We start from the raw sequence: 70100 nt of genomic DNA on the forward strand, positions 1-70100 counted from the left end.
TAGAACCGGTGACGTGCACCAACCCTGCCTGTGCCCTTGGTGTGAGCAGCTCCACTTGCTCCTCACCCTGGGGAAACTGCTCCTGGCTCCGGGTCTGTCACCCTCGCTGCGGGGTCTGCACCAGCCGGGGCTCCGGGGGCTTCGCTCTCGTGCTCCACAGCAGAGGACAAACCCCACGCTCACAGGAGAACACAATAACTCATGGAGCAGCTGAGCTTCACAGCAAAGGGGAAAAATAGCAGAAAAAGAGCAGAACAGCGGAGAAGGGTTTGCACTGGCTCCTGCCTTCCCAAAACACAGTCAGTGCTGAGCAGGGAAAGCCCGGACAGCACCAGCCCAGGAGCTGAAAGCACAAGTGCGGTCACCTGCTGAAGTGAAGGGTGTTTGGGGTTGCACTGGGAAGCAGTTTTAGTCCTTCTGGGTGAGCAGCCTGGGTGGTGCTCACCGCATTGGGAAGAAGAAACCCAAAAGAACAAAACAAGTAGAATTTCTGGTAGATATGGGGGCAACACTAATGAAAACCTGAAAAGAAGAAACTCCAACCCCATGATGGGAGGGACCTTTTCTTGTTTTGTTAACTACAGAAACAGCTGTTGGGAGGGCAGGGAAAGGATGGACACGCGTCTCTCGAGTTAGAGGAGCCCTGATGGAAGAAAGAACCTGGAAAGTAACTCAAGAACCAGGGGAACTGAAATTGAAGTTGACACGGGATTGGTGATGTAACTACTATTAGTGTTATTGATGTGAATGCCCAGTATAAATGAAAATGAGAATGGCTTAATAGCTAAATGTGTTGAACCGAGTTGTATATGTAATTCTCATTTTATATCTGATGTTTAGGTTGTAAATGGACTGTGGTATAAGCATATCCACAAAGGGAACTTACCGACAGGATTGTGTAAGAAATGTCTAAGAACAGAAGATAAGGAAACCGGGGCTCGGTTGAGGATTCCAGTTGCCGCTGGAAGAATAGAAAAAGAATAGCGGAGAATGGTGGGAGGTATTTACTGAAGGGGTGAATGGGAATTTAGAGCCCACCAGTGATGAGGAGAACAGAGTGCAGACAGAGAAACCACATTCCGTGTTGCTCCTGTTGTTCCTGGGAAGTGAAGGCCAAGAGTTGGGAAACGATAAAAAGTCGCCACGCTAACGGTAAAAACAGGAAAGGCGGGGACACGGCCCTTGCTGCCGAGAAGATGACGAACTCGGCTGTGGCTGCAGCCTGGTCGGCCAGAGAGGCAGAGGGTGCAGAACCCTGGACCTGATCCCCTTGCTGGCAGTGGTGACTTATTGTTCCCAACTTAGCCTGGCCAATCCCTGTACCAAGTGCTACGAGCGTGTGAGAATAGGGAGACTAACCCAATATGTTCTACATTATCACGCTCCTATTAATTCTGGATGTTATGATAGAAAAAAATTGGAGAAGTGTGAAATCCAAGGGCAGGAATTATGGGTAGCAACTAACCTAGAGAAAGGTGGACTCGCTGTAGGCTCTGCCTCCTGCCCTAGGGGAGAACAGAGCATCTGTTTTACACAAGGTGGTGAGTGGGGCTATTCAGATGGAGGGGGAGTGCAAGATCAGTAGAAGGAGGAGTTAGTTAAGAGTGCCACTCAGGAATTAAAAGGAAAGCAAGAGCAACAGAAATTGGTACAGAACAGCAGTGATTGGTATGAGGAAATAAGGCAAAAAGACAAAGGATTACAATTACCGACAGCAGGGAAAAACCTGTTTATAGATCTTATGGAAAAGACAGCCCGAGAATTAAATGTCACCTCGTGCTGGATATGTGGGGGGTCTCAAATGACTGAATACGTTGGACGAACCCCTTGTCAGTTAGCGTTGAGGGCAAATTCGTCAAGTACCTCTATTCCTCCCACTTGGTGGCCAGGTCCACCTAATGGATATTGGTCTCGAAACTGTAGCCTGGTGGAAGAAAATAGGGTTCGTGATAGTATGTGCATTTCTGCGTTTACTGTTTGTGCCATGCATGATCCCGTGCTTTATTCAGTTACTACATTCAGCAGTCCAAGGCATGCAAATCTCAGCCATGCCTATCGATCCTGAAATGGCAGCAAAAGGAACGGGGTATAAATTAATGATTTTAGGCAGGTGCTGGCTAACTTTGAAGTCAAAGCACGAATCAATGGGATCAAAAGCAAAAAGGGGAACTGTGAGAAATGCAGCTGTGGTTCGTGCTGAGAAGATGTTTAATGTTTACAGATATAACCAAATGGGGCACGGGCTCTGAACCTGGAAAAGGAAAAGGTGGTGAAGTTCTATGTAAAAAGTTAGGAAACTTGTTTATGAAGTTATATTGATAGAGGGAAATAACATTTTAAAGGGTTAACCAACTACATAATAAGAGCCTACTAACGAACTAACACTTTAAGCCACAGAATGAATATCTAGTTCAGAACTGTATGTAAGCAATTGTGCTAGGAATCTTTAAAGGGCCAGGAGTAAAATCCCAGCGCGCGGTGCGTGTGCGTGAAGCAGCTCCGGGAGCGCTCGCCCCGGGCTCTGCCGCAGCACACGTTGTGTTCCACGCACAGTCTGATGCCCACGCTCCCGGCTCGGTCCGTCCGTCCCGCTCCCGGCGCCTTGTCCGGCTGAGCAAGGGCTCGGACTGCGGGCGGGCTGAGGGCGGGGCAAGGGGGCGCGCGCGGAGCGGCGGCGAGCTGCGATTGGCCGGCTGCGGGCGGCGCGTGCCGCCGCGAGGCCGCGTCCGGTCGCCGTGGTGCCGGCGGAGCCGTCGCCGCCGTTGGCGTGGGGGCGAGCGGTCGGTGCGAGAGAGAGCGGGAGTGCGGGGCTGGCGGAGCCGGCAGCAGCCCTGCCTGCGGACGCGGACACAGCGCCATGTGCGGGATCGGCTGCGGGCCCTGCTGCGGACGGGTATGAGCGAGCCGGGCCCCGCCGCCCGCCCTCCCCAGGTAAATTGTCCCTTTAGTGCTAAAAAATGTAATAGTTCTTTTTGCAGTTTCACTTCATAAAAGGGATTTGTGTAATGCTTTCTCATTTCTTAAAAGGCATGGCTAAAAAAAAGAGATTAAATTTGAAATATAGTGTGATATATCACACTGAGGAAGGAAAACCATGAGCCAGCACTGGGCCCTTGTGGCCAGGAAGCCAATGATACCCGGGGTGGGTTAGAAGGGGGTGGTCAGTAGGTCAGAGAGGTTCTCCTGCCCCTCTGCTCTGCCCTGGGGAGACCACACCTGGAATATTGTGTCCAGTTGTGGCCCCTCAGCTCCAGAAGGACAGGGAACTGCTGCAGAGAGTCCAGCGCAGCCACCAAGATGCTGAAGGGAGTGGAGCATCTCCCGTGTGAGGAAAGGCTGAGGGAGCTGGGGCTCTGGAGCTGGAGAAGAGGAGACTGAGGGGTGACTCATTAATGTTTATAAATATGTAAAGGGTGAGTGTCAGGAGGATGGAGCCAGGCTCTTCTCAGTGACAACCAGTGACAGGACAAGGGGTGACGGGTACAAACTGAGACACAAAAGGTTCCTCTTAAATTTGACAAGAAACTTCTTCATGGTGAGGGTGTCAGAGCCTGGCCCAGGCTGCCCATGGGGGTTGTGGAGTCTCCTTCTCTGCAGACATTCAAACCCGCCTGGACCCCTTCCTGTGGAACCTCAGCTGGGTGTTCCTGCTCCTGGATGAGCTTTCCAGGTCCCTTCCAACCCCTGACATTCTGGGATTCTGGGATTCTGTGAAAGGGTTATTAGACATTGGAACAGGCTGCCCATGGCAGCGGTGGGGTCACCATCCCTGGAGGGGTTTAAAAGGGACATAGATGAGGTCCTGAGGGACATGGGGCAGTGCCAGGGGTGGGTTGACGGTTGCACTCGATGGTCTCTTCCAACCAAAATGTTTCTATGATCCTATCTATTTTTTGCATTGTAATAGTGTCTGAATTTCAGGGTTCATGTGATCTTGTCCCGGTACTTTTGCAAGGACGTTAAAAGTAAATGTGTTGCTATCTGCAATTCAAAACTGTTTTTCCGTTGTTTTCTAACAGGCTCGGAACTTCCCCTTTCGGAACCTGTCTCTTTGGAGATGCTGGAGAAGACCAAGGAGGAGGACACCCAGGCAGAAGAGACACGAGGAAGATGTGGAGTCTCTGCACAGCCTTGAGGAGACTCTGACCAAGCCAACCAAGGAAGAAGTGGAGAGCCCAGAGTGTACTGAGGAGCCTCCAGAGCGCGTTGAGGAGACTCCAGAGCGCATTGAGCAGACTCTAAGCGAGACAAGAGAGGAAGATGTGGAGACTACAAGCAAGGTATCAGACAAAGACGCAGAGACTCCAGAGCGCGTTGAGAACGGTCTAAGCAAGGCAACAGAGGAAGACACAGAGACTGCAGAGTGCACAGAGGAGACTCCAAGCGAGCCAACTGAAGAAGACGTGGAGACTCCACAGAGCCTGGAAGAAAATGTGAGGAACCAACCTGGGGAAGACGTGGAGGTTCCACAGAGCGTTCAAGAGGCAAGTCACTGGTGCACAGACAGTTCTGTATGACTTAGGGATATTTTAGAGTTAAAAGAGGTAAAAAAAAACCAGAAAAGCAACCCCCAAAAAAACCCCAAACCCCAGCTTCCCCAAACCAGGATTTGGTTGCACTGCACTCAAATCCTTTCTAATTGAGTTGTTGCTGTGCTTAAGGCTATGGTAGTCAGTAAAGCCCTGAAACTTTAATTATTCAAGTGGTATGTATGAAGAAAAAGCATTATGTGGTTGCAGGGGGACCAGTATATGTATTTCTGAAGTTAATTGTTACATCTATTTTCAATTCTCTAGTGCTTTGCTCCTCAACATGTATCAGCATGTTAATACAGCGGCTGTTAGTGGTGGGGTTCAGGAGATCTGGACTCTCTGGTTTAATTCTTACCTCTTTCATTGACTTGTGCAGTAAGTTGTGCACTCAGCTCCTCTCTGCTTTCAGTTAAAAGCCCAAAAAGGCCCAGGTAACTGAAGGCAGCTAAAAAGTGGCAACTGAAGTGAGCGTTGTTGAGGTGTTGTGAGATCCTGGTGCTGGCATGCTGGTGTCTGCAGCCTGCGCTTGTGCAGGGACCATGTTCCTTTCTCTCTGACTTGTTTCTCTTGGCCCTTTTCCTGGCAGAGCACAACTGAGGATGGAGCTGAAGACGCACAAGAAGGAGCTGTTGACTGCGACAGCCTGAGAAGAGCGCAGATCCAGCAGACTGACAGCGAAGGAGCAAGATGGCTCGGGGTGAGTAAAGCTGGCATGGTGGCCAAGCCCCCAGCTGATCAAAGTGTCCTCACTTCATTGCAATCGGTGCAGCTGTGGCAGTTTGAGCCAGAGGGTCAGGAGGTGGGTAGAACTTTCATGTTATGTTGCGATGTTTCTACATTTTCTTCAGGATCCAAGGCAATAATATAAGAACTTGCTTTGGTGTGGTGTCCAGGTTGGTAGTATAGAGACTTTGAGTGGCAGATTTCCCATCTCTGCCTCCTGTTTTTCCCGGGAGAAATAGCAGAAAGTATTTTTGACCTCCTGTACATTTTCCAGCTGATGGGAAGAGTTCTTAGTGATGCTGCATTTGTAGAGTGATTTGGAGGCTTTTCAGCTGAAAAGCGTTGGCTGGTAGTGGATGTGTCTGAGAGAAATGCAGCTCTAACTGAAAATTTCATAGAACCCGTGTTGAAAGGAATACAACTGGTTTTGTTCATTTTGAGTGAGTTGGGCTTTATTACCAATTCCTTTAAGTACTGAGAAGCTTGAAACCTTGCTTAGTATTTTCTTGTAGAGGTTGGAGTAAGTGAAGGAACTTAGATCTTTCATGCTGCAAGAAGTCTGAGAAACCTTTCTTAAACTTCTGGATGCTAAGAAAGCATCCGGGGTTTTTGAATGGTTGGCCCTGTTATGAGAGAATGGTCAGTTTCAAAGGCAACCAGGAGATTACAGCTTAAGCACTGGAAACACTTGGCTGTTTCAATAAGAAATGTCTTGATTGTCCTCCAGTATTTGATACAGCATTTGGTGTTTGGAGAGCCCAAACCGACAAAATTGTTTAGTAACTAGAGATGGACTATTCCTGTGAAAAGGTGGAATGGAATCTGTGTTTCGTTGTGCAAGCTCTGTCGGGGCTCTGGCTTCTGTCTGAGTTTTGTGCTTTGTCTTTGTTTCCACTTTGTAGGCTGAAGGGGACCAGTTCCCTGCAGGACACACTGTCAGCCCGGACGAGACGTGCAACAGCAGGGCCCTGAAAGCTGGAACTTTGGAAAAGCTGGTGGAGACGCTTCCGACGGCCTTTGCCGATAATGACTTCACATACATCAGCATCTTCCTCTCCACGTACAGGGCCTTTACCGATAATGACTTCACATACATCAGCATCTTCCTCTCCACGTACAGGGCCTTTGCCGATAATGACTTCACATACATCAGCATCTTCCTCTCCACGTACAGGGCCTTTGCTTCCACCAGCACAGTCCTGGAACTGCTCCTGGACAGGTGAGAGCCGGGACAGAATGGAAACTGAGCCGTCATTTATTATACACGACAGGGGGATGTTGACAGAAAAGAATCCTGCAAAATTCAGGATTTCAGCGTAAACACACCATGTGTAAATGCACGTTGCCCACATCCCAAATCTCATTAAAGCTTAAGCGCCAGGTGGGGAAAGCGTGCGTGGTCTGACCGCTAAGGAACCAAACTGGGACGGACACAAGAAAACCAATACAGCTTGTCCCTTAAAAAAAGACCAGTGCACGGGGGATATGTGCAAACCCTTCATCTCTGCCGCAGCTTCCCCAGCCACGGTGGAATTGTCCAGCATGAAGCCCTTGTCTTCATGCCAATTGTATATGAATATGCCAATATCTATATGTTTATGCCAATTGTATATGGATTACGCTGTTTGGGTTGCTCAGTAGAGGTTCCTCTAAACAGCCATCTCATTTTTTCAGATACGGAAACCTGGAGATCTCGGGCTCTGAAGAACATGGAACCCAGAATTCCCCCGGATCCAGCACAGTGCTCAGGACGTAAGTTTGGTTTTGCAGCGCCCAGCGAGCCCCAGTCAGGGTTCGGTGCTGGAGCGGGACGTGGGCAGCAGAGCTGTTGTTTCATTTGACAATTCACAGCCCTGTTTGCTTCAAGGAGCTTGTGTAAAGGCCAAGTATCAGCTGTCTCATAACACATCCAATAATACAACGCAGAGAAAATATGAATGACTGCGCTGGTTTCTCAAGGTGTAATTGAAGAAGCAGCCTTTAGTTTCCTATGAAGTATTATCTTAATAATATTTCTTGCCTAAAAAGAACAAATTAAATTCTGTGCTCACAGAAGTGTCCATACTGCCCTCACGTGGGGGATGAATGTCTCAGTGTTCCTGTTGTTATATTAGGTACAGATCCATGCGATTGCATCAATACCTGCTGCATACAACCCATGTGTTCTCTCTGAATTTGCTCACAGTGCGATGGCATCGATTTTACAAGCCTGGCTCGACCAATGTGCCGACGATTTCCGAGAGCCGCCCGAGTACGTGTGTCTGCAGAAGGTGCTGAGTTATCTGAAGAAGAACATGCCCGGCTCTGACCCGGAGAAGAGGGCGCAGAACCTCCTGGAGCAGTTCCAGAAAGAAGAATGGGAGAATGATGGTAAAGTACCTTTCTCTGCTGTCTGTGTGTTCTCCCAGCGTCAAGCCTGACACATCCCCTTATCCAGGGCACAAAGCTTCCTGTGCCGTGAGCCGAAAAGTCGTAAGAGCTCACGTGGTATGTGAATGAGTACTGGAATCAACTTCCAGCCTTAGTAGGCAGACTGAGTTCTACTACATGCATTTTTCTCACGTTACCTGCGTGTTTTTCAGACCCCGTTGGCTCTGGAGCGCATAACGGTAGGACTGGTGTGCAGAAAAGGCCCAGGTTTAGACTTAGTGCTGCGGCAGCCAAGGCTGCTGATCAATTCTGTACAGCCCTGCAGCCCTGAATCCAGCTCTGGTTTAGTGCCGAGTCCAGCCCAGGGCGTCCGGGGGCCTGTCCTGAAGCTGCTGGAGCCACGATTGGTTTCGTATATTTTGCATTACTTTCTCTCCTCATCAGTAGTACTAGCAAAGCACGTTTTAACTTTCCAACTGGTCTCTCTCCCTTCTCCTCCTCTTCCCTTGAAACGTGGACATAAGAGCATTCTCAGCGTAATATTTTGGGGGTATAACTGCAGTCTTGTCTCTTTGCAGTTCAGCTGTTTTTCAGAGTATAGAATGCGTAAATGCTGACAAGCAGATTATCAAAGTTCTGCAGTGTTAATAAGGAGTTGTTGTGGGGGGGTTGGTGGGTTTGTTCTTTCCAAAGAATGGTTAGTGAATGGGTTAAGGCACTTCTCAGCTAAGAGACCCTGAACAGCTCAGTTCTCCCTATTTCTTTTTCTTCTACCTTCTCTTTGCCCATTTAATCTTCTGGACCTTCTCTATCTCCCTAAAATATGCAGCACGGTGAGGCCGTTACCCCAGGCAGGTCCCTTTGCATGTTCTGTTCTTCTATGTAGTGATTTTCCAAATACCTGCTTTGATTACTTGTTTTCTGTATCAATTCACTGACTCGTGTTTTCCCCGCTGGCCAGACGCGTTCCACAGCCTTTCTCCCTGCACCCCGGACGAGGAAGAGGAACTGGAGATCAGCGGCCCAGAAGAATTCTCGCTGTCCCAAGAAGACCTGGTGGCAGAACAGCTGACATACATGGATGCGGTATGTAGATCATACGTATTACTTGAAATGCTCGGGGAAAGAGTTCTGGGCTTCTCATTGTTTGTTTGTTTGTTTTTTAACTTATATCGGTGTAAGTCTGTTGTTCCAGAACCGCTCTGTTGCTGGGACACAGAGCGCAGCTCTGCTTGGTTATCCAGACTTGCTTCATTGATTGGGCTTTTCCTTCAGTTCTTCTGAAGGTGTTTGTCTTTTTGTTATACAGTGTGGATGTAGACTGTGTGGCCTCTTTTGCAAAGTTTAGCATTTGACCCCTCAGAAATAGCGTATTTTGACTGTATCTTAGGCTACCTCACCTGAAGATGTAGAAGTACTTTGTAACTGTAGTGCTCCGATTTGGCTTATTTGTATCAATCTCTTTCAAAAGTATCATGATATAGAAATCTTTCCCCCTGGTAATGTAAGTGATAGAAAGGTGTCTTTTATTTTTCCAGGACAGTTTAGCTGACAGTTCTTTTAGGGCGTCAGGCCTAAATAGTTATACCAAAGTGTATATTTTAAACTGGAGAGAAAACCAATATTTCCCTTTTAATACCATACTGGATTCAGCTGCAGTTTGTACTGTAACCGTGCATTTCTTGCTGTGGGCAGTAGCGCTCCAGGCTGAGTTGGACACCTCTGTTTCCCTCTAGACACTCTTCCAGAACGTTGTGCCCCACCACTGCCTGGGCTGCATCTGGTCCCGAAGGGACAAGAAAGAGAACAAACAGCTGGCACAGAGCATCAGAGCCACCATCTCGCAGTTCAACGCCGTCACCAACTGCGTGCTCAGCACCATCCTGGAGAGCAAAGAATTAAAGACACAGCCAAGAGCGAAGATCTTGGAGAAGTGGATCCGTATCGGACGTGTAAAGCGTTTATTCGCGACTGTTTAACGTTCCTTGTGCGGGTGCCGTGGAGCTGGGAGGGGACAGGGGGGTTGTAGCGGGGAGTGATATTTTTGATGCTCAGTATTTGTAGAGCTGCCCGCTTAGCAGGGAGAATGTGCAGCAAGCAGGACACGGGGCAGACAGAAGAGCGCTGACTATTGGTGATGCTGACGTTTAACGCTCCTGTGTTTCTAACCGCTCCTTTCACAGCAATGTAGGATCCTGAACAACTTTTCGTCTCTGAAGGCCATCGTTTCCGCCTTGCAGTCCACCTCGGTTTATCGCCTGAAGAAGACCTGGGCCTGCGTTCCAAAGTAAGGCTGTGCAGTGTGTCACTGGATGTGTTTTGGTGCTTTTATCTTTTCTGTGCCCAACTGTTAACGATTCTTGAGAAAAAAATTGTCCCCTGATCTGATTCAGAGTGCTTACAAACAACTTAAATCATTGAATCTTTTCCTGTACAGGGACACAATGCTGATGTTCGAAGAGCTTTGCGAAATCTTCTCCGACTGTGACAACTTTGCGACAAGCAGGGAGCTGCTGCTGAAGGTGGGAATGAGCTTGAGTTGCCAGGTTGTGATCTCACCCAAAGCCGAGCTCAGCCCTGTTCCTGACCAATGAGCTCCCGTATGCGGTGCTTTGGGGAAGACGGGTCTGTAAATCCCGGCTTTTCTGCCGGGGCGAGAGGTGCCGCACAGCGAGATTTGACGCAGAGGAGTTACGAATGAGCACTTTGGCTTATATACCGCTCTGTGCAGACATGAACCGCTGGCTGAGATACCAAGGATGATGTCGTGAAAGCATCATTTACAAGAGCGCTGTTTGGTGAAGCAGACTAGTTGTGTTTTGTTTGCTTCCACAGGAGTATTCTAATTAGTATAATTATTACTTCTCAGTCAATTAATCCACCATTGCTCTGACCGTTTGCAGGGAGTCACACAAGGCACGGTACCTTACCTGGGTACCTTCCTCACTGACCTCGTCATGCTGGACACAGCCCTTCAGGACTATCTCGAGGTAATTTGGGGCAATTTTTGGAATCCTAAATCTCCTCCCTCCCTTGCAGACACTGTGTCTGCTCCTGCATCTTCCACTGGGTGCTAGTGCAGTTCTTAAAAAGAGAGGAATGTATTTAACAAATAGACTCAGGTACACGAGTGCTGTGGCTTATCCTAGAGCTGGAAACGGGTCTTTGTAGAGGCCTTTGGTCAGGGCAGCTCTGGCCCGTCCCTTGGTGTCGCTACTTCATCCTGTTCATCCTGTTTGTGATCAACTCCAGCCGAGCCTGTGCTCTTCTCCTCCGATCCCTTCTCTGTCCTTCCAACAGGGCGGCCTGATCAATTTTGAGAAGCGGCGAAGGGTAAGTGGAACGGTGACTGTTCTGTGATCGTTAGTGCCTGACGCTCTCTGCTAGAGCGTTCTCTTGGCGAGGCCTGTTGTCTTTGCTGGGCGTATCCAACAGCCGCTCACGTTACTCAGAGGGTGAGGAAGGAACAGTCCCCGGCACGCTGTGAACCTCTGCCGGGCTGTGCGGGGCGGCGCGGGAAGAGAAATTCCTTTTAGATGCGGGCAGCAGGGGAAGAGGAGCCGCAGGGCACTCGCTGCCGCGGGAGTTACGTCTGGGGCACGTTCCCCCCGTTTGGTGTTCACGGGAACACGTTACACGAGCGTGTTCTGTGTGCTGGGAGCGCATCAGACCTGCTGGCGTGAGACCTTTGCTGGCCACAAGATGCAGTCTGTGACCATCTTCCTTGTGCTGCAGTAAATAGTTGTGGGTCAAAGGTGCAGCGAGCGAAGCGGGTACCTGGGACCGAGAAATCAAGGCTGAGCGTTGCCTTCCAGCCTGAGCCTTGTTGGTCAGAGATCAGTAGGAGCGAAGGTGCCGGGGTTTCCTCTGTCCGAGGGCAGTTTGTCCTGGATCTGTTGCTGCGTGTGTTTAGTGTATTAACGAGACTGGCTTGATTTTTCTAATTAGAATTCCTATTTTATTATTTGTTTTCTTAGGAGTTTGAAGTAATCGCACAAATTAAGCTGTTGCAGTCCTCATGTAACAGCTATTGCGTGACAGGAGATGAGAAATTCGTGCAGTGCTTTAGGAGGCAGCGGCATTGAAGTGATGAGGAGAGGTAGGGTCTCAGCCCAGCTGGCGAAGCAGCTTTTCTTCCCCCGCAGGCAGGTTCAGGTTCTCTCAGCCTTGAGCTCTGCGCTGCCAGGAGCTGCTCCCGGAGAGTGGAAATACACACGCACAGAGCTGCGCTCCTCCTCGTGGGGATGAACCCTCTGGGACGTGGGAGTGACCCAGGGCTTCTCAGATATGGCCACTTTGAGATATTTAACTAACGGTATTGCCTGTTCTGCAGTTTCCGTCTGTCACGTGAAATCGAAGGAGCAGCTCCTGACCAGAGCACCGCAGCGGGCAGAGCTCAGAGGAGCGTGGTGAAGAGATTCAGCCTGTGAGTACAACGGGGAGGGGGTTTGGTGTGTGAATATGAACTGGAATAAATCAAACACCAGCTGACAAACCTGGCTGGGGATCCAGAGCACTGCAGTGCTGCGAGGAGACACCGCCAGCTAGAAATACGTATTGCTGTTGTCTCTTTCTATTGGTGTAAGTAGCCAGGAGGGTTATCGACTAAAGACTGCAGAAATAACTCTAAGGTGTCAGACAAAGGAACGATTTTAGTGCTGGATTATAAATTCAATTCAAATTTGCAGCAGCAAAACAGAGCAAATAAGGATAGAGTCTAATTTGCTATACACACACAAACAATAGGCCACTCGAGATAGGAAAACACAACAGCAGGTCAGATTGTTGAAGCAAGTGACAGCTGTGCTCAGCCCAGCTCTGTTGTGCTTTCTTTTCTCCCCTAGGCCGTTCCTGGGCTTGGGGGTGAGCGCCCACAGCACCCCCGTCAACGCGCAGCCCAAACCTGCTCCAGGTGGGAGCTCTGGGGACAGCACCGTCACCATCGTCCCTCCCACCGACACTGCTGAGGAGCCTCAGCACAAGGTAGGGCCCGGGCCCTGTGTTCAGCACAAACAGCCTGTGCGAGGCTGCTGACGCTGCCGGCGGCCCCAGGCGCTTGCCCAAGCCTGTGGATCTTGACTGGAGCGTTGCTGGCAGTGGAATGGAGGGACCTGAGCTCTGGGAAAGGCGATTTTGGGGGGAGGGCTCATGTACATCAGCCCAGCCTAATTCTGGGGCAGGCAGAGCAGCTGAGCAAGTGAGAAGCAGGTGAGGTCAGAGCTCACCAGCCCTGTGGTTTGACCTGCCAGGAACTGCCCAGACCAAGCCTGGGCTGGGCTGGGTTCCGTTCCCAGGGAGCTTTGTCCTGCAGACTCTGCTCTCTTGACCTAAGCTGCCTTAACTGGGTTGCCGAAGCCCTTGTTAAGGCTGTTGTGCTGAAGAGTGTCATCTTTAGCTTTTGGATCTTTGAAATTCAATGGTAATGAATGTGTTTGATCTCGTCTCCCCCCTTGCTGCCATCTGATGACAAGTGCTCCAAGAAGTGCCCCGGCCCCGTGACTCCCGTTCCATCAAAAGAAGTGCCGCCAGTCCTGCCAGTCTACAACCAGCAGAGCGGAGAGAGCTGCGTCATCCGCACCAGCGTAGAAGAGGACAGAAGCGGCAACATCTACAGGAGCATCCTGGTGAGCGGTGGGAACAGCAAAGCGCTGTTACTGTGGGTGGTGTTTTCACCCCAGGTGACTTGAATGGTGCTTTTAGTTTCGGAAACACCTATTCCCCGATCAGACCTCCTTGACAGGGAACGTGACCGATGTTACAAATCAAAACATGTGGAGCAGGGGATGAATGAGAGGTTTGCAAAGAGCATCTCTCAAGGTTTCTGGCCTTGAAATTGAAGCTTGTATTTGATCAACAATGCCAAGGGAAGCACTCTGAGCAAGTGCCGGCTTTGCTGCCCCTGCTCTTCTGCCAGTGCCGGCTGTTGTGTGTCCAGCTCAGCACTGGGGTGTGTGAGCTGTGACACAAGGTGCCCCTTCCCCAGCAAACCCAGCTCCAAGGCCCAGAATCTTTGCAGGACATCGCAGAAAGTGTTTAGCAGGGGAGACTGTGGATTAATGGATGTCTGCAAACAGCAGCTGGGGCAGCTCTTGCTGCGGATTCGATGGCTGCTGAGAACAAGGTCTCACCTCTCCGAGCGGTTGCTCAGGAGAGCAGAGGCTGTGATTCCCTGCTGCATTTCTAGAGCAGTGTCTGTTGTCTTGAACTAACTCCACCCCCAGGTGTCGCAAAGAGCGTGTTTTAGCGTCTGGCAGAATCTGCGACTTGGTTACCAAGCGACTCCTTGCAACTCCCTCTTTGCAGCTGAGTAACCAAGAGAAGGCTCCTGCTGTCACCCAGCGAGCCATGGAGAAGCACAACCTGCAGTCTGGCTCGGCTGAGGATTACGAGCTGGTCCAGATCATCTCCGAGGACAAAGGTGGGGAAGCAGAACTCTGCTGCTGCTGCTGCTGGAAGAGCTCTGCTGCATTTTGCCGGCAAGAGTAACATGCGGAGCGACGTCAGAAACGCCATCGCCACGTTGTCCCAGCTGCCGGTGAGAATAAACCCCCAACGCTGAGTGGGGCGCCCATGAACGCTCGCTCTGCTCCCTCTCTTGCGGAGCTGGCGATCCCACCCAAGGCGAACGTGTTCTACGCCATGAGCACCCAGGGCAACTTCGACTGCATCCTGAGAAGAAAAGCTGCAGCACAGGAGGAGCCCGCACTTCATGGGTTGTAATGGCTGAGCTCTGGATAGGATTTACTGTTTATATTATAAGTACGTAAACTTTTTTCCCCCCAGTTTTAGTCTGGAGTTCATATATTTTAATATGTGACCTGTATATAATGTTTGAGCTTTGTATCATATTGAATATTTCTATAACGAGTATATTAACTTTTTTCCAGTTTTTGTCTGCAGTTAATGTATTTTAATACTTGATGTGTTTATCGTATTTAATCTTTCCATACTTCTACAGAAACCTTCAATATTATATCATCTTTTTTCTACTGATGTCTGCTTGGAGTTCCTATATTTAAATAGCTTAGCTTTATAGAATATTTTAGCTTGTATAATATTCAGTATTCACAGAATAAGTACGTAAACTTTTTCCACTAATTTCTCCTTGGAGTTAATATATTGAAATGGTTTAGCTGTATCTCGTATTTGAGCTTTATTTAATATTTTTTATTTAACATACTGATATTTAATATTTATGTGATATTTTTATTTAATGTACTAATGTTTAATTTTTATTTAATATGTTTATTTAATGTACTAATATTTAATATTTATTTACTATGTACATAGACCTTCCCCAATAATTATTTTCTGGAGTTGATATATTTTATTATTAAATCTTTATACAATATTTGATCCTTGTATAATATTTAATATTGATATGATAAGTATATCAACTTTTTTCAACCCATTTTTGTCTGGAGTTAATGTATTTTAATGTTTCTTCTGTAGATAGTGTTTGAGCTTTATATCACATATCTAGAGATGCATATAAAATAAATAGAGAAACTTTTTTCCACCCTTTTTTTCTGGAGTTAATAGATACTAATAACTGAGCTTTATAGAACACATCATCTTTATTTAATATTTATAGAATAAATACTTGAACTTTTTTCCACCAATTCTTGTCTGGCATTAAAATATTCTAATATTTGATCCCTGTGTCATATTCAATCTTTACATGGATGTAACATCTCTATCATAAATACGTCACTTTTTTTCCACTAATTCTTCTCTTGAGTTAATATATATTAAGATTTGAGCTTTTATATCATACATAATCTTTATTTAATACATAATCTTTATTTACATAATAAATCTGTGAACTTTTTTCCCCCACCAATTCTTGTCTGGCGTTAAAATATTTTAATATTTGATCCTTATGTAGTATTTAGTTTTTATAGATATGTAACATTTCTATGACAAATACATAACTTTTTTCAACTAATTTTTGTCTGGAGTTAATATAGTTTAATATTTGATCCTTATATCATATTTAATCTCTATATATTATTTAATGTTTCTATAAAAATACGTAAACATTTTTCCAGTATTTTTTGATCTGGAGTTACTAGGATTACTATTTAAGCTTTATATAATACATAATCTTTATTTAATATTTATATAATAAATACTTGAACTTTATTCCACCAATTCTCGTCTGGAGTTAGTAGATTTTAGTGTTTGATCTCTAGATAATATTTGATCTTTATATGATATTTAATCTTCATATAATATTGAATGTTTCTATAATAAATAGATTAACTTTTGACCACTAATTTGTGTCTGGAGTTAATATATTTTAATGTTTGATTTTGTATTCTATTTAATCTTTATTTAATATTTAATACTTATATAATAAATATGCAAACGTTTTCCCACCAATTCTTGTCTGGAGTTAGTAGATTTTAATGTTTGATCTTTAGATCATGTTTGAGCTTTGTATAATATTTAATGTATCTATAATAAATAGATGAACTTTTTAACACTATTTTGTGTCTGGAGCGAATGTATTTAAATATTTGATCTCGTGTAACATTCCATCTCTCTATAACCTTTAATGTTTCTATGATAAATACGTCAACTCTTCCCGCTCATCAGTGTCTCGTTCATCTCTTTTCCTCTCTGAGACTGCACCGCGGTCTGAGAGTTTCCACCTTTTCCCCGTTGTCTCCATCACGGCATTTGTTGCTCCTGGCAAAAAGACGACCCCGAATTTAAGCTGCCTCTTGCGTTCTGGTTGTACTTCAACTGCCCGGGGAGCCAGCACACTGTTGTCAGGTTGTCAGGTTCTGGTGACAGCCTTAGAACCGGTGACGTGCACCAACCCTGCCTGTGCCCTTGGTGTGAGCAGCTCCACTTGCTCCTCACCCTGGGGAAACTGCTCCTGGCTCCGGGTCTGTCACCCTCGCTGCGGGGTCTGCACCAGCCGGGGCTCCGGGGGCTTCGCTCTCGTGCTCCACAGCAGAGGACAAACCCCACGCTCACAGGAGAACACAATAACTCATGGAGCAGCTGAGCTTCACAGCAAAGGGGAAAAAGAGCAGAAAAAGAGCAGAACAGCGGAGAAGGGTTTGCACTGGCTCCTGCCTTCCCAAAACACAGTCAGTGCTGAGCAGGGAAAGCCCGGACAGCACCAGCCCAGGAGCTGAAAGCACAAGTGCGGTCACCTGCTGAAGTGAAGGGTGTTTGGGGTTGCACTGGGAAGCAGTTTTAGTCCTTCTGGGTGAGCAGCCTGGGTGGTGCTCACCGCATTGGGAAGAAGAAACCCAAAAGAACAAACAAGTAGAATTTCTGGTAGATATGGGGTCAACACTAATGAAAACCTGGATAGAAGAAACTCCAACCCCATGATGGGAGGGACCTTTTCTTGTTTTGTTAACTACAGAAACAGCTGTTGGGAGGGCAGGGAAAGGATGGACACGCGTCTCTCGAGTTAGAGGAGCCCTGATGGAAGAAAGAACCTGGAAAGTAACTCAAGAACCAGGGGAACTGAAATTGAAGTTGACACGGGATTGGTGATGTAACTACTATTAGTGTTATTGATGTGAATGCCCAGTATAAACGAAAATGAGAATGGCTTAATAGCTAAATGTGTTGAACCGAGTTGTATATGTAATTCTCATTTTATATCTGATGTTTAGGTTGTAAATGGACTGTGGTATAAGCATATCCACAAAGGGAACTTACCGACAGGATTGTGTAAGAAATGTCTAAGAACAGAAGATAAGGAAACCGGGGCTCGGTTGAGGATTCCAGTTGCCGCTGGAAGAATAGAAAAAGAATAGCGGAGAATGGTGGGAGGTATTTACTGAAGGGGTGAATGGGAATTTAGAGCCCACCAGTGATGAGGAGAACAGAGTGCAGACAGAGAAACCACATTCCGTGTTGCTCCTGTTGTTCCTGGGAAGTGAAGGCCAAGAGTTGGGAAACGATAAAAAGTCGCCACGCTAACGGTAAAAACAGGAAAGGCGGGGACACGGCCCTTGCTGCCGAGAAGATGACGAACTCGGCTGCGGCTGCAGCCTGGTCGGCCAGAGAGGCAGAGGGTGCAGAACCCTGGACCTGATCCCCTTGCTGGCAGTGGTGACTTATTGTTCCCAACTTAGCCTGGCCAATCCCTGTACCAAGTGCTACGAGCGTGTGAGAATAGGGAGACTAACCCAATATGTTCTACATTATCACGCTCCTATTAATTCTGGATGTTATGATAGAAAAAAATTGGAGAAGTGTGAAATCCAAGGGCAGGAATGATGGGTAGCAACTAACCTAGAGTGTAGTGGCAGAGCCCCCCCCCGCCCCAGGGGGATGGGGTTGTCGCCAGCCTGGCTGAGAGGTGAAGCCAGAGACAAAAGAGACTAAAGGAGCACCATTAGAATGTAATAATGAGTGAGCAATCGCCGGACACATGCGTGCAGAGCGCGTGGACAGTACATGCAGCCTATCATGTTATTGTATAACACGAGTTACAACCAATCACGTTGTTGTAAGGCGCGTGGACAGGGCAGCTTTGCTATAAAGCCAGCCCGGTCCGACAATAAAGCGAACTCTGTGAACATCACATTGGTGTGTCAGGTTCCGTGGCTCGCATGGATAAAGCAACACTTTGGTGACCCCGACGTGATCCTTCGTATCGAAGCAAGATCGCCGGAAGTGAAGACGCGAGGACGCCACCTGGGGGCGACACCAGCCCAGCGCTCAATCATAGCGGAAAGTAGGCCTACGAAGAAGCAGGTGGCATGGGAAACACGGCATCCGTGGAAGAAAAAATAATAGTGAGAAGTATTCTGCAGCTGGCTGCAAGAACAGGAAGAATTTTGGAAAAAGACGCGGTGGAGCGCCTGTTACTATTCGCCCAGCGTAAGGGCTGTGTTCGTTCGACGGACGAATTTTTTTCTCCCGGTACATGGGAGGACATAGGGACCGAACTATGGGAAGCGGTTACAAGGGGGAGCCGCGAGGCTTGCGATCTCGCCGGACCCTGGCGGGAGGTCAGGCAGCTGGTGCAGGAAGTCTCAGAGGAGCCGGAGCTGTGTGCCGTCCCCTCGGAGCCGCCCGCCGCGAGCTGCCCACCCTCCGAGAACTCCGAAGAATCAACACCGCTGGTATGTCCCGTATCAGATCTGGAGTTCTGGGGCGGAGAGCAAATTACACCCTCTGCGCCCGTTGAGCCATTGCCTGGCTCCGACAACGAATGGCAGCAACCGGCAAGTTTCAACAAGCCAGGACAAGTTAATGCAGCCGACGTGCCTTTGCCGGAGGACCCGATGGAACACCAGGACGGAGCACCGCAGAATCGCCCTGACTGCCAGGAGGAGAGCCACGTGCAGAGCCTGAAGGACTTACTGAGACGGCAGGAGAGCCAGATGCAAGAAGTTCTAGAAGCTATGAAACGACTAGATGGCGGTAACAGTAAAACTTCGCGGTTAATAGCATATAAAAAGGCGTCAGATGCAATTAAGGACGGGCTGGAGGCAATTGGCAGGGAATGTGAAAAACGGGGAAAACAGGAAAGGGAGGGGGTGGAATTAGACCTCACTCCGGAGGAGCTCCGTATCAAAAGGGAGCGAATACAAAAATGGGCTAGACAATGTGTTGAAGATGGGATGTGGTCTGTAAGAGAAGCAGATGAATATTTGAGAGCGCGATATGGAAAAGGGCTGGAGACTGGGTTAGTAGATCGGTTTGCAAATATGCGTCGACTTACTGATCCACAGGGAAACACAAGGGAATTGTATAGCAGTGATAATAATGATAATTTGGGTGCTGCCCCTGTGCATCAGGGTAGAGATATTCCTCGAGATCATTCTTATAATGCAGGGCAACGTTGGCAAGGGGTAATCAGAGATGCAGCTATTGAAGGGATCATGTTACCTGGTAGTATTACAGCAGTGCCAGTGCACATAGATAATAGAGGACAAAGGCAGTGGTCGCCTTTTGATTGGAAAACGGTTAAGCAATTGCAAAGTGCAGTTATGCAATATGGTATGGATAATAAGCATGTGATGCAGCTAATCAATTCATTTTTCAAGGGGCAAGTACTAACTCAAACAGATATTAGGGCATTGATGGAGTTATTGCTTCCTCCAACGGGGTATTTGCTGTTCTTGGACACGTGGCAGGGGAAAGTGGAATTGGCAGTATTAGAAAATGTTCGTTTACCAGCTGATGATCCGTTGCGGTTAGCGAGCATGGACCGGTTACTGGGTCGTGGGCAATATGCGGATGGTGCTACTCAGGCAGCACTTCATCCAAGGATTTTGCAGCAAACGCAAGGGCTTGCCTTGGCAGCAGTGAAAGAATTGCCAAATAGAGGTAACCCTGTGCCACCCTATTCTACAATAAAGCAGGATCCTGGGGAACCATATATGAAGTTTGTAGATCGTTTGAAAGAAGCTATAGATGCCTGTCCTAACTTGACTCCAGAGGCAAAAGCTGCTGTGGGGAAAGATTTGGCTATGATGAATGCAAACACCCAATGCCAACAGATATTAGCCGGTTTGGGAAAAACTGCTTCTTTAGCAGAGATGGTGGAAGCTTGCACACGGGTACCAATTATGCAACAGGAGGTAGAAAAAGCAAAAATACATGCTCAAGCCCACGCTGCGGCCTTGGCTGCAGCACTTAAGCCTGCAATGAAAGGTCGAAGCCCTTCTTCTCGCGGCCTAGCATGTTTTACTTGTGGACAAACAGGACATATTAGAAGAAATTGCCCTCAGTATACTCGGAGAGGGGGACCTAGTAATGGCACTAGTCAGTCACCAGCCCCTCTCAATAATTTGCGCTTTGATGGCACGTGCAGTCGGTGTGATAAGTATGGACACCGAGTAGTGGAGTGTCGATCAAGATTTAAAAAAGATGGGACACCGCTGCCGGGAAACGGGAGGACCAGCGCCAGGGGCTGGGGCGCGATGACACCACAATACCAGCCGAGAGGGGGAACAGCCATGGTTGCTTGTCCGAGCTCAGGGCAGCAACCTCAGGAAGCGCAGGCGTCGATCTGGCCGTGGGAACAGATGTCACAATAACAGACCGGTCTGTACATGTAGTTCCATCTACAGTAACAGGGCCCCTAGGGTATGGATTGAGTGCACTTTTAATAGGTCGTTCTTCTGCTTCAAGACAGGGGTTGTTTGTTTTGCCAGGATTAATAGACTCTGATTATGTTGGACCCATAGGTATTATGTTGCAAGTCTTAACACCCCCTGTGACTATTAAACAGGGGACCCGTATAGCACAATTGGTACCTTTTAAAGCATGTGTTCCAAAGGCTTTAAATACAGAAAGAGGTCAGAAAGGTTTTGGTTCTACTGGAGCCCCTGTGGTTGCTTTCACGGAAAAACTGACTTTGGACAAACCATCTAGGGTAGTTTCCATTATTGGGCCTGGCAGTGAGATTAAGAGGAAAAGAATGCTTTTAGATTCAGGCGCAGATGTGAGGATTATCCCTCGCACTGACTGGCCTTTGTGTTGGCCTTTAGAAGCAGTAAATACCATGGTAGTGGGGATAGGGGGGGCCACTCCCACCCACATCAGCACACATATGGTTAAGATAAGGGAGGAGGGCGAGGGCTTAGAGGCATGGGTACGACCTTATGTTCTAAACACAACAATTGCATTATTGGGAAGGGATGTGATGTCTCAGTGGGGAATAGTTATGCAGTCACCTTTTTAATAATGGCCATTGCAGCGAGCGACACCCGGCCATGTATGAAGCTGAGTTGGGAAACAAATGATCCTGTCTGGGTGGATCAATGGCCATTACCAAAAGAAAAGCTCGCACATTTAGAGGAGCTGGTTGAAGAGCAACTCAGTCTCGGACATTTGGTCCCTTCCACCAGCCCGTGGAATACACCTGTTTTTACTATCCAGAAGAAATCAGGGAAGTGGCGTTTGTTACAGGACCTCAGGGCAATTAATGCAGTAATGAAAGATATGGGGGCACTACAACCAGGTCTTCCTACCCCAACCATGCTTCCAAAAGATTGGGATATAACTGTCATTGATCTGAAGGATTGTTTTTTCACGATTCCTTTACACCCAGAGGATTGTGAAAAATTTGCCTTTACTGTTCCAGTGCTTAATCATCAAGCTCCCACAAAAAGATATCATTGGGTAGTGCTACCTCAGGGAATGAAAAATTCTCCTACTATTTGCCAATGGTATGTAGATTTGGCTTTAAAATCATTCAGGCAACAACACCCTCAGATGATCATCTATCATTATATGGATGATATCCTTTTGTGCAATAAAGAGAAAATTAGTAAGGACATAATAACTCAGTTGACAAAGCAATTAGGTCAATGGGGTCTGGTTGTGGCACCAGAAAAGGTACAGCAAACCGCGCCATGGAAATATTTAGGATATGAACTAACTCAGGCCATGATTAGACCTCAGAAGCTTACTGTGAAAGCAAAGATAGCAACCCTTCACGATGCAATGAAGTTAGTAGGGGACTTACAGTGGATAAGAAATGTTGTGGGTATTACAAATACAGATTTGCAACCGCTGTTTAGTCTCCTCCGTGGGGGACGAGACCCCCAAGAACCACGGTGCCTCACACCAGAAGCACAGAAAGCGCTTGAGCAGATTGCAAGAAAAGTTTCACAGAATACTGCTCAGCGGGTAAGATCAGAATTGCCTGTTACTCTCTATGTCTATAATACCAATAAGGAAGTGGCAGGACTTTTGGCCCAGTGGAGCACGGAAGAAAAGGATCCATTGGTAATATTAGAATGGATATTTTTAAACAGCCAAAAACAAAAAACCATCATTCAGAGGTGGGAAGCCATTGCCCAAGTGATAGTGAAAGGACTAAGCAGATTTCTGACATTGTCTGGACTATATGTTGCTAAAATTGTGATCCCTATTTCCCTCAATTTGTTTGAACAGATCCTTCTCAAACATGACGATCTTGCCTCAGCTCTTGCCCGGATTCCGGTGCAGGTGGACAATCATTATCCACCACATCCTATATTTAAGACCAACCTCCCCTTAGAGCCTATGTCAATTTTTAGTGAGCATCCACTAGATGCTATAACCATTTTCACAGATGCGAGTAGTCGCTCATGCAAAGGAGGCTTTGTATGGTTTGAGAATGGTCAGTGGCATTCACAGATTGTCATAGCTGAAGGATCGGTTCAAATTTTAGAATTGCGAGCGGTGACAGCAGCATTGCAAAAATGGCATAACTCTCCAGTTAATCTGGTAACAGATTCTCTTTATGTTGTGGGAATTGTACAAAGAATACATAGAGCACTTTTGCAGCGAGTTTCCAATTCCTTGTTGTTTGAAGCATTGTTAGATTTGTGGAACGTATTAGATTATAGGACAGCACCAGTATTTATCATGCATATAAAAAGCCATACTAACATACCAGGTGGTCTAGTAGAGGGAAACAGCATCATAGACAAACTTGTGGCAGTAGCAGATATATCCCCTTTTGAACAAGCCAGACAAGCTCACGAATTCTTTCATCAATCCTCAGCAGCACTCCGAAAGCAGTTTACAATTACAAAGGAACAAGCTCGAGCCATTATTGCAGCTTGTCCTGATTGTGCCCGCATAGTCCCTCTCCAACAAAAGGGAGTAAATCCTCGGGGCTTGCAGCCAGGTCAGTTATGGCAAACTGATATTACTGAATTTGCACCATTTGGCAGACAAAAGTACATTCATGTCTCCATAGATACCTGTTCAGGACTGCTGTGGGCTACAGCCTTGACCTCAGCAAATGCAAAGGCAGTAAAACGTCATTTACTACAAGCTTTTGCTGTCATGGGTGTCCCTACACAAATCAAAACAGATAATGGTCCTGCATACCGCTCTGACAGACTTGCAGCCTTCCTCACCCAGTGGAAGGTACAGCACCTGTTTGGAATCCCTTATAATTCTACTGGCCAAGCAATTATTGAGCGTGCACACCGTGCATTAAAAATCTCTTGTCTGTTTTGAAAAAACAAGGGGGAATTGGTGTGAGCCCAGAAGAGGTATTGATGAAGGCATTGTATGTGCTGAACTGGCTTAATCCTAAAAGTGAAACTGAAATGGAACCGGTTGTTATGCACCAAATCAAAAATGTCAAAGATTTTTCCGAAAATGTGCCTAAGGTTAGTGTGTTTAATCCGACAACACAACAATGGGAAGGTCCTATGTCACTAATAACCTGGGGAAGGGGATATGCTTGTGTTTCTACAGGTAACCACAAAAATTCATGGATCCCAGCAAAGTGGGTGAGACCTTGGCCAGCTAACAGAGAAGAAACCGATTGCAGTGATGACAACCCTTAACCTCAGACATGTTATCGCTTTAAGCAACGAATGTAGCCAATGTTGAGAATACCACTTTGTAAAACAGAGCAGCAATTAATTTTTTGTTATTGGACATGTTCACAGTTATGAAGAGTTTGATTGTATGTGTTGTTTGAACTTAAAAGTTAAAAAGATAGAAGATTTGCAGAACAAGAAAATAACAGAAGATACTGGGTTTTTTGGGGTGAATGCCTTGTTTGGTTAAAAGGAATATTGAAAACAGGTTTGTTCTTGTTAATTGTAATTGTATTAGCCTTAATGTTCTTACCCTGTATTTCACACTGTATTTAAAGCATGATATGGCGTATTGTTAATATTAAATAAAAGAGGGGGAGATGTAGTGGCAGAGCCCCCCCCGCCCCAGGGGGATGGGGTTGTCCCCAGCCTGGCTGAGAGGTGAAGCCAGAGACAAAAGAGACTAAAGGAGCACCATTAGAAGGTAATAATGAGTGAGCAATCGCCGGACACATGCGTGCAGAGCGCGTGGACAGCACATGCAGCCTAGCATGTTATTGTATAACACGAGTTACAACCAATCACGTTGTTGTAAGGCGCGTGGACAGGGCAGCCTTGCTATAAAGCCAGCCCGGTCCGACAATAAAGCGAACTCTGTGAACATCATATTGGTGTGTCAGGTTCCGTGGCTCGCATGGATAAAGCAACACCTGGGCAGTGCCAGGCGGTGTGAGCAGGACAGAGCTGAGCACACAGCGGGTGGGACGGGATCTGTGACACGGACAGGGAGCAGACCCAGGGACAGAGACACAGCTGCAGGAGCACAGACATGGGCAGGAAGAGTTAACTGCTACCAGAAATGCTGGGGACAGGATTTAGGAACCTCTCTCACATCCCCTGCAGTGCAGACACATTTCCCAGTGCAACCCCTGGTCTCCTCTCCTCTCCATCAGAGCCTCTGCCCCGAAGCCATGGGGTCCAGGTCCTGAGTCTCCACCTCAGCAGCTGGACCTCCAGGGGAAGGGTTCCTGGAACGTGAAACACAAAAAAGGTGCTAAAAGTACTTGCTCTACAGTGTCATTATGTGAGTGGCAGCAGCACAGTCGGGTAAGGAGAAGGTTCCACAGCATGCCCGTCTGCCTTTCTGTCCTTGCTTTATTTCTCAGAAGCACTGCAGTGTCCTTCCCTGTTTCTCCACCTGTTCCTGGAGCTCTTGCTCTCTGGGGTTGGGGTGGGACATGCAGCTGAAATATTCCCATGGTATGCATGGTCTTAGGAGCAAAGCACCGTGACTCAGCCTAAGTAGATCTGCCGCTTATTCTTTTGTACTGCCAGCAGATTGTGGAAGTAGAGTATAAAACCCATCCTTATGGAGAGATCTGTGCATTTTAGGCTTAGTCTAAGTAAGCGGGACCGGCGGGCAAGGACTGAACCGGACCGGACCGCACCGGACCAGCGGGAAAGGACTGAACTGAACCGGACTGCACCGGACTGGCGGGAAAGGCCTGAACTGAACCGAACCGAACCAAACCGGACCGGACCGCTGCGGGACAGTGTACGCGACTCTACGAGTCGAGCTTTTCGACCCTCGCGATCCGTGCACACGCTCGGCGAGTCCGTGTCTGGAGTTTCGGGGCTCGCGCGTGGCGTGGGGATGCGGGTTTCGTGGCGGTGTTTTTTTTTTTTTTTTGGTGGGGGTTTATTTCGGCAGGGGCGGCGGGGTCGTGGTGGTGTCGTCGTGCCCCCCACCCGCATCTGCCGCCGCCGTATAATTTCACTTCGTGTTCCGGCTCAGACTGCACGGCGAGCACAAACACCCCCCCCCCCCGCCCGCACCCCAAAGCGCGGTCTCTCCCGCCCTCGCCTTGCCCCCCGCCCCCTCCGGCCCACCCGCGGGAAGGGCCGGAGGGGGTCGGCAACTGCGCGCGCCGCGCATGCGCGCTCTCCCCGGCAACCGGCCCCCTGCCCCCCGCCAGGTGCCCAACGGTCAGTCGCTCGGAGTCAAGCCCGTCGGGCGGGCGGTCGCGGGGAGGCCAGCGCGGGAGCGTCTTGCCGATCGGCCGAGGAACCCCGCGCGCGGGTAGGCAGGGAGGCAGGCGGGCCGGGACGGGGAGACGGGGACGGGGACGCGGTGTCTCTATGCCTCCCCGGGGGGAGGCAAAGCCGCTGGCGGGGTCGGTTTCTTCTTCAGCCCGCGGCCGGGGCGGGCAGCGGGCCGAGGGACCGAGCGAGCGAGCCACCGAGGAAGAAGCGCGGGAGGCGGCAGCACGGGCAGGTGAGGGGGTTAGGCCTCCGACAGCGGGGCTGAGAAACCGCGGGACGCCCGCGTGCCCCCCCCGCCCCCGTCCACCCCCCCCGCCGTCCACCCCCGTCCACCCCGGGCACGGAGCCGGCAGGGACGCCCCGGCTTCCCGGGGGGGAGGCGAACTCGCTGGCGGGGGGTGGGGAGGACTTGGACTACTGAATGTATTAACTGAACAAAGCACGGGGTCGTACGTGGCACAAACAGTAAACCCAGAAATGCACATACGATCATGAAGCCTATTTTCTTCCACCAGGCTCCCCCAAATAAGTTACCCCACCAATGGCTAGTAAGTATAGAATTCCATTTCTGTACTGGTACATGTGCAACGCGTTTTATCTCCTCTGCTATTTTCATTATGGCTTCCCCATCGTTATCTCTTTCCAAACAACACTCCGAAGTATTCAGTTTCCCACAGACGCCCCCCTCTCTTCAGCTAAAAGCCAATCTCACGCTCCCTGATTTTGGTACACTGCAGCTCTGGTCTGAGACAATTGTCTCGCTATGAGATTCGGTGCCTCAGCCGTCTGGTTGCTTATTATTTCAACCACTGCTTGCAACCGAATAATTTGGTTTAGCGTATATATAGGGGTACGGGATCCCCAGTTTCCACCCCCCGCAGTGAATCACTCCCTGACAGCCGGGCAGGATGGGGGTCTCGGGCCCGGTCCCACTGCCCTGGGTGCTGAGCAGGCAGCAGCTGGAATAAATGGTGATGGGCAACCAAGCACTGGTGTGGTCTGAGTGGGGTTCCATGGGGCAGGATGGGAGAAAGCCCCACTGTGTTTGCTTTTTCAGGAGAAAAATAAGTGCTAAAAAGCCACTTTGGGGGTGCCCAGGTGGATCCAGTGGTATCCAGACCCCCCCCAGAGGGAGCATCCCCCAGCACCCCCGAGTCCTTCGCAGGGCTGCTCTCAGGCCCTCCATCCCCAGCTTGTGTTGATACCCGTGGTTGCCCGGGGCAGCTGCGTCTCCCAGGCGAGCTGGGTCCCGCCCCGGCCCGCCCCCGGCTCCTCGCAGTGTCCCTTCCCCCGGGCAACGCGGCTCTTCCCCGCAAACACCCGCCGGTGCCGGCCGGATGGAGCAGGCGGTGGAGCCGGTGCCCGGCGCCGAGCGGCTGTGCCGGTGCGCGGCGCGGGGGCTGGGGGTGCCGGCGGAGCGCTGGGAGCGCTGGGCAGGCGGGGAGGCGGCGGGGCCGCTGCTGCGGAGCTTCCTGGCGGGGCCGGCGGGGCCGGCGCTGCTGCTCTGGCGGGGCCCGGCCGGGGAGCTGGAGCTGGGGCCGCCCCCGCCGCCCCCCGCCGCCCCCCGCAAGGGGCTGTTCTTCCTGCGGGCCCCCGGCGCCGGCCCCGGGGAGCTGCTCTGCGGGGACCTGCCCGCCGATGCCCTGCGGCACTTTGCCGCCCTCGTGGAGGAGGTGAGGATGAGGGGCCACGGGGGCAGGCTCAACATGAGGAGAAATTTGTTTGCTGGGAGATGGCAGAGCCTGGCCCAGGCTGCCCAGGGCGGGTGTGGAGTCTCCTTCTCTGAGACATTGAAACCCGCCTGGACCCACCTGTGTGATCTGCTCTGTGACCCTGCGTGAGCAGGGCTTGGACTGGGGGATCTGCAGAGATCCCTTCAACCTAACCAGGCTGGGATCCTGTGAGGCCTGGGCAGCCCCGGAGGTGCAGAGGGAGCCCTGGCACCCATGAGTACCGGGTGCCCCTCACACATGGCAGCGGGGAAGGTGTCCCCTCCTACAGACAGGCTCCTTGGCCTCCCTCCCTTCTCTGCTGATGCACTTGTACCCTTAACTCTGCCCTTTGCAGTACCATGGACGGCTTTAGAACTCATATAAACCACCTGAATGCTGATCCACATCAGCTCTGTCTATCAGTGGGGTCCTTGTGGGACTGATGTACCCACAGGTGCTGGAGGGGACATCTGCAGGTCACCTACTCCAAACCCCTGCTCAAGCAGGGCCATCCAGAGCCAGTTGCCCAGGGCCATGTCCAGGTAGCTCTTCATTATCTCTAAGGATGGAGACTTCACAACCTCTTTTGAGCAACCTGGGCCAGTGCTCGATTACTCTCATAGTGAAAAAGTGTTTTGTGATGTTCAGGAGCCTCCTGTAGCTCAGTGTCGGGTTATCTCAGGTGGGCTGATGTTTTCTTAAAGAGATCGTCAAGAGGTTCGAGTGCTTTTGCTTTGCTGTGTTATTAGCCTGAACTAGACAATGTTGTTTCGGTTTATTCCTGATGGCTCCTCACCGGGAGAAGTCTCAGGAATGAGGCTGTAATGGGAAAGCAGAGGAGCTGCTGGATTTGAGAAGCTCTGATCATGATGTTTGGTATATTAAGATGGTGACTGATAGATTGGATTCCCAAGAGCAGGCTGCCAGACTGGTTATCCTGGTTTTGTGAGAAAACACGTTATTTATACGGGGAGCTTTTGTTTTGATGAGCCCCGTGGTCTTGCGAAGTCTGCACAAACAGTGGTTTTGCATCACGGCTGGCCAATAGCATTGCAAGCACCGTCTGCTATGGGTAGATGGTGGGGTAGGAACACTTTGGCAGATCCTGTTAAATCCTGTTTTCTGAATGCCTTTGGGAGCCGGGATTGTGCGTCCCAGCTGCGTGTTTGCAGGCTTTGCTCTCCCCTGTGCAGACATGCAGTATTTCTGCAGGGAGCAGATTGTGCCTGGTTTTCATCCTATTTTCCTCTCAAGCTTCACTTGAAGGCAAAAGCAGCGGTGGTGCTGGGTCAGGCAGATGGGGTGGGTCTGCGTGAAGGTGAAAAAGGTCTTGAATTTCCTGGGGTTGGGGTCGTGTGTTCCTCTGCCCACACTTTGTCTTTATTCAGTGAGGGGTCACAGCTGGTGACCTTGTCCACTTGTTGCTTCACTCCTGCGGTGCCGAAGGGAACACACCTGCTCTGTGGGCTGGGGCTTCGTCCTGAGTCCAGTTATCATTTTAACAGTCAGAAAGAAAATGAACGGCTATCATTTGCCTGGTTACAACATCACTGGCATTAGCAGTCCACATGCTTTAAGTAATAGAGACACATCTTGCTAATAATGCAGCTAAAACTGCTGAAGGTGAACTCGTCAGCACCTGCCCGTGTGTTCCCTGGGGTTGTGCTCCCCCTTCCCACGGCTCCCTGGGCACGAAGGTGGCTGGTCGGGTCTTCTTCGGGTCTACAGAGCCAGCCACAGTTCCAAAGAGTCTTCAGCATCCTGGGACAGCACCATGGAGGTGCTGAGCTGCTTTATTCCGTTTCAATTTTATGTCCATTTGCAGCTATTTTTATGCCTTTAGTCACCTCCCCCCCCTCCCCTACCCCCACCCTGAGTCCAGTAACACAAAAGGCTGTTGTTTGTCACTAGGGACAACCTGGCTTTGTTAGGCTGTTGCCACAGGCTGGTCCCAGTGCAGAGCCAGCCAGGATAGGTGACAGACACGGTGTTGCTGTCACAGCTCAAACAAGCCAAAAGCAGCTCAAATCTGGGCAAACCCCGACCAGCCCCACAACCCCATGCTGCCGGGTCAGTAAAAGTGCTGATAAAGGCAAAGCTCCTGTTTGGTGGGCTGCAGCTGGGACCTGGGGGACCCTCACCACCAGTGTATCCCAGGGGGTACCAGCAGACCTTCCCTTGCAGCACACTGAGCTCAGCCCAGCCCTGGCAGGCTCAAAGGGCAGCCTGACGGCTGTGCCCATGGGCAGGGACATGGGGACCAAGCACCGGGGACAGTTGTGAGGGCAAGGGACAGCAGCCCATGGGGCCATCTCCAGTTGCGGGCTTGAAAGGCTGGGAGAGCCTGGGGATGGGGCTGCTCACTTTGCCTACTGGCTTCCACCCTCCTTAGCTGCTTGGATTTGGGGAAAAGGGTGTTCTGCTGTATAAAGTGGGCCTGTAGAGATGCCCATTCATCATCAGCTGCCTCTATTTCACATGGGAACTGCTTGAGACAGCAATGGATATGGGTCTCCAGGCTTGGCCAAGCACAGACCTCAGAGCCTGGTGGCCTGTCCGTCTCCTGCTGCACTTTTTTCTCCGTTGGTCTTCCGTGACTCCCGCTGTAGGTGATCGTGCCCATCCTAACGAACAAGAAGAACCATCAGGGCTGGCCACAAGTGGTGTCACAAGACATCGTGCGTCATGTCCACAACCTCAAAAGTACCATTTTCACAGTTGTTGGCCAAGTAGACGGCAAGACCTTGCTGCCTCTCCCAGCTGGCTCAGAGGGAATTGAGGACATTGATCTGGAAAATGAGAAATCGTGAGTACCACCCCAAAATAACAGGTTCTGGAAGGTCCAGAGAAGCAGATGCGTTTGTACATCAAGTTGTCATCGTGTCTGGGCTGCGTGCGTGCCCCTGTGGAACCCCAGGAGATGTGTGGGTGCAGTGGAATGAATCACTCCTCAGACAGGACGTGGTGCGGGTGGGATTTTGTGAGAAGTTACTGCTTCCAAGGCAGTGGGGTGACCTGTCCTCAGCTTCCCAGCCCACTTGGTGGTGTTTCTTGCTGAATTAAGTGAGTTAATGACTGCAGGGATGTAGAATATTTTGAGGGAGAATGGTATGGGGAGAGAGAATCTTGCTGGATGTGTGAGTCTCCAGGTCAGATCCTGAACCTGAATGGATCTGATGTGACAATGACTGGCTGTGCAGAGAGGTGGCGACTGGCTCTTCATTTCCACCATTCACTTTATGAACAGTGTTGTTGCCCACACTGCTGCAGACATTCAGCCATTTTCTCCAGAGTGTAATTCCTATATTAAACCAGTGACAAAATCTTATGGGGTTTGATTGTTTTGTGGTTTTGAAATGTGAAACCCTGTAAAATCCAGCTGCCCACACGGCCATTGGAAGTAGATCCAACTGAGCAATGCACATCAACAAAGTTAATCACGTACTCTGTTTACTACAGCATGGAACGGATAGATAAATCTCTGGTGTATGCCATGGAGTCGGCCATCATAGACTGGAGCCACCAGATCCAGGAGGCACTGAAGAAAGAGTCTTCAGAGCCTCTCCTGCAAGGCAGCAATCCGAACCCGAAGGTGGAGCTGGAGTTCTGGAAGAACAGGTACCCAGAGCAGCCTGGCCAGTGCACGGTGCCCTGTGGTGCTGGTTTTGTGTAGAGGGAGAGTGCTGGTGGTGGAGCTGCTAATTCCATGAGTTGAGAAGAACAGGCCACTTGGGGTTCATGTAGGCTTCAACTAAGGAAAATTGCTCCCGCACAGAAAATCATCATGATCTGCAAAGTGCCTGGGAGGTCACTGGGCAGCTGGCTGTGTTTTAACTTAGCCCCACCACAGGGGCTACACCTCAAGGGACTTTTTTCAGAAATGCCCTTTACAGGATCCCAGGCTGGTTGGGCTGAAGGGACCTCTGCAGATCCCCCAGTCCAAGCCCTGCTCACGCAGGGTCACAGAGCAGATCACACAGGTGGGTCCAGGCGGGTTCGAATGTCTCAGAGAAGGAGACTCCACACCCGCTCTGGGCACTCTTTCGTCACTGTTCACTAGGAGCCATCCACAGGAGTAATTGCTGATGGACACCTGCTGGGGGCTGTCTGGAAATGGTGCATCTCAGCTGGCTGCTGTTCATCTGTCAGGGCCAGAGGGGCTTTAGATGCTCAGGAGCCTGGGAGTGGTATTTCCTCCTGCCCTTTGAAAACCTTTGTGCTGTACTGGTTCAGGCTGACTCGGGGCAAAGCCCTGCTGGCTGGAGAGCTGTTGCTAATGCCTGCAGAAACACGATGGCTTTTTTTCAGCGATGTTCTGTCAGTAGCAGAGCTGCTGTCATGCTGAACTCAGCACTTTCTGTCCTGTAGGGTTTGTCTGTGCCTCATGCAGCTTTCTCCCATTTCCACAGTCCATGTGTAGCTGGAGGAAGCCCTGAATCAGGCCCAGGGGAAACAGATGATGTTGGGGGACAGCTGATGGCCCAGTGTAGGTGGGTAACATGGCCACCAGCATCCTGGTGTGCATCAAGAGCAGTGTGGCCAGCAGGCCCAGGGCAATGACTGTCCCACTGTACTCAGCGCTGGGGAAGCCAAACCTCAAATCAGTTTTGGGCCCCTCAGGCCAAGAAAGACCTTGAGGTAGTGGAGTGAGTTGAGAGAAGGGAATAGAGCTGGTGAGGGGCTGGAGCACAAGTGTGATGGGAGTGGCTGAGGGACCTGGGGGTTCAGCTGGAGAACAGGAGCTGAGGGGAGACCTTCTGATCTCTGCACTGCCTGAAAGGAGCTTGGAGCCAGGGGGGGTCGGGCTCTGCTCCCCAGGAACAAGCGCCAGGATGAGAGGAAACGGCCTCAAGTTGCGCCAGGGGAGGCTGAGGTTGGATATTAGGAAACATTTCTTCCCAGAAGGGGTTGTGAAGCATTGGAACAGGCTGCCCAGGGCAGTGGTGGAGTCACCATCCCTGGAGGGGTTGAACAGTCACAGAGATGACATTCTCAGGGACACGGGGCAGTGCCAGGGGTTAGGTTATGGTTGGACTCGATCTTGAGGGTCTCTTCCAACCAACTGATTCTGTGATTCTGTGTCTCGGTTGCTGTAGGTGTGATGACCTGGAATGCATTTACAACCAGCTGACAACGAGGAAGGTCAGGAACATGATGGAGCTGCTGGAGAGAGTTGAGAGCAGCTACATCCCAGCCTTCAAAACCATGCTAATGGATGTTGAGGCAGGTGAGATGCTGGGGCAACTTTACCACAGTGCTGGCTTCTGGCCTTTCTTCATGGCCTGGTGTGACTGATTTCAAGCCAAATCTTTCTAGTTTGTGAATTGAGACTGGGCTGCTTGTGCTTGAGTCTAGGCTTTTGTTTCCAGGCTGGGACAAGCTCCATCGCTGGTCTGTTGAGCCAGACTCTTGCCAAAGTTCAGGGTGAATGGGTTTGGGAATTTATTCTGCTGTAATAAAGTGTTTGCATTACTCTAACAGGACTCACCTCAACTTCCACCAGCTCCTCTGGTGTTATTATGCAGGAATGGGAGTTCAGACTAAGAGGACAGATCTTGTACCTAAGACTGCTTTGTTAGAGCGCTGCTTCTCAGGCTTTGGCCACTGCAGCCCGAATTTCCTTGCTTTGCTTTGCTTAGGGGAGTTGAGCGCAGCCCAAGGAAATATTGCAAATCCCTGTCTGTAGTGAAAAACAGTGTAGTCCTGCTGGTCTGTCCCTGCAGGCCAACACAGCTGGACATCCATGTCCAACCCAGCTGCTCTCTGGCACAATGAAACCATCTAGACTGTGTTAGCTGTGCACGTGCTGGCAGAAAACACTGTTCTTCACCACTTCACGTGCAAACATTGAATCTCTTAAGGATCTGTGTCACACTCTGCATTGTGCAGTTTAAATGGGCTGGAGAAACACCCCTTATATAAGGAGCCAAGGGTTCATTGTTAAACTAATTAATACTTTCAGGGTTTAATCAAAATACAACAAATATTTGGTTTTAATCCGGCTACAGCGATACTAACCCTAATTGGATAATTTGGACTATAATTGTTAATTTCCATTACAGCGCAGTTCAGATTTGTGTGCACCTGCTTTTAAGTCTCTGCCCCTTTCCCTGGCATTGTACTGGTGTGGCTGCTGTTGGTGGATTTGCTGGGAGGGTGATGCTGATAGTGGGAGTCTCTTCTTCCTTGGTCTTGGGCCTTAGGGGTTATTTTTGCATGCATTCAAGCACTTCTGTCACTTCTTGTTGGTCCACAGGTTTAATTGCACAACGATCTGGTTTTATTAATGCTTGCGCTCTGGGGTAATTCTTCAGGGTAAAACCACAGAGCTGTACAGAGCTAAGCTAAAGCTTTCGACGAGTCAGACATCAGTTGCTTTACTGTTGACAGGTTTTCTATTACAGTCAGGACTAGTGGGGCCGTCGTCATCTGCCCACTGGACAAGGAGTTGCTTGAGCCAAAACTGAGCTAAAAAGGGCTCAGGCCAAGGCTGTACAGCCTGTCATGCTGTACAGCAAGGCCATGGCTCACAGCCATGGCAGCACTGTATTTTTGGTGCTGTTGGGCAAATTCCGTGTGACTTTTTAGCAGTTGTGGACTCAGGCTCTCCACGAAGCCCTGTCCCAGCTCCCTGTCCCCTGCCATCACATCAGCTTATTTCTGTTCTGGTTACTGCCGCAGGTGAGTGATGTTCACGAGTGAGTGACCTGCAGCACACAGGTGGCTGAGGGTGCTCAGTGCTTGTCAGGACAGTTTCTTTTCCCAGGCACTTTTCCATGTGGTGAGGCCAGCACCTAGCTGGGAACCCAGCACACCGCAGCTGGGTGGTTCTTACCGCTTCTCACGTCTCTCAACACAGCTTTGACTGAAGCTCAGGACGTTCACCTGCACCTGACACCCCTCAAGCGCCGCTTGGGAGACGTAGAGAGGGTTGAGTTCAGCGAGGTGAAGCCTTTCCTGCTCCCCCTGCTCCACGTGGTGTGTTTGATCTGGGTCACCTCCAAGCACTACAACATGCCCGTGCGGATAGTGGTGCTGCTCCAGGAGATCTGCAACCTTCTCATTGAGCAGGTCTGTGGCTGTGATGCCTGTGTTTGCAGTCCCCTGTGTCCCCTCTCCCCTTCTTCCTATTGTCCTTCCCTGGAAAAGTGATTCTTTAGGCAACATTTAACTTAATAAACAGGTTCAAATGTGTTCAACACAAGAAGTCCTTGTTTTCCATGATGGCAGAAGTGACCTCTCAGGTGTGATTTTGCTCTTCCAGGCCCTGGTGTACCTGTCTCCAGAAGACCTTCTGAAAGGGGACATGGAGGAGAGCCTGGGCAAGGTGCGAATGGTGCTCGGTATCCTGAACATGTTCAAAGAGGCATTTGAGGAGAGAAGGGAAAAACTGCACATGTATTATGAACCAGGCCAAGAAGTGAGGGAGTGGGACTTCAGCTCCACGATGGTGTTTGCGAGGCTGGACACCTTCCTGAAGAGACTGGAGATGGTGGAGGTGAGACTCTGGTCTTGAAAAACATTGCAAACCGTCAGGAGAACTCTGTAGCCAGGAGATCACTTGCTGGCATCTTTCCTTTCTATAGCTTCACCTGATACCAGGGAATGGGGCCACTCTTTTGCTGTTAGGTCTCCTGTTACAGCGAGTCTAAGACTGTGTTTTACTATGTCCTGCTCAGTGCATATGTAAGCTGGTCAGGTTGATAGGTGTGTTTTTTGCTCTCAGGAGTCCCGTTGGACTCCTTGCTCCTGTTGGGGCAAGAAAAGGAGGATTACTGGAGGTGTGGTTTGCACAGCTGTAAATAAAGCAATGTAATCTCCCAGGTCTCCTGGTGCCATCAGAGACAGATTTAGGTTATGGTTGGACTCAATGATCTTAAGGGTCTCTTCCAACTGAAATGGTTCTATGATTCTATGACACCCTAGAGCTGGGTCCTGCCTGTCTTGGAGAGGCCAGATGGCAGGATCCCCTTGGCTGTGCCACGTGGGCCTGGGGAGGAGCAGGGACACGTTCCTCACCAGGTTGTCCCTTCGCATCCTCATAGTCCATCAAACTGGGGTGCTGTGGCTCAGGGGTGTCCCTGTTTGCCAGATCTGTCACCTGAGGCAGGGACATTGGGGTGTCATCCCTGAGCTCCCAGTGTGGCCAAGGGCTCCTTGAGCCACAGGAGATGTTCTGCAGAGAGCAGGTCCGAGTGTGAATGTGGGAGCTCCCTATGCTCTCCTTACCACATGGCTGTGTCTGGAGACCACAGACATACAGACACCATATGTACCTGTTATACAGACACTGTATATACCTCTTACACAGATACTGTATGTACCTCTTGTACAGACCTTGCATGTACCTGTTATCTCTCACGTGGCTAACCACACACATTCATCTGCTCTCCACACACATCCCAAATGAATTTCTTTGTTGATTGTTGCTGCGTTCTCAGTGTGTAGGGTTGGATGGCCAGTGTACAGGTTGCTGGTGTTTGCAGTTTTACTGCTTTAAATGTGCCATATACTTTTATGTGTTCCTTAATTAACTATGTTGAAAACTGTCATGACTGGTGCCTATTTTAAAAGTATTCATAATGATGGTTTCCAGTAGGGTTTGATGTGAAATAAACCAAATTATGCTGGTCAGTGTAGAGAGGAATATAAATAGACACAGGAATAACTGCAGGTTATCATGAGGACAGTGTTGGTGACAGGTTTACTGGGACCCTGTAAAGGCTCTGGGGCACTGACTGCTGGGATTCCATGGATGCCATGGGCACACTGTGGATATGGGCTGCAGACAAAAGCCAGTGGGGAGGTTTTGAGCTGGGGCACTGTGCGTTTTGACCAGTGTCTGTTTCCTCCTTCCGTGGCTGTCCCACACTCCAGGGACAGTAGAAGCTGCAGTATCTGGAGTCAGAGGGAGAGCCTGCGGAGTGAGCTGTAAAACAATAATTAAAAGCATAGTGCACACCAGCCTGTTAATGAGGAAAACTGCTGCATCTCTCTCCGTCTCAATTTCCCCTCATCACTTCATTTCAAGCAACCTTGCAAGACAAAGCAAGGGACAACTGGTATTTCCACATTATTTTTTTGCCTTACTAGGTATTTGTTCAAGCGGATGTGCTGGTGTGTCGAAGTGAATATGAATGCATATGTGCATTTGTTTTCGAATTTTCATAAAAGCTGCAGTTACACTGGTGCATGGGTAGCCCATGAGCACGTGAAGAGGGAAGGATCCCTTTCCTTTGGTTCGTTGCACTGTTTCATATTACGTGTCTGTGGTAAAACCTGCTGCCCTGCTCGGGTGGCCCCAGGACAAGTGCAAGCAGAGAGTGGCCACCAGTACATTCCTGTGCACATTTCTCCTGGTCCTCTGAGACAATGGATGTTCAACCAGCCCTTACTTGGCCCTACCTAGGGAGACAGATGAGGTGGGATGGCAGCAGAGCTGCCCAGTGCTGCCACCACCACTGGGGGAGCGGGACATTTTCCCAAGAGGTGACACTGCCAGGCTGCAGAGGATGGGAAGGGAAGGGAAGGACCCGTGTGCCACCTCAGCAGAGAGGGCCAGCGGGGCAGGTGCTGCAACAGCCACTTGGACACGTGGAGGTTTGACTGCGCAGGAGCTTTGGACAGTTTGGGTACCTGTAAATATTAGAAATCTGTCCTTGGTTAATACCTATAAAATTGGGATTCTTAGCTATGCTGGATGACATATAAGAGTCTCATATCCTGCTTTGGATCTGTCCTTTAAATACACTTAAAAGCGATTTTACAGTTGTCATGGTATTTCTAGTGGCTGCAGCAGGTCTCACTGGGCAGGGACGTGTTATGAGCAGCCACTGATGCTCAGGACAGGCAGATCAGGCTCCCCCCTTCCCATCCCTGCCACCCAGCCTGAGCACCAGCGCTGTGCTTGGGAAGGTCCCTCAGCAAGTGCAACTCTGTCGTGACAACTGTTGTCATCTTCTTTTGTCAACATCATGACCTGTGTCTCCCTCCGTTGACTTTGAAGGATCTCCTGGCAACTTCCTTGGACTTGATGAAGCTGGAGAAAATTGAATTCAGTGGGATTAAAGGGAAGACCCTGGGCCAGCAGGTCCTGGACATGTATGAGGAATTCCAGGAGGCATACAAGGTGTTTTCAGAGCGAACCTATGACTGTCTTGACCTGACCAACACGGTAGGTGGGACCAGTTTGCGGGAACATCAGGAACATGTGCATGTTTCCAAAGCAGCAGTTTCCTGCTATCTTCTTCCCAGCTCTTTCCTCCTTTCATTATGATCTGATCTGGTACTGGAGGGAACAGGGAGCCGCTGGCCTTTCCTGCAGAGATTTGGGACTTCTTGCACGTCTATATCTAACATATCTTGCTAGATCAGCACCTTAGATCAGTGCAGCTGGGAAACTGGGATTTCCATGAGTTATGCACAAGCTTTTGCTGTACATGGTGCTTGCTGAGGTATAAGAGCTATACCAACACCCACACCTCTTTGCTTTCCTGCTCTTGGTATTTACCATGTTTCCCCAAAAATAAGACCTACCCCAAAAACAAGCTATAGCATGATTTTTCAGGATGCTTGAAATATGAACCCTATTCAAAAAATTAGCCCTAGTTACAGTTCATAAAAAAGTCAATTTAAATAGGGTCCAGGCAGCTATACATGTAAAAAAGTAAGCATCTTTTGCAGCAAAAATTAATATAAGACTCTGTCTTAGTTTTGGAAAAACAAGGTAGTTTGCCTGATGAGGGCCAACTCAGATCATCTCTGGGATGTGTTCGCTCCTGCCTAGATGAACACATGGCATCTGGGGCTCTCAGAATTCAAGGATGCTCTATTTTATTATCAGTAGTGCTTTAATTAAAGGAATATTCCCAGCCCTCTGGGACCTGCCTGGTGTGGGGATGGGTGGCTCGTGCTTTGCTTCCTGCAGCTCCCAGTACATCTCTGCAGGGGGTGGCACGTCCCCAGTGTTTCTTGCTGGAAAGCTGCTTGCTCCATAGCACCCCTCCTTCAGCAGGGCAGGCACAGAGGAGAGGTGACAGTGGCTCTGCAGGAGGTGGCTTGGGTTTGGTGACCCCATGGCCATTTGTGTGACTCTGAGTCATGTTTGTTCTTTCAGTGCTCTAGTTTTGCACCCTCTGCCACTGCTGGAGCCGTTTTTTTTAGCTAAAACATGGCATCTGGATCTGCTGGAGCTCAGCAGTAGCAATAGTAAAAGCTATTTCCTTGCACTTTGTCCTTTGGAAAAGAGACACATGACCTCATTTTTAGTGGTTTTGTCCAAGCTAGAACAGAAGGACTGTCACGGACTGTCAAGTTCAGTCTTTGATTTGGACTCTTTTACGTGTAGGAAAACAAATATAGATGTTACTCTTGAAGTTCAAAGGATTTATTACAATTGAAGCAAGAAAAGCAGTGCAAGAAGATGATGGAAATTACAGAAACCCAGTACTGTTGAGTTTGAAAAGGACCTCTGGAGATCACCCAGTCCACCTTCCCTGCTCAAAGCAGGCTCAGCCAGAGCAGGACTGTGACTGGTCAGGTGAAATATCTCCAAGATTACCTATGTCCAAGTGTGGAGACTCCACAGCCTCTCTGGGCAACCTGTGCGAGTGTTTTGAAACTGCCTCACTCACAACCAGCTCACCATGGAACCACAGGCTTGTTTTGACTTGAAAGTAGGTTGGATTTGGGACTCAGCAGGTGCATCCGTGGGTTTTCTGGATGATGGTGTGGTCTTCAGGCCAAGTGGTGGGGGAGAGGGTGTGGAAATAGTCCATCTTGCCTGTAGGCTGAAGATAGTGCCATGTGGGCTGTGGAAAGCCCTCAGGACCAAAGGGTCCCTCCCAGAGAAAGGGCCAACATCTCAGCCATGGGACAGCACAGAAATGTTCTCAAGCTTCGTGAGGACTTTGCCACGTTGCGATGGCTGAAGATTGGCCAGAGGAGTGGCTTAGTTCACGGTGAATAAGAGAGGGCATCTCTGGATCGAGGAGTTACAGGTACCTTCCTAGTGCCATCTTGCAGCCTCACAGCTTGTGTTTTGCCTTTGTGCAGGACTTTGAGCAGGATGCCTTTGGTTTCCAGCAGAAAGTAGAAGACATGGACCGTCGGCTGGGCACCATTTTCATCCAGGCTTTTGATGACGCCTCCAACTTGGACCACGCCTTCAAGGTTTGTTTATCGCTCCCTTGCTCTTCCCTAAAAGGGAAATCAGGGCACCCGGCTCGGTGAGAATCACGCTGAGGAGACCAGGCAGTGCTGGAGCCACAGGCACATGGGGCTGGTGTTTGCTGGTGGGACAGTGGGACTTGTAGCTTTTGGGCTGCTCTTGGTTTGGGATGCTCAGGCTGGTGGGTCCCTCACAAAGCTTTTGGATGCCAGGAGATATATTTGTGTCTCTCTCTGCAAGTTGGGGGAAATCATGCTTTTTCTAGGATTTCCTGGTGAGAATTGATATTGTTAGTATCAATTTGTTAATATTATTAATACATGGATCTGTTTCAGTTTTGGAAACAGGTTTTCTAGAAACAAAGCTGGTTTATTTATCAATTAATCTATCTTGCAGAAATAATAAATGGTATTTTTTTAAAAAATCAATATAAGCATTTGTAGAAAAGACTTTAGCAAGTGACAGTGTTTATCTTTGTAAGTTTTTTGAAGAAAATAGAAAATCTTGAAGCATTTGAAGAACAACAGTTGGAATGTGGTCCAACCCCAGAGAAAGTCTGAGAGGCCCCGTAACAAAGGGAGCAAATTTCCTTTTTCCAAAGTGCCCATCGGTGCGGACAGTATTGAAGCCTCTGGGCTGGGGAGGAAGGTCCCAGCTGATCTCTCTGCAGGAGTCGGGGTTGTAAATTTTTCCCCTCTTCTTTTCCTGCGTGTTCACCCCAACAGCTGCTGGACATGTTCGGGAGCCTTTTGGAGCGACCGGTAGTCGCTGCAGATGCTGCTGGCAAATACTCCGTCCTCATCAGCGTGTTCAGCAGGGCCCTGGACCACGCCAGGCTGATCTACTCCCGGCACATCCAGGCAGAGCTGAAGCTCGGTAGGTAGAACGTGCTGAGTAAAATGGGTTTTACAGGGAGTTTGATTGAGATTAATTTGGGGGGGAAATGATTTATTTTTCTAAGGAACCCAAAACTTTACAAATTGCAGATGTTTTCAGCCTCTGTAGCTCCTAGTGGCAATGGAAATGCCTGGGAAAGCTCTGTTCTTAGTATTAAAGCAAATAATTGGTTAGGAGTAAAAATACCCTTTTTCAAATGTGTATGCATGATATGTGACTGGGAATGGAGACACATGCTGAGCTTTTCTCCCAGCGAGGCTGTGACAGGAGGTTTCTCTCCACATTTGTGTGCTGCCTCCAACACCCCATGGGACCTGCAAACCCACTCATGTGCTCCTCAGAATGAATTTATTTTGTTTCCCTTACAATGCTTAAAATGCAAAGTATGCGAGTGGGACTTTGTAACCAAGGGTTTAATCAGCCTTTTCCAAGTTTATTATTCCCCGTGACTGTTGGCACAGGGGGGAATGGGTGGATTTCTATCAGATTATGAGGATTCAAGTGTGTCATTTTGAACAATAACCTATTTACTTGCCTCAGAAAGATCATACTGGAACGAGACAAGTCCTGGACTGGAGAGAATCATGGAGAGAATCATTTGCTGTGAATTTGTGGTTATTGTTCTGTGGCTGTTAGATAAGACGGACAGAAGTAACTCCTGGTCAGAAATCCCTATGTCAGTGTTTGTGAGGGGCGGGGAATGTGTCCCAGGCAAGGGACACCTCACATCAGCTCAGGTTTGGACATAGTCTGGGCTTCTCGTTCGATCTCAGCTCCTTATTCAAGATCCAGAGGCACTCGCCTTGGTCACAGACCTACATCAGTGTGGCAGATGTTGGATTTAAGGAAGGAAGCTGGGAAATCAGAGCAGTTTTCTGCAAATGAGGTTCTGTTGTTGCATCTTTGGGGTTACAAGTGCAGTGTTCAGTCAAACGCTGTTCCAATGTGCCCTCCCCAGGATCCCCCCCTGTGCACAAGAACATGCCGCCGGTGGCTGGAGCGCTGCGCTGGGCGCAGGAGCTGCGAGCGCGAATCCAGGTGCCGTTTGATCACTTCAGGCACATCCCACATCTGTGCGTGTCTGTTCCAGCTAAGTTGCTTTATGACCACCTTGCTATCTTCTCTGTAATCAATCTGATTTTCTTTCTGTGGTGAACATTATCCCATGGTTATAGCTGAAATAATTCTTAGTCAAAGAGGTGTGAAGTGGTTGCACTGGTGCTTTTCAGCTTCCTTGTGATCATTATTTTTTTTAAGAAACTCATTAACTGGATTTGTTTTGAAGCGATTAAGAGGCACAGTGGGCTGTTCAGCTTTCAGACATAGTTCCCGGGTTGCAATTGAAAGAGGTATCAGAACCTTTCCTGCTGCAATCCCACTCAGCATGTTCTCCAGGACCTCCTCAGCTGCAAGTCCTGGTTCTGGCATCATCCAAACTGTGAATAGCAGAGAAGTGCTGGGCTGGACTCAGCTGAGATGGGTCGATGGAGCTGGGTTTGCATGTTGGGGAGCAGACGAGCATTTTGTTGGGCAGAAGAAAACTTTCTCAGCGTTAAACAAAGGAGCCATCTCCCAAGATCAAGGAAAGAAACCAGTGCTGGTATATTTATCACCCAAATGCTTGTTATAACGGATGGTGTCAGGGAAGTATGGCCTCATACTCACAGCTGGCACCACATGAGACAACATTTAAGAGCTCTGTAAGCAAGGCAGTGTTGGACTTATGACAACTGAGGGTGTTCTAGGGACTGCACCTGGTAGCTCACAGGAATGGCTTCACGTGTGCTGGTCAGGATTCTGTGTAAATGGATCCACTTTTTTAATGTACTTGACCAAAATAACTTGACCGTCACTGTACCATGTTTGTAACCTTCTCTCACTGTATCTTGCCATTAAGTGTCTTTAAGTGCACAGTTATTCTGCAGCAGCAAAGACATTGGTGCAATGAAACAAACTCTTGGGCTGTTCCCAGCACAGAGCCCAAGTTATCATGTCTGATTTGAACCTAAATGGCAAATTTTTGTCCACCATGAAGGACCCAGATCTGCATTTCACACTGCTTTTCTGTCCTCTGTTTAGAGTAGTTAATAACATGCTCTGCAACGGTGGTGACATGATGCTGTTGAAAGGGAAAAAGGATTAAAAAGGAGAAACAAAAGTGGTTTTGCTGGGATTTACTTGGATTTGCTCAGAGGACTTGTTTACTTCCAGCAGGTTTCTCAGCACTTGCCCAGCGGTGACTGCTCAGGCGCTCCTTTTTTCCAGCTTTTGGTTAAGTTAATTCAAGTTTTGTCAATATGTCCTCCAAAATCAACAACCATCTTGAGGAAAACTTGGATATTGTAGATGAAACAGTGGGGAAAAGACAGCATGATAAGAATTCCTCTGGCCTGCTGTTCCCTGGGCTGTACAGCCCTGGCAGCGTGGCCAGGGCTCTGCCTCCCGCACTCTGGGACACCTTTGCTCTTCGGTTTGAGGGGCATGAATTGGGCACCGCCAAGAGCTTCATCTGCCGGGAGCCACACTCTGCTTCTTTCTGTGCCTCTTTGACCTCAGAAAGTGGTGGCTGGTGAGCAGAGGTTGCCCTGCTCTGTGCAAACACCGGAGCATTGAGTATGTTACGGAGACCAGTGTTCCTCCAGCAGCTCTGGGCCCTTGTTCTTCCCCCAGGACGTGGTTCTCATTTGCCAGTTGCCATGCAAACACCCGCAAAAGGGCGCACTGGGGCTTGGAGAGCTTTTGTGCAGTGAAATGGTTTTGGGCGGTATGGTGGGGTTGGAATGTAAGATCCCCAGCCAGGCTCTGCCTGCAAGGTGGTGGGTGGTTTTGGGAAGGGGTAAATAGAGACTGCAGCCTCACAGGGCTGAATGTAACGCTGAGCTTGTCTGTTGTGCCACCAGCTGCTTGGACTCTGCTGAAGGAAGAAGGGTGATAGAGAAGTATGAAGAAATGATCCAGCTGCTCGACAGGTAAGTGGTGGCTCAGGCATGACTGTAACTATATGAAAAAAAGCCAAACCTTATAGAATCATAGAATTGTTTTGGTTGGAAGAGACCCTCATGTCCATCCATTAACACAACCCTGGCACTGCCCCGTGTCCCTGAGAACCTCGTCTCCACGTCTGTCCACCCCTCCAGGGATGATGACTCCACCACTGCCCTCGCAGCCTGTTCCAATGCCCGACAGCCCTTTGGGGAAGAAATGTTTCCTAATATCCAGTCTGAACCTCCCCTGGTGCAACTTGAGGCCATTTCCTTCTCCTTCTCTAAACCACCTTTCAGCACATTTGCAAGCCCAGGGCCTGAGAATGTCTCTTTCTAAGCCAGAAGGAATTTTGTGATGAGAGAGGAGGAGGAATCCTTTGCTACACACCACAGTCTTTCTGTGATATCTTGAAATGAGAAGTTTGCATGGGAGGGACAGGGGCTGTGCAGCCCAGCAGAAATGTTGGAACGAGATTCTTTTGGATGTAGGAGATGCTGTGGTAGAAAACCTGAGCTGACCAGAAGTCTCAATCCACTTGTGCCCGTTCACAGTGTACTTACCGTGGCTGTAATGTGTGTGTTCCACAAGTGGGAGTGGGATTCGTTGCACCTCACTTAATATCTTAATGTTTGATGCTAAAACTGAACTGATTGCTCTGAGCTTTTGAATGTTTGTCCCCAAATTTGAATCCTCTGCTAAGAATGGTACTTGGGGGATCTTTGTTTTCCTGACTTGATGCTGTCACTGGTTTTCAGGTGTTTGTCTTTGAAGCCAAGATCTTTATGGAGGTGGTGTGGGTGGGTTTTAAATATTCCTTGATGTTCTTCAGCCCTCAGAAGTGGACTTGGCTTTTATTTGGTTCTATGTCTTGGTGTGCGGGCTTGGCAGCTACGTGGTGGATGTTTTAATTTGTTTGTTTGTTTTCCGGCAGGTATCAGGAGAAGCTCTATGCAGACTGGTCCCAGACAGTCTCTGAAAAATCACAGTACAACCTTACTCAACCGCTTATCCGGCGAGATCCAGAAACCAAACTGATCACAGTTAATTTTGATCCCCAGGTAAGAACTAGCTTTCCTGTCTGCTGGAGGGCACGTCTCCAAGCTGTGCCCCACCGTGCATGGCAAGTCTGGTGGGATCGCTACTAGATCTGTTCTGCTGAGGTCCCTGGAGCATCTGTTATGGGTGACATGAATTAACCATCCCCTTTGTGGGCTCTGTCTCCTGGTAAAATATCAGGATTACAGTTTAAGCAGCGCAGATTGTAATTAAAGCCAGAAAGTCTGTGAGTAGCCAGATGTTAACTGGTGTCAACATCTCCAGAGCAGGTTGGTTTGACGCTGGTGTGGGGAGCGTAGGAGCATCATCCTACAGACGTGGGTTCGTGTTATGTTTACCTGAAATCTGAGCTTCCTGAAAGGGTATAAAAATCCCAGGAAAGGTTTGTTTTGTTACTTCAGTGTTGTGGCTGTTGGATTTCCTTAATTGTGGTGCAGGAGGCTTCCAGTAGGTCTCTGTTCCCTAGGGCTGCCCTCTCCAGCACAGGGAGGCCTGACCATCCCCCTGCCCAAAGCAGAGGCAGGGTCCAAGCCAGCAGAGTGCAGAGGTGGATTCAAAGGTTCTGGGGCCTGATGAGAGCTGGGGCCTCTCAAATGTGAAATGCCATTTGCTGCGGAGGTGCTGAATCTCAGGGGCCTGGGAAAACATCAAACACTTCCCCCTTTCCCTGGGACTTGCTGCTGTTAGAGAAAAGTGTTGAGGTTCCAGAGCTCATTCCAGCTTGGCTCTCAGACAAAGGATTTGTCCAGCTCCTTGGAATCTCCTTGCTAAGGTGGGAAGCAAATGGCCCCAGGGGATGTTTTCCACCCTTCACCCTGGTGCCAGGGTTTGGAGCCTGTGACGTGCTGAGCATGTTCTCAGCTCCAGTCTCTGAGTGCTTCTGCGCTGCTCTCAGCTTTCCGTACTGAGGACTGCCTCATGTCCTCAGGTGCCTGCTTAGCAGCCCCTTCATGCCCTTCAGAGCAGATAGGAGCACCTCATTTTGCCTAAAGGGAGGATGTATTTGCAACCCTTCAACATTAAAGAATCTTCCAGAGCTCACCTTCCATGGAGGAGAGGGAAAGAGGGTAAGACATCCTTGACACCATGGTGGGGATGTCTCAGACATTCCAGTGCATAAAAGGGAGGGGAGTTTGGTTCTATCTCACTTGGCCTCCTGCTCCCTCAATCCCCTGCTTTTCCCTTCCTCCCATCCCATCCTCTTCCATCCACCTCCTCAAACTGCTCCCTTCACCCTTCCGCGCTCCGTCTTTCTTTCCTCTTCTTGTCATTGTGGACATAGTCACTTTAGTATTGTAGATACTCCTCACCCCTGCCATTGCCCATACAATATACTGAATTTCTGTCACCCAGCCAAAATGTGCCGTTTCAGGAGCATTTTCCCTCTCACAAGCCACTAAACTGAGCAAAGATTTTTTTTTTTTGTCTTAGAAGTGATATATTGCGTTGGAAGACCTTGCTGCTCCGTTTGTTGCAGGGACTCACTTCTACTTGGGTTTATAGTTTAATAACCCACTCAATCCCGTTCCATCACAACTCAAAGATGCTTTTGGTTGTGCCTCCTCCTGCAGGCACAGTATTGCTGAAAGACTGTATTGATGAGGATAGCTGAGAAGACCAGAGATCATCATGGCTTTTAGAGGCTGCACAGGGTTTGCTGGCTGGGTAGTTAACAGAGCTAGATGTCTTTGATTGGGAAGCAAATCAGAGGCAAAGATCAATGGGAGGGAGATGGTCTGGACTAGGAGGTGTCCAGGCCCTTCTCAGAGCGTACTGCTTTGTGAATAAAACAGCAGGAACCCCCTAAGATCCCCAGAATTGACGGGAGGGTGTCTACCAGGTGAATGGGGAGGATTGTCTCACATTCAGCTCTCTGCCTTGTTTCTGCAGCTGGTGTCGGTGCTGAGGGAGCTGAGCTACCTGTCTGGCAGCCGGCTGGGAGCCATCCCACCCACGGCAGCAGAAATCTATTCCTCCAAGGAGTCATACCGGCAGCTGGCGGCCAACTTGGAGCTGATGGTGAACAGATACAACAAGGTCCTGAAGACAGTCCTGGAGGTCGAATACCCTCTCATACAGGAGCAGCTGTGGGATATTAACTTGAAGCTGAAGAAGGCAGAAGAAACACTCAACTGGAAGATGGAGGGTGAGCTAGCTCTGTGTTAGGGCAAAAGAGGCCGTACAGGATTTCACAGAATCCCAGACTGGTTAGGGCTGAAGAGACCTCTGGAGATCTCCCAGTCCAACCCCCCTGCTCACGCAGGGTCACAGAGCAGATCACACAGGTGGGTCCAGGCGGGTTTCAATGTCTCAGAGAAGGAGACTCCACACCCGCTCTGGGCAGCCTGGGCCAGGCTCTGGCACCTCCCAGCAAACAAGTTTCTGCTCATGTTCAGATGGAGCCTCCTGTGTTTCAGTCTGTACCCGTTGCCCCTCACCCTGGTGCTGGGCACCACTGAACAGAGTCTGGTCCATCCTCTGACAGCCACCCTGAGATATTGATCCCATTGATCAGATCCCTCTCAGCTTCTCTTCTCCAGCTCAACAGCCCCAGCTCTCTCAGCCTTTCCTCAGAAGAAAAATGCTCTAGACCCCTCAGCATCTTGGTAGCCACCGCTGGGCTCTCCCCAGTAATTCCTTGTCCTTCTTAAACTGGGGTGCCCAGAACTGGACACACCACTCAGATGGGGCCTCACGAGTGCAGAGCAGAGGGGGAGGATTCACCTCCCTCGACCTGCTGGCCACACTCCTACTCACGCAGCCCAGGTACCATCAACCTTCTTGGCCACAGGGCACATTGCTCATGGTTAACCTGCTCACTTGGGTCTCATCAGATTCCTCCCATGTCCCCAGCCTCCATCACCTGGTTCCCAGTGACAGTTCACAGCAGGGCAGGGGACTCTCCAGCAGAGCCAGCACTGGGGAGACAAAGGGCAGCCCCCAGCCTGCCTGCTCCTTCCCATCTTACCTTGATCTGCTTGGGCTGGGGACAGGATCCTGATCCCTTCAGCTTCCCTCTGGGCTTTTGGGGAAGAGAGGCTGCCCTGTAAGCAGTGATGCTGAGGAAACGGCAAGATTGGGGTTTGTGAGAGCTGGCAAGGCTGGGGTTGAAGAGTCTGCTCCCTGCCCGTGCCAGCCCAAGTGACCCACTGTGTGGTCATGTCCCTGTGTCCCCAAGGCACTGCTTTCTCCCTGAGTTGTGCAGGGACTGGGACCCCTTGGCCCAGCCATCTGGCTTGGGACAGACTTCTCCCGGTGGGGGCCAGGGCCACCTCGTTATCCTTTCCAGCCAGAGGAAATACTGTGGTTAGTGGTGAGGTTTGTGCACCGTGACTTTGGGATGATTTAACCAGTGTTCTTGCTTGATCAGTTTTAACTGCAAAGCAGAATGGAGGAAGACAATTTGTTTCCTCTTGGTGAAAGCAAACTGCTCGCTGTTGGAATATATATTTCTGTCATCAGGCTTGTGGTATGAACAGGAACAAGTGTCCTCCCTTGGGAACTTGCAAAGCAGAATTCCTCATGCTGAAAAACTCTTTCTCCATTGCACACCAAAGATGAAGGGACTTTCCTGCAGATGAAGTTCCCTGAATCTAAATGCAGCCCTCGCTGGTACCTTGGGCTGTCACAGCCTGTGTTTGTGGGGCTGTGGGTCCCTGCTCTAGTGACAGTGGCAGGAACACTCAGCCTGTTGTCCTTGTTCTCTCTCTGGTAGCAGATTAAATCTGGGTACGGGAAAGGGGGAAGTGTCAGACGTCCCCACGGTGCTGGTGCTCCTGGCAGAAAACAGAGGCTGCAGCTGTACCATGGATTGTTGGGGTAGGAGGGAGCTAGAAGTGACTCTTTTGGTTGAGGTGGTAAGTCTCTTGTGTTAATGATGGGTGAGAAATACATGAAACCGTGGGGGAAAAGTCTTATGGAGAGTGCACAAGAGCTTGGCCATGCAGCTCTGAAAAAAAGTAGTCAATCATCTCATTTTTTACCAGGTGTCTGGGATCACATCTCCATGGTGATGGATGATGTCCATGACCTCGAGCAGAGGATACAGAAAGCCAAAAACAATGTTGAGGAGATCCAGACCATCGTGGGATCGTGGGCGTCGCCCATATTTGTGAGAAGAGATTGTAAAAGAGAATCGCTGCTGAGCCTGGAGGACTGTCAGGACCGCCTGGAACGGCGTTACAGCCTTGTCCGAGAGTCAGGGCAGAGGATTCATCTGCTGGTGAAGGTGAGGGGGGACCTTCTCCAGGGGTTTGTTGACTCTTCATAGGCTCTGGGTGTCTCTCCGCTCTGGTGAAAATGTCCAGAGCTGCTTCACCTTAAAATTAACTCCCTTAACTCATTTGAAAAACTTACCTGTTGTTGATTAAGGAATACTTTGATGGGTGAGCTGGTACAGCTGAGTGTGCGGGGCTGCTGACCAGGCACCGAGTTTGGAGCAGGAGTGGGAGCCGATGCAGCCCAGTCTGGCTCCCAGTCCTGGTTCTTGTGAAGCCACTAGAGGGGAGTCGTGCATCAGGCTTTGGGATCCTGCTCAGAGGAAAAACTCCTCCGAAATATTCACCTTAAAATGGAGAGGCAGCTGGCTGTGGCTGACCTTTCTGCTTTAGGCTTGTTGTTCCTCTGTGGGAGCAGGAGGTGACGCTGTCAGTCCAGGGAGAAGCTGAGTAACAAGAAAAAAGCTGCTGTCTGAACCCTGGGTTTTTTCCAGTGGCTTTGCCAGAGCTGAGAGTCCTCTTTGCAGAGCAGGAGAAAGCCCAAATCTCTGCGCCTCACCTGCCCAGAGGTTTTAGCGTGTCAGGGACAGCACCTTGGCTGGAAGGCAGATGGATTTTAGGTCCAGCCCACTCCTGAGGGTCACCATCTGGCCTTGGACTCTGGAGAGACTGGGCTGACCCTCTCTGGGACACTGAGCCCTTGTTGCTCACCTTACTTCACTGTCTGCACTCAGCCTTGGGCTTCTGACCCACTTCTGTACCCTCTGAACCCACGGCGAGGATTTTACTATGCCCACGTTGTCCTGCTGCTGCAGCTGTGACAGGCTCAACCACCTCCAGCTACACCCAAAAGATGGGAACACTTCCTAAATTGACCGGAGAGAACATGGGGCTGTGGCCAAGGCAGAAGGGCTGGCACCGCTGCTCTGGTGGCTCACAGGGCAGGACCAACTGCAAAGCAGCATGAAGGTCCTGGGGAGGGAAAGGCACCGTGGCCCAAAATAGGATGTCCCCATGCCTCTGTCCTGCTGTGCTGGTCAAACCTGGAGGAACAGCAGCAAAGGGGCCAAGAGCTGGTCTGCTGTGTTTCCCTTGGGTGTTCAGGTCTTCTTTTGAGCAGGTGAGTCTTGAGGCTGCTGAGAGAAGAGCACAGAGAGTTTGGGTACGTGCACCCACAAGCACAGGCAGGACAGTGAGATGCTGGCTTGCATTGCCCTTTTGCACCAGGATGAGGCCTCTGGAGTAAAGGTTCAGTAGAACACCAGTGACAAGGGGGCATTGTCAAATACAAGGGCATGGGACGGTGAAGAGGGGGTGGTGCTTTCAAATGGGCATTCCCATAGTGTTCAGTCCTGTGAAGTTCCCCTTTCTCTTGTGTCAGCAAAATGTGGAGGTGAGTCTGCAAGGCACCAGAGCCCTGGCTTGCTCTGTTAACAGTTTAATCACTCAGCGTTGATGTGTAAAGTTGGGGAGCAGCAGCTCTGGGTTGACTCAAGCCCAATTGGCAATGCCACTCTATCTTGAGGAGGCTGAGGCCAGACCTTCTTGCTCTCTGCAACTGTCTGAAAGGAGGTTGGAGCATGGAGGGGGTTGGTCTCTTCTCCCAAGTAGTAAGAGATAGGATGAGAGGAAGTGGCCTCAAGTTGCACCAAGGAAAGTTCAGATTGGATATTAGGAAAAAATAATTCACAGAGAGGATTGTGAAGCTTTGGAATAGGCTGCCCAGATCAGTGGTGGAGTCACATCCCTGGAGGTGTTAACAAATGTACAGATGGGGTTCTTAGGGACATGGGTTAGTGGTGGAGTTAGGTTATGGTTGGATTCGATGATCTTGAGGGTCTCTTCCAACCAGAATGATTCTATGATCTCACGTGTGCCAAGCTGCCATGCCACTGGGAATGGCACCCTCTCCTGTGTCCCCAGAGATGAAATACAGCCAGCTTTGAACCCCTGGCAGCAGACTGCAAGCTGGACCTTACGTTTTTTTTGAGCCCGTGCCTGTGTTGAGAGCCCCTGGCAGGCTTAGGAGAAAGAGCCCTCAGAGGGCATAGCAAGGCCGGAACAGGATCACGGCAGAGCCTGGGAGGTGCAGGGGATGGATACCCAGGCTGGTCTTGTGGGTGTGGAAGAGGAGACGCAAGAAGGATGGGGCCATTCTGTGGCCTAGAAAACCGTGAATTTCCTGACTGTGAACTTGCCTGGAGGTAAGGAACGCAATAAGCTGAGAAGGGAGGCTGTAAGCCAACCCTTTGTCTTCTGATCCCAATCTTTAACTATTTTCACTTGGTTTATTTAAAAACCCTTTTCTGAATTTTAAAGTTCTCTTGTTTTGAGATGACCATTTGTAGGGCAGAGGTGTAAGCAGTCCACTTGGAAGGACTCATCCACCCAAGGTAACATTATACAGGCCACAAGGACTGAGGCTTCATGCATTGGGATGAGCCTTTGGCCCAGGTCTGCAAAGCACCCTTGAGCCCTTTGGCCTCAGAGAAGAGGGAGGAGAAGGTTGCAGGGCTGCTAAGTCTCCCACGCACTCCATTTTTACCTTGTGATTATTTTGAGTTGCTTCAGATGACAAAGCAGCCCTTGACAGAAGGAGAAAATTGTGGCCATGCTACCAGCAGCAACATCCGTCTGTCTGGTTTCTCTCCCCCCGCAGGGCTGGTACCTGTGTGCTCATTGCCATGAGTCCTCAGCTGTGGGCAGCTCTTGTAGGACAGACTCAGCCCCGCTGTATTTCAAAGTGTCGTCTTTTTCTTCCAGGAAAACCAGAGCCTCTTACTTGCAGACCCAGCATCTGACATCTGGAAGGCCTATGTGGATTACGTGGATGAGATAGTTCTGGATGGATTCTTCACTGCCATTGAGTGCTCACTCAAGTACCTCCTCGAAAACACAGGTAACTGCTGGTTCCTCAGCTCTGGCCGTGATACCATCTTCAGTCTCACCAAAAGGAAGTTTCTGTTTTGTGCTTTGACTTGTGGTGGTCTTTCTACTCTGCCTCTTGCATTGTCTACAGCAAGTGCTGGAGGAGCCTCCAGACTCAGAGGGTAACTCTGTCCCCTGGTCACTGGAGCAAAGCCTTGCTCAAGGGAAGGGACAGAGATGACTGCACCATTTGCTGGGATTTGTGAACAGACAAAATTGAGGCATCATTCCAAGTCTGTTCTTGGGCATCAGCCATCTCCTGACCTCCCATGCACAAAGCATCAAGGTGACACAACCTTTCGTTTGTGGAGAGTCTCAAGAGTTGGTTCTGTGGATGAAAGACATGAAAGAAAAACCTCCATCACTGAGGAGTGAGGAGAGGGGTCACCAAACCAGAGCTCCTGCCTAAGGCTGCCACGGAGGGTCACTCTGCTGAGAGCAGCTGTGTCCAGCTAAAGCACATCTTCAGAACGCTTCCCTCCTGGATGTGGAGGCACACTGAGCTGGAGAATTGCATCCAGTTCCTCACCATCTTGTTAAAAACAAGCACATAATTTCACATTTGTGAAACCAGTTGGTGTTTTATTTTTTCATGCCTTTCTCCACTAAATTAAAGAGCCTCTTGGTTCCTGTTGTTTTTCTCCTCTTTAAGTACTTATGCGCTGTAATTGTTCAGCTCTCAGACTCCCTTTTGATTAGCTGAAGAGCCTGGTCTCTTTAAGGCTTCCCTCCACAGCGTTTTTCCGGTCCTTAAATCACTTGTGTCTCATCTGTTCTCCAGTATCTCCTCTGGGTACCAGAACACCAGCTGGTTTGGCAGCCTCCCCTCTGCGTTGTATGCAGACACAATGTCACTGGACCCAGCGAGTGGGTGTCCCACCTGCCTGGTGTCCCTGTGGGGCATGTGTGTGTCTTGTGGTGGGATGTTAGTGGTGGCTCTAGATCACTTTTCTCCCCTTCAAAAATAACCTGGCACCTCTGTTCTTCCCTACCAGATCCCAAGGCAGGGCTTCCTCCCCTGTTTGAGGTGCAGCTGGATTTGGTGATCCCAGATTTGATATTTCAACCCTCCTTGGACCCTGGCACAAACGATGGCTTCTACGACGTGGTGGAAGGTCTTCTCAACGACATCTACCGGATCTCATCGCTGGTGCCCAGGCTGGCTGAGCACAGCGGCTTCCTCCACTACCAGGTCCGTGGCTGTGGAGCTCCCTCACGCTGTGTGGCAGTGAGGAGGTGCCACGCTGCCCCCGCATCACTGCGAGCTCCTCTCCTCTTCTCTCCAGGCTGACATGGAGGACATGGCTGACCTGGCCGACATGCGCCATGAGCTGATGGGGCGTGTGCAGGCCGTGATGGCGGCCTGCTGTGATTACCGCAGTGCCTTCGACCACTACTCCTGCCTGTACGGGGAGGACAGAAAGGAGTTCTTCCGCCAGTTCCTCCTCTACGGGCACATTCTCACTGCGGCAGAAATCGAGGCCCATGCAGAGAACGGGGTCCCTGAGTCACCTCCCACGCTGCAGCAGTTCCGAGAGCAGATTGACTCCTACGAGAAGATCTATGAGGAGGTGAATCGCATCGAGCCCATCAGCATTTTCCAGAGTTGGATGAAAGTTGATGCTCGGCCTTTCAAAGCGTCTCTGCTGAATGTGATTAAACGGTGGAGCTTGGTGTTCAAGCAGCATCTCATGGACCACGTCATGCACAGGTAGGAACCGTTCTACCTCTTCTTCCCAGAACCAAAGTGGGTTTCTCTTGTGTTGGCTGGGCTTTATCATTTCACACTGATAAGCAAAAGGCTAATACAGGAGCAAGAGGAGGGGGCACACACCCCCTGCCAGCTCCATCGCATCTCTGCTAACTTTCATCCCCTCGTCTCTGCTGGGAGCAGCTGGTCCAGCTGAGTGTGTAAAGTGCAAACAGTTCCACGAACTCGGTACCATCGACATCCTGCGAGCTGATGCTCCTACGACCTACTGTGTGGTGTTGGACAGGATGTCTGTTTGTCTGTTCATCCTGGTCCAACTAATCTAATCTCTTCTAGGGCTCTATGCTTATTTTGTTGAATTTGCCATCAGTAAAGCTGCATTAATGCCATGAGATACTTGCTCCGTTTCTAAATGCAGTGCTCTTTTGAGTGCACTCTTTGTAAAAAAAGTAATTTGGGTTGCCTGGCATGAGCAGTCATGGGGAGGCAGTTTCAAGGTTACAAAAAGGAGGAGCTTTGGATGTAAGTTTTGAATTAACATGTGTTCCCTGCTCTGAATAGCTGCTCAGCCGCCTGGTCTCTGCAGGATGATGTGTTAGGTGATTTATTTGAGTAGTAGCAGCTGAAGGATGCCACAGGGCTTGGATGCTTACGAAGAAATATTTACAGACATATGTACTAGTGAAGGCTGCTGCGTGTGGTGGCTGCTGTGATCTCTTGTGTTCTTTTCAGCACGATAATTCCTGTGCAAAGAGGTTTTTGCATAGGTTAGAACAGGCATTTAGGAGTTCTTATTAAGAGCTCCTGACTCAGCAGTTTAGTCTTTAATAGGTGAAGTGTTTAGGGCTATGTTTTGGTCCAGCAGCATCCACAGAATTTAAGCGGGCACTTCAAAAGTAAGCGTTTTGAGAAGGGAAGAATGGAAAGGACCAAAGATCCAGGAGCCCATCAAGCTCTGCTAACAGTGTCCAGCAGCTGGTGAGATCAAGAAGCAGGTAGGGAAACTTCCCCCAAATAGTCTCCTTGTCTCTAACCATTCGTACCTGAGGACTTTGAGAGTCATGGGTTGTACCTTTGTATCTAAAGACCTGGATGGATTTTTTTTTCTCCCACAAATGTTCGGTTGCTTTTCTGAACCGCTGTGAATTTTTAACATCTGCATCCTTCTGCAGCAGAGACTTACCCTCTGAAATAAGGCAGCGTGCGAAGAAGAATCCCTGTTTGTTGTAGCTTTACAACCTACCAGGTTCATTTGTTGAATTCTTGTATTGGAAGAGATGACATGAAAACTGTCCTTTCACATTCACTCTCTTCAGACCACAGACCCGAGCTCACAGGTCTCCCTTATAGAATCATAGGATAGAGTCATAGAATCTGTTTGGTTGGAAGAGACCATCAAGATCACAGAGTCCAACCATAACCTAACTCTGGCGCTACCCCATGTCCCTGAGAACCTCATCTATATGTCTATCCAACCCCTCCAGGGATGGTGACTCCACCACTGCCCAGGGCAGCCTGTTCCAAGGCCCGACAGCCATTTCTGTGAATAATTTTTTTCCTAATACCCAATCTGAACCTCCCCTGGAGAAATTTGAGGCCATTTTATCTTATCACTTGCTACCTGAGAGAAGAGACCAACCCCCTCCATGCTCCAACCTCCTTTCAGACAGTTGCAGAGATCAGGTCTCCCCTCATCTCCTGTTCTCCAGGCTGAACAGCCCCAGCTCCCTCAGCTGCTCCTCGTAAGACTTGTGCTCCTCAAATGCCTTTTCTCCAACCTGTGAAGTCCCAACCCATTTATCCGTTCCTCACAGGAAGCTGTACCACATCTATGGATCCCTGTGAGCATGAACTGTGGTTCTGATGCCCTCAGCATGTTGCCATGTGATGGGCAGAGTTAGCCAGGCCTTTCCCTCTCCGTGCCAGTCCAGCTGCCTGGATGATTCCGGTAGGAACTGCTCTCATTTGGTGCTTTCCTGTTTTGTGTTCTACAGCTTGTCTGACCTGGACGAGTTCATAAAAACTGCTGACAAAGGTTTGAGCAAAAAGGTTGAAAAAGGCGATTATGATGGTTTGGTGGAGATCATGGGGCATCTCCTGGCCGTTAAGGAAAGGCACAGTGTCACCGATGCCATGTTCGAGCCCCTGAAGCAAACCGTCGAACTGCTGAAGACGTATGAGCAAGAGCTGCCGGAGGAAGTCTATAAGCAACTGGAGGTGGGTGAAAAGCTGCGGTGGACACGGCGGTTTGCCGAGTAGCCAGCGTCAAAGAGTATGAGCTTAAGAGCATTGCAGGAATATTTAAAGCCCCACTCCCTGTCATTAGAGGGCCTCAGTGGATAGTATTTTACTATTGTGGGATGTGCCTTAATAGCTCTAAATTTTGGAGTTATATTGAGGTTTTTCTTTTAAAGCAGAGATTAAGCCTTTTGTTATGTATGAAAAACATAGAATTGCCTGCTCCAACTCTCAGCGATTACTCTTGAAAAAAATTAATGCATTTTCAAATACATCTGTTAATTAGTTTGAATTATAATTATTTTTAAATAAGCCAGTTCTTGGCAGCTGTGGAGATGGGAAGGATAATGTTGGCAGAGGAGTCGCCTTCTCATAGGACTTCAGTCCTCCACTAGGTCTATAACACCCAATCTGCTTGACCCAAAGGACATCACTGGGAGCACGTTATGAAAGTATTTCAGCACCTTTCCACATCTGGCCCTGATGAATCAATTTTTCTTTGGGGAATTCTTCTCATTTCTGGACAGGGGACCATGAGGTGAAGGTTGGAAAAGCCTGTGGGATGCCCAGCCAGCCTTGGGGAACTGGCAGCAGTCACCATGTTACGGTGGAGGAGCGTGTGGCTACGTACTGATGGATACCCCTTAGTCACGGGGCGTTGTGTGCAGAGGGCTCTGTGTAGGACACCAGGTTTAAGGCAGAGCTTTTTGGGGAGAAGTTCCTCCCTCTGCTGCAGGCTTGGATGGGACCTGAGCGGGGTTTAGCAATCCCCCAGTTTTCTGCTGGTGCAGCCGTGATCCACGGATGGTTGTATCACCAAATCTGACACGGGTAAGGGTCCTAAAGATAACTGGATTCCTACAGACACCCTGAAAAACAGAAGAGCTGCATTAAATGAATGTTTTGGCTGCTACAGCAGCTTCAGTTCAGCATAAAAAATGGTGCTATGGGGAACCCAGCTCTGCTGATTCCTCTGCCCAAGAGCTGCTTGCTTGGTGCCTGTTTGTGCGTGTAGATTTGAACAACTGATTTATTTTTCTGACAGAAGAAATGAGGTATGCAGGGCAGCCATTCAGATGGAGGAGATAACAAAACAGTTTCGTTCTTTCTGGCAAGTGACAGCAACACATAGTTGAATAATTCATTCACTGCTGTACACAGTAGGAAAACCAAAGTAAGTTCCTCCAGGTACCGCTCCCTCCATGGCCATGAAGATGGATGGGCTGGAGCTGATAGTTTGTATGAGAAGGACAAGGAAGCAGCTCCATGTGTGCCCTGCTATGGTCATGGATAGTGATTTCTACAGAGACTGGAACATGAAGTGCCAGAAAGAGACCCCTCAGGAGGGACTGGCCCTGCTCTGGCCGCCTCTGCTGCCTCCAGGTTATTTCGCTTCTTTGCATAGTGTTGGTGCATCTCCATTAGTCTTCTCAACTATGTGCACTGGGATGAAAAGAAGCCCAAAGTCTTTCCTGTAGGCTGGCACAGTACCTGGGGAAGTGGGAGAGCAAAGCTGTGGGACTTGAGGACAGCAGAGCCCTGGCTGGTGTCACTGTCTGGGGTGAGGATTTGGCTCGAGAAGTCTAGTGAGAAGAGAAGAAATCAAATCTCTTTCTAAATAAAATCCCAGGTGCAAAGGGTGGATTGTTAGCAGTGCTGTGCACCAGCAGCTTGGATGCAGTCCTGAGAAAGAAACTGTCTTATTTAGTACTAATATTATACAGGCAGGCTGGAGGGATTTGCCCCAGAAAGCTCTGTAGAAGTCCTTCTGGCATAATATCTTCTGCTCTAAGAGCTGGCTGGAAATTTCCCAGGCTCTGTTTCTTAATTAGCTCTGGGAAGCCGGACGATCTGATGAACTTGCATCCTCAGCCCACCCTCCTGCCTCCAGCCAGCTCTGGGTCCCGCTGGGCTCGGTGTCAGGAGAACTGTGCTCTCTCAACCACCGAGCCATCCTGGGAGCCCAGGATCTGGTCTGGGACCCTTCTTCTGAAGTTATTTAACATGTTTTTGCAATCAGAGCAGTCAGTTTTAAAGTCTCAGTCTTCATTCGTCTTCAAAATTGTGGATAACTGATAAGTTTTATCCCAAATTGTGTTTAGCTTTTGCATCACAACAAAACTTCCTTGCAGTTTTAGGCATGGAATCTGTTGCTTTTCCTGTTCTGTGATTGTCCATAAACAGATCAGTCACATCTTATATCAAATAGCAAATACTGCCTACCGTCATTTAAATTTTGCTTGCAGGAGCTGCCAGAAAAATGGAACAATATAAAGAAGCTGGCGATAGCTGTGAAGCAGCGTGTGGCTCCTCTGCAGGCGAACGAAATGACAGTTGTGCGCAAGAGCTGTGCGGCGTTTGATGTTGAGCAACACAGATTCAGAGAGCGATTTCGGAAAGAAGCACCGTTCAGGTACAGTGAAATTATAACATCAGAGAAGCCCTGAGGAAGAAAAGCTTCATGGGATCATCTCGGAGTGTCCTGAGGATGTGTTCTTGAACCCTTGCATACATTTCCTGCCTGCTCACGGTGTTGTATCTGTTATGCCCTGGGTGTTTTGTCCCTGCAAACACTGTAAGGTGTTAGCAAGAGATTCAATCTGGATGCTGAGTGCACAATATTGCTTAAAGGGGTTGTCAGCAGTGCCATGTGGCTGCACCATCAATGGGTACTATAGATGTATCATGTCTGCTTTGTGTCTCAGAGGCACCATTTGTTTTAGGTTTTCTTTAGAAGTTGTTACAATATCACTTATGAAGAATAAACATTTCTTTCTAGGTTTGACACCAAAAAGCCTTATCAACTGCTGGATACAAAGCACATTGAGATTAAACAAATGGAGTCAGCCATGACCTCGATTTATGAATCAGCTGGTCTGTTTGAAGTCATAGTGCCAGACTATAAACAACTGAAGCAGTGCCGAAAGGAGCTGTGTCTTCTCAAAGAGCTCTGGGATATGATCTCCCTTGTGGGCACTTGCCTTGATGACTGGCAGACCACCAAATGGGCGGATATTAACGTGGAAAACATGGATCTGGAGTGTAAAAAGTTTGCAAGAGAGATTCGGAATTTGGATAAGGAGGTGAGGGCGTGGGATGCTTTCACTGGGCTGGACAGCAAGGTGAAGAACATGCTGACGGCCCTGAAAGCTGTGGCAGAACTTCAAAATCCCGCCATTAGGGAAAGGCACTGGAATCAGCTGATGCAGGTGACGGGTGTGAGGTTTGTGATGGACTCGGACACCACGCTGGCCTGGCTGACCTCCTGAAGCTCAACCTCCATAACTTTGAGGATGAGGTTCGTGGCATTGTGGACAAAGCGGTACGAGAAATGAGTATGGAGAAAGTCCTGAAGGAGCTAAAAATGACTTGGAGCACCATGGAGTTTCAGTATGAGCCTCACCCCCGGACGAACATCCCGTTGCTGAAGTCAGACGAGGAACTCATAGAAACTTTAGAAGACAACCAGGTGCAGCTGCAGAATTTAATGACATCCAAATGTATTGCTTTCTTCTTGGAGGAAGTGTCCATATGGCAGAGGAAGCTGTCCACAACAGATTCCGTCATTTCTCTCTGGTTCGAAGTGCAGCGTACGTGGTCTCACTTGGAGAGCATATTCATAGGCTCAGAAGATATACGGGCACAGCTTCCTAAGGTATGAAATCCCAAATCCTATTTTTCCTGTGTGGAAAGCGTTGAAGAAGAGCCTCCATTACACAGAAGAAGGTTGTCTATATTGCCGTGTTCCCCCAAGCAGGACTGTTCTCTTGCTGCATTGCTTTCTTGGAGGCTCCCTTAATGCTACAGCAGTTTCCCCAGTGTTGCCCCAGGCTGTTTTTGTACTGTTGGTTGTGCCTGAACCCTGCTGAGAAACTGTTTTTCCTCCCCTCCACCATTGCACAGCAGATGCAGAGTTCCTGGAGGCTGAGCAGGAGGCTGCTGGCTTCCTTCAGTGATACAGGCATGTTCCCTCTTTCCTTGGAGGGGAGAAGACGGAGATAATTACTCAGATGGTGCAAATTGTCAAATCAGAGCTGGACCAGGCAGCTTTGCAGTATCCGCTTCCCTGCCTCCAGTGCTGGTGCAGCAGGAGAGCAGCTCTTCTCCCACTTCAGCTTCAGAAAATTGAGCAGAGTTGTCATTGATGCCCTCCTCAGGGTTGTGACCTCCTCAGGGCTGTCTTTGAGTCCAGCTTCCAGTCTTATTCCCTATTCTCTTGATTATTTAGAAAATCTTCCAAGCTTGTTCCTGGCCCCGCTGGACCACTCGCAGCCCTGTGGAGGAACCTGCCTTTCACTCACGAGTGACCCACAGTTGGCTGTGTGACCCCCGTCCCTGTTCACGAGCAGCATCGCTGACAGCACCACTGTGGGACGAACACCCACGAGGGGATGTGCGCAGCCCATTGACCCCTGGACAACACACTGTTCTGTCTCCAACCCTGCACTCTGCTCTGCTTGGACTGTTCCTCCATCTGCTTCAGAGAGCACGCTGTGCTGAGTGTCCTGGGGGCAGTTTTTGGCCCCTCACACCAAGAAAGCCCTTGTGGTGCTGGAGCAAGTTGAGAGAAGGGAATGGAGCTGGTGAGGGGCTGGAGCACAAGTGTGATGGGAGCGGCTGAGGGACCTGGGGGTTCAGCTGGAGAACAGGAGGTGAGGGGAGACCTTCTGATCTCTGAACTGCCTGAAAGGAGCTTGGAGCCAGGGGGGTCGGGCTCTGCTCCCCAGGAACAAGCGCCAGGAGCAGAGGAAATGGCCTCAAGTTGCGCCAGGGGAGGCTGAGGTTGGATCTGGGGAACAATTTCTTCCCCAAAGGGCTGTGGGGCATTGGAACAGGCTGCCCAGGGCAGTGCTGGAGTCACCAGCCCTGGAAGATGTATAGATGAGGAACATGGTTTAGTACTAGATTTAGGTTATGGTTGGACTCAGTGATCTCAATGGTCTCCTCCAGCTAAATGATTCTATGATTCTGGGCACACCTCGCTCACTGGGCAATATATACAGGTGCTGATAACCAGTGCCCTGAGGCTGTACCATGTGCCAGCAAGCTCTTAATATCCAGGAGCTATCTAATGTCATGTATGAAATTGCATCATGATTTACATTTGCATCCTGCTGGGCAGCTGTCTGCATCTCAGTAGCTGTCTGGCAGTGGTATGAACCATAGAACCATAGGATGTCCTGACTTGGAAGGACCCATCAGGATTGTCAAGTCCAACTCCTGTCCCTGCACAGGACACCCCACAATTCACCCCATGTGTCTGAGGACGTTGTCCAGTCTCTCCTTGAACACTGTCAGGTTGGGGCTGTGACCCCTCCCTGGGAGCCTGTTCAGTGTCCAGCACCTCTGGGTGAAGAACCTTTTCCTCATGTCCCACTGCCCTCCCTGGCACATCTGCTGCCGTTCCCTGGGTTCTGTCACTGTCACAGAGAAGAGCTCAGCCCTGCCCCTCCTGCTCCTGCTGAGGAACCTGCAGCCCCATGAGCTCTGCCCTCAGTCTCCTCTGCTCCAGCTGAGCAAACCCAGGGACTTCAGCCGCTCCTCATACGGTTTCCCCTCCGAACCCTTCACCAAGTTCATGTCCCTCCTCTGGACACCCTCCAGTAGCTTTATCTCCTTTTCTCCTGTGTCCCCAGCCCTGCACACAGTGAATGCTGCAGGTGAGGCCGCCCCAGCACAGAGCAGAGCGGGACAATCCCCTCCCTGCCCGGCTGGCCGTGCTGTGCTGGATGCACCAGGACACGGGGCCCTCTTGGCTCCAGGGACACAGGTGGCTCAGTCAGCAGCTTCTCTTCCGTAAAAGAAAGACTGAAGCTCAAAGTCTCTGTAGCTGAGCACCCTCAGGATGCATCCAGGGCTGGGGGGATGTGCTGACAGGCTGTGGGATGCTCACCTGGAGCTGGATCTGTGGCGTGAGTGTAGGGAGGGCTCAACCTTCCAGATGGAGCCTTGCTCCTGGGGCTGAACACAGGGTAGCGTGGAAGTGTTACCTGGACTGCTTGGAACACTTGTTCAGTGTCCCGCCTCACTTAGGAGGCCTGACCTGGGAAGAAGGGAGGAGCAGAGATGTTTTGAACATAGCTTGCTTTATTCTTCAGTGTTTAGCTCCAGAAATTCAGAGTCCCTGTTAGATATGGAGCATAATTGTTGATGTGGGCCTCCGGTGCTGACATGGGGTTTCCATACCCTCATTGAAGGCAAGGAAGGGCTCTCCTCTACAAGAGTCATCATACCCGTTTTGTGGATGGGTGTTGGGATTCCTGTGCTGTAGCAGGAGGGGAGGAGTGCACTCACATGAGGCTGGGAGCCTTTCCACGGTGTGGGAGCATCTCCTGCTGCTGCAGCCAGGGAAACTTGGTACTTCACCTGGACATGGGAGAGAGAGATTTATGAGGTTTTCCAAGGGGAATTAAATCCCATGAAAATGGTTGGTCCTAGACATTGCCTCCTGCATGGAGCACTTTATCCACAACCCCTTTGGGATACAGTGACAAGAAGGCAAGTGCCTGTTTGCAGACTAGTTTCAGGCAAGTCAGTGGAAGAGCCATTCTGGAATGGTGGAGGGGTCCCTGTCTGCACTGGACAGAAGGTTTTCCCCTCAACCCAAAGACAGCACCCAGAGGATGGAGACCTTTAGCACAAAATCCATGTTTTACCATGAACATGTTTGTGTTGCTTTTTAGGACTCCAAACGCTTTGAAGGGATTGATGTGGACTTTAAAGAACTGGCCTATGAAACTCAGAAAACCCCAAATGTGGTTGAGGCCACCAATAAACCAGGTCTGTCCCAACAACTGGAGGACATTCAGAGTAGGTAGGTACAACTTCAGTCCCAGGATTTTGTCAGAGACTGGGATCAGCTCTAATAAGTTGGTTTAACCTGTGCTCCAAGGCTTTCCTTCTGGACTGTGCGTTCTTTGCATTCACACATTGAGTCTTTTTATTCATGATCCATCACCCTGAAGCCCCCAAGGTGGATTCTGGCTTTGCGTGTGTGCAAACTCTTATCTTGAATATTGATTTGCACACATACAAAGCTAGGCACTCAGTTGGTTTTAATAACATGTGGCCTCACTGCCACCCCAAATTTGGTGTCTTAAATATCTATTTAGCAGTCCAAGCAGGGATATCTGCAGCAGAGCTGATCCCATGTGCTTTAATTAACAAAATTATCTTGGTGTGTGTACCCTTCACAGATGGTATAACTAAACTCCCTGAGAAAGACCTTAATGTCCAGAGATGGATACAGTTCTCACCTAACATATGAGCTACTCTACCTGGAACACACCTAACAAGTTAACGTGATAGCTGTTGTGTCAGTAATAACTATCCATTTAAAATAGAGATCTAATTTTACTTCCTAAACAGATAAGGCCCGTGTTCCCCACAGAGGACTAACTGCGTGTTATTTATGAACTTTGAAAGCTCAGCAGCAGTTTAACATGTAAACACTGAGAGATTCATTTTAGAACGGAGCAAACAAGTTTCTTTTCAGGCTTCACAAGCACAAAAAGCTGAGTAGGTTTGAATCAGACTTTAAAATGTGCTCATTAGAATAAAAGCAGTTTTGGAAACTTTCATCCTAGTGTGAAATCACCTGTGGCAGTTGAGAGCTTGTCTAAAACAGTAAGTCAGACTGCAAAGCCTTTCTAGCCTCTTCTTCCACCTGTGTTTCTGCTTTTTGGTGAGGATTCTCTGACTCTTTGTCTGTTTGACCCTTGGGAGTGGAGAGAGATCTATGAGTTACTATGTGCTTTGTTATCTATTTGGAAAATGCTGTAAAGGACCAGCCTGCAGGCTCAGCTCATGTCTGGCATTTCCCCATGGGAGGGGAGAATCTGCTCGATAACCCAAACTGTAGCGCGACACATTAAAGGATATTCACCCGCCTGTCCTGGGCTCTATTTTTCTGCTCTTCTCCCCAGGTTGTCCCTGTGTGAGAAGGCTTTGGCTGAATATTTGGACATGAAAAGATTGGCCTTTCCCAGATTTTACTTTGTTTCTTCAGCAGATTTATTGGATATTCTTTCCAATGGCACCAACCCACAGCTGGTAAGCCTTGCACTATGTCACCTTCACATTTTCCAGCTGTCAGTAATGTCAGGGTGGAAGATGCTGTCTAGGGACTCAGCTGTAGCTTATCCTTTCTTGAGTGCCTTTTCTCCCACCCTCACTTGGATTAACAATAACTCTTTCACTGCTGGCCTTCATCTGTCGTCTCTGAAAGGCAATGCGCACACTGTATGTTGTCCCATCTGTCCCTGGTGATGCTTGCAGATGGTTCTGAAAGCACTGCACAGAGCAGAGCTATGTTCTTGATACCATAAAAACAGTGGGTTTGTTTCTGCTGGGATACAGTGAGGTTGGGGGAAACCATTTCTTGAGGATCTCAGCCAAAACTTGTTGCTGAGCTTGGTTCCCCAAGCTGGGATGCCAGCAAACAGCATCTGTTGTTGAAAGAGCCACAGACCGATCATTCAAATGTGGCAGTGTTGACAACCGAGGGCTTGGAGACGTCTCTGTTTTTAGGCAGAGGAGACATCTGCTCGTCAGCCACTTCTTCCTTCCCCCATGCAAAGGTCTTTGGGATGGCCTGTTTACAGGGGAAGAGCAGAACACAGCCTGGAAGAGGTAAGACAGCTGGTGGTCAGACAGTGGCTGTGGCCAAGGCAGGACTTCCTTGGGTTGCCACCCACCCCTGCACAGCTCTGCTTGGCCTTGTTTGGGACGCATCTTTTATTCAGAGGTTGGTGCATAAAACCAGTCAAAACGTTCACAGCAAAAGGCGAGTGTTGGATGATGAACAAAGTCCTAATTCTGTCTTTTGGTAGCGAGTATTTTCACTTTCTTCAGGCTTTCCACCATTTTCAGTATTGATGTGAGCACAGGAATGGAGCAGGTTTGCATGTGTATTTGGAAATGCTGTTGTTTACCTCTAACCTTTAACGCTGCTTCTATCTGTGTCTGCTGCTGGGTGATTTCAGCCCACAGAGTATCATAAATACATAGTTGATTGATATTTAAAATGAAGAGGAAAAAAAAAACACAGGAAGCAAAGATACTGTGTTGAAATGCTCTGTTGAGTAAGAAGAAATTCCTGGTGTTTTCTGTTATTCAAAAGTATTTGCAGTAAAATCAAAGTAAATGTCAAGCAGTATCATACATAGATACACTCTCAGCCTTCCCAATGTAGTTTCAAAGTCTGATGATTCCTAAAGGAGGATTAAATACACAATGACATTATCCTCGTGAACTGGGTGCTGAACTTGTGCAGATTCAGGTGCGTTCGGGCTCTGGCAGCAGGATCGCAGCAAGTGCTGGGGTTGTGTCCGAACCCTCCAGGCTGGACAGGGTCTGGGAAGGGGCAGCTGGGGATTTGTGACCAGAAGCTTCTACATGTAAGAAAAAGTTTCTACGGTTTACTTACGGTTTGAAAAGAGATAAGCTTATGGCCTCAAGATACGCTTAATGGCCTCAAGTTGTGCCAGGGGAGGTTCAGATTGGATATTGTAAAAAAATTCTTCCCAGAAAGGGCTGTGGGGCATGGGAACAGGCTGCCCAGGGCAGTGCTGGAGTCACCATCCCTGGAGGGGTTTAAAAGACATTTAGACGAGGTTCTTAGGGACATGGATTAGTGCCAGAGCTAGGGTATGGCTGGACTTGATCCTGAGGGTTTCTTCCACCCAAAATGATTCTGTGATCTGGGGGGATGCTGAGTGCCCTGTGCTTCTCAGAGTCACTTAGCACCTCCCAGGGTTTGGCCCTGCTTGTATGTGTGTGAGAAGCTGCATCCACTTGCAGCACAGCTCATGAGAGGGAGGGTTGTAGTTCTTTGTGAGTCAGTGAGTCAGAATTAGATGGACAAATCCACCTCCACCCTTCCTTCTCTGAAAGCATCAGAGCATTGGGCATCTCACGCAGAATCCCAGAATGTCAGGGTTGGAAGGGACCTGGAAAGCTCATCCAGTCCAATCCCCCCATGGAGCAGGAACACCCAGCTGAGGTTCCACAGGAAGGGGTCCAGGGGGTTTGAATGTCTGCAGAGAAGGAGACTCCACAACCTCCCTGGGCAGCCTGGGCCAGGCTCTGCCACCCTCACTGAGAAGAAGTTTCTTCTCCAATTTAAGTGAAACCTCCTGTGTTCCAGTTTGAACCCATTCCCCCTTGTCCTGTCACTGGTTGTCACCCAGAAGAGCCTGGCTCCATCCTCCTGACACTCCCCCTTTATATATCTGTAAACATGAATGAGTCCCCCCTCAGTCTCCTCTTCTCCAGCTCCAGAGCCCCAGCTCCCTCAGCCTTTCCTCACACGGGAGATGCTCCACTCCCTTCAGCATCTTGGTGGCTGCGCTGGACTCTCTGCAGCAGTTCCCTGTCCTTCTGGAGCTGAGGGGCCACAACTGGACACAATATTCCAGATGTGGTCTCCCCAGGGCAGAGCAGAGGGGCAGGAGAGCCTCTCTGACCTACTGACCACCCCCTTCTAACCCACCCCAGGTACCATTGGCCTTCCTGGCCACAAGGGCCCAGTGCTGGCTCATGGTCACCCTGCTGTCCCCAGGACCCCCAGGTCCCTTTCCCTCATTTCTCATCTCCCCTGTGGGAGTTTTTCTACCTCTCTGCTGTAATTGAGAGAGGCAGCTCCTGTCTGGGACTGCTTTGGGAGCTTCCCCTTTCTGTGGGGACGTCAGTCCTAGGAGAATCTCACCTTCATTGGCGTGGGGCGCGCAGTGATGCAGTTGTGTGTTACGCAGTGGTCTGGAAGAAGTGCTGGTGACCTGCTCAGCTCCCAGCAGGCAGATGCTGATGTTGAGAGCCCACAGCATCTCCCTGTTGGCTTTGCAGACTCAGATGGAGGTGAACAGGAAAGAACTGAATTATTCTTTTCCTTCTGGAAGAGTGCTTTTGGTGAACATGGTTGTTCTATAGGAGGTCTGGGCTGTTTATCATAGGTCTTAGGCAGAAATAAAGATCTTTCTTCTCCATGAAAGAGAATTTAGGATATTTCACTAGCACAAAATCAGTTTCTAGTAGTGGAAAAACAGGAAAGTTCATAGTGAAGAAAACTCCACGTTGTGCTGAGAATAGGATGAGGTGGAGAAATGGCTACAGACTTCTCATCACTACATGTAGGGAAATTTGGGGTAGGAGTCATGAGGTGTTTCAATGTTTTCTATGCTTTTGCTCTGTATGGAAGATTTCCCAATGGAGAAACATGATTTATTAAGGCATGTCTGTTTTCTAAATTACGTAGAAATAGGTGGAAGTATTACAAGAGACAGCAAGAGGCTTTTGTTGGCAGTATGTTGGCCACATTTGAGAAGATGTGGTGCTACCTAAATATCCAAGATATTTTGTTAACATGATTTTGCTTGTGACATGTATAGTGATCTTCATTCCGCTCGTCCTATCTCGGTTGCTTTATTTACACAACCCGTTTTGCAGGTGCAACGTCATCTTTCCAAACTCTTTGACAGCTTGGCCAGGATGAAATTCCAGCTGGACTCTGAGCAAAAGCCAACCAAGGTTGGCCTGGGAATGTACAGTAGAGAGGAGGAGTACGTCAGCTTCAGCGAGCCCTGTGACTGCAGTGGGCAGGTGAGAGGGAAGTCCTTGTCTATCAGAACTGTCCGGTGGAGTCTGCTCCCCTGCCCCTCGTGTGAGATCCCTTGCCAAGACGTCATAGAGCTTCACTGCTCTCCCCTGGTGCATGAGAAAAGCTGGAAGAGGTGGTGATTTAGTACCTCCTTACACCACAACCTTTCGTGTCACTCTGGATAGGTCCTCACTAAGGGGGGACGTGGATGTCGCAGTCCACTGTGAGAGAAAGAGCTGTGCCATTTTTCTGACTAGGTTTTTAATTTGATTTTTTCTAAGACCTTTTGAAGGTTAGTCTTAAAGCTTGCTACAAATATCCTCGGTGAGGGAGGGGATGCAGACTGAAAAGAGACTAAGCTATTCCATAGTACCTCTGCACGGGTGTGTTTGGCAGGAGAAGGCCTTTTACCTGTTTCTCAAGTCTTCATTATTTCATACCACGAGTGAAAGTATGAAATGTAAGAATCAAGCTACTGCTCAGCTTATCTATCCTGGTAGTTTCACCTTTCTGCACGGTCTATTACAGGAAGCTAAAGTACGTAATACCGGCTACTGAGCTCCCCAGCAATGGAGCTTGCTGCGTTCAGTCTGTCTTCTTGTTGAGGGCTTTGCCTGTGAAATATGAAATTCAGCAGGAATTGTGTTCCCAAGTTTGGCAGCATCTTTCTTCTGCTGCTGGCAGACTGCCCACATCCCACCAGGGATTCTGTCATGGCCTGGAGGTGGAACACACCTGACCAAATTATTCATTGACGGAGTTCATTTTGGTTCCTCCTGTAGCTAGAGTTCAAGAAAAAAATCTGTCTTCTGTTCTTGGTGTCTGGAAGTAGATGCTAATCCTACAGTACCAGAATTAGCCAAATCTCCCCAGTCTGAAGGAGGCTGTGAGGTTTGGTTAACTCATAGAATGTCCTGAGCTGGAAGGGACCCACCAGGATCATGGAGTCCAAGTCCTGTCCCTGCAGTGACAACCCCACAATTCACCCCGTGTGTCTGAGGACGTTGTCCAGTCTCTCCTTGAACACTGTCAGGTTGGGGCTGTGACCCCTCCCTGGGAGCCTGTTCAGTGTCCAGCACCTCTGGGTGAAGAACCTTTCCCTCATGTCCAGTCTAAAGAGAACTGAGATGCTTGCCTCATTTCCTATCTTCACTAATTACCAAAGGCACTTAAGAAGAGCAAATGTGTTACTGGGATTTAATCTCTTTTCCAGGTTGAAGTCTGGCTCAGTCATGTACTAGACAGCATGAGGGCTACTGTGAGAGATGAGATGACAGAAGCCGTCATGGCTTATGAGGAAAAACCAAGGGAACAATGGCTCTTTGACTATCCTGCCCAGGTATCTGCCACTGCTTCTTATCACCACTCAGGCTGGCTCGTGGAAAGGTAGCTCTTGGGTTCCCCATCAGTCCTGCCCTTCCCTTCTTTCAGCAGCTGTGGACAGGCATGTTTCTGGCCTCCACCTTGCTATCCAGGAGAGAGGGAGGATGAGTTGTCCTTTATCCTGGCGGTCTCCCGATGGAGTTTTCAGGCTGAGCTCCATGCTCTGGTTGGGGCTCTTGGTTGGGTGACAGAGCCCAGGGGCTTGGGCAGTGCAGTCTGTACAGCCAGAGCAGTGAGAGGTGCAGCAGGAAGGCAAAGTGGTGAGGCCTGATAAGAGTGAAGAGCCCCTCAGATGCACCTCTGACAACCTCGTGGTCTCCAACTCTTCCTCCTCTGCTGTGTCAGGCATGTGAAAGGTGCTGATTTACTTATAACTAGCTGCTAAATGTGTCTATCACTGATATGGTGTTTTAAATGAATGTCATGGAGCAGATCCTTGTTGTACTGTCTGCTGTGACTACTGTATGAAAAAATACTTAATTTCATGTCACGGATGTTTCATCCTTGATCTCCCTGTGGATCCGACACTCTTGAACATAAGGAAGCTTTGGTATTTTCCCTGATACTGAACCAGCCTATTTCCCTAGGTGGCGCTTTGCTGCACCCAGATCTGGTGGACAACCGAGGTTGGGATTGCCTTTGCCAGGGTGGAGGAAGGCTACGAGAATGCGATGAAGGAATATCACAAGAAGCAAGTGACCCAGCTGAACACCCTCGTTACCATGCTGATCGGGCAGCTCTCCAAGGGCGACAGACAGAAAATCATGACCATTTGCACCATCGACGTGCATGCTCGGGATGTGGTGGCAAAGATGATAGCACAGAAGGTTGGTGTTGGCAGTTCAGCACAGTTCTGTGGGTGCTGGAGAGGGGGCTTCAGGGGGCCCAACCACTGGCCATTCAGATCACTGCCGGTCTCAGTGGGAGACGTATGACTAAATTTATTTCTACAATGTTTGTAGTAAGTGTGCAGAAAGCCCCTGTAAGCCTGCAGAGCTGTGCTGTGTCATGGCCCTGCAACACCAACTTGTAGTTGCTGCAGATTCACACCAGGAGTGAGAGCGCGGCACTGCGTCCTGGTGCCAAGACATGTGCTGGTGGATGATGGTGGTGTGTTGGGAGGCTGCTGGACTCAGTCTCAGTTTTGACTTTAGAAAGTAAGAAAAAGCATTCAAGCTTTGTTCTTTGTAGCGTCCTTTGTCTGGTGTGGGGCCACAGGGACTTATGTGGGACTCCCTTCTCCTGCAACACCTCTCCCACACTACTCCCCTGTCCCTG

The 70100-nt window shown here is 49.4% G+C and overlaps 2 protein-coding genes and 1 pseudogene across 2 annotated transcripts in view; all 3 read left to right on the forward strand.

Moving 5' to 3' along the window:
- The first annotated feature begins 2740 nt into the window (after positions 1 to 2740).
- Positions 2741 to 15474, forward strand: LOC136115814 (ral guanine nucleotide dissociation stimulator-like 1; annotated as a pseudogene).
- A 9965-nt stretch (positions 15475 to 25439) lies between these two features.
- On the forward strand, positions 25440 to 59246 carry LOC136115820 (dynein axonemal heavy chain 9-like). Its single transcript, XM_071800788.1, has 21 exons — positions 25440 to 25967; positions 26079 to 26162; positions 30252 to 30448; positions 31102 to 31260; positions 32739 to 32869; positions 34502 to 34713; positions 34907 to 35140; positions 37649 to 37816; positions 39697 to 39813; positions 40537 to 40687; positions 41667 to 41781; positions 43609 to 43677; positions 44625 to 44751; positions 46640 to 46895; positions 48736 to 48977; positions 51730 to 51865; positions 52890 to 53086; positions 53181 to 53605; positions 55600 to 55822; positions 58090 to 58256; positions 58623 to 59246. Exons 1-21 carry the CDS (start codon positions 25542 to 25544, stop codon positions 59110 to 59112), a joined length of 4326 nt encoding a protein of 1441 aa, XP_071656889.1. The 5' UTR covers positions 25440 to 25541; the 3' UTR covers positions 59113 to 59246.
- Positions 59247 to 63630: 4384 nt separating this feature from the next.
- LOC136115815 (dynein axonemal heavy chain 9-like) overlaps positions 63631 to 70100 on the forward strand; it is a 19482-nt gene continuing 13012 nt past the window's right edge. The window contains exons 1-4 of the mRNA XM_071800789.1: positions 63631 to 63895; positions 67289 to 67441; positions 68653 to 68778; positions 69410 to 69649. Of these exons, the coding sequence (XP_071656890.1) occupies positions 63650 to 63895; positions 67289 to 67441; positions 68653 to 68778; positions 69410 to 69649 (765 nt within the window). The 5' untranslated portion in view covers positions 63631 to 63649. The remainder of the gene's footprint in view (positions 63896 to 67288; positions 67442 to 68652; positions 68779 to 69409; positions 69650 to 70100) is intronic.

This window comes from Patagioenas fasciata, chromosome 33 (assembly GCF_037038585.1).
Source record: "Patagioenas fasciata isolate bPatFas1 chromosome 33, bPatFas1.hap1, whole genome shotgun sequence".
NCBI classification, from domain to species: domain Eukaryota; kingdom Metazoa; phylum Chordata; class Aves; order Columbiformes; family Columbidae; genus Patagioenas; species Patagioenas fasciata.

Excerpts from the sequence above, each read along its gene's own strand:
- LOC136115820 (XM_071800788.1), top strand. The coding sequence starts at position 25,542 with ATGCGGGTTTCGTGGCGGTGTTTTTTTTTTTTTTTTGGTGGGGGTTTA. Across the intron at positions 32,870-34,501 it reads GCTAATGGATGTTGAGGCAG|CTTTGACTGAAGCTCAGGAC; the intron begins GTGAGATGCTGG and ends CTCTCAACACAG. Across the intron at positions 53,606-55,599 it reads ATGGACCACGTCATGCACAG|CTTGTCTGACCTGGACGAGT; the intron begins GTAGGAACCGTT and ends TGTGTTCTACAG.